The sequence below is a fragment of the Apium graveolens genome, chromosome 3 (assembly GCF_009905375.1).
Source record: "Apium graveolens cultivar Ventura chromosome 3, ASM990537v1, whole genome shotgun sequence".
NCBI lineage: Eukaryota > Viridiplantae > Streptophyta > Magnoliopsida > Apiales > Apiaceae > Apium > Apium graveolens.
The window spans coordinates 15,021,780-15,091,872 of NC_133649.1; the positions used below are offsets into that span (position 1 = coordinate 15,021,780).

Genomic DNA, 70,093 nt, shown 5'->3' on the forward strand with positions numbered 1-70,093 from the left:
TGGTGATACATAAGAAAAAAATACATATTAACTTTACTTACAAAATATGTAATAAATCATTTTAAATTGATATCTTTTTGCAAAATAAACATTTATGTAAAAAATCATTTTATTAAGTATTGAATATATGTGTGTCTATTTTTTATATAAATATATCACTGTAAATATTTTATTCATATTAATATATTAGCCTTTATTTATATATATCTTTATAGTTTTTATATCTACGTAACAAATTTTTTTATTACAATATTTGTGTTAAAGAAAACTTGATTTAGTAATAAGTTAATCTCAAAATTAAATTATATTTGAGAAAACTTGATTTTTTTTCATTAACTCACTTTTTATTTTATAACGTCAAAATCAATATAAGTCAATTCTATTTAACAAACATAACGAGACATTCATTTTTAAAACTAACAAAGATAACAAAACAATTAATAAAAGTATTAAAAATGAAAACTACAATTTATAAAAAAGATTGATTACATTTCAAATATCATATCCATTATCACATCTTTATATAATTGTACATCACATTTTAGCTGAATAGGTAATTCCCCAGATCTCTCCAAAACAGATTTCTTCATGTGTGGAATTTTATAATTGTTGCCACCCCTCACCTCCATTATAGCCTTCATGCATGATTGTAGAGTTAAAAAAATATTATTAGATGATTTACTTGAAAAAGTTTCATAAGCTTTTTCAAGTACAATAAGAACCTCTTCAGTTGTTCTCGGAGCTTCCTGATACTTTAAAGAATCAATGGCCCTACAAAAGCCAAGGTCTAGCACATTTAATAAATCTGGAGAATTTGGTGGTTGACATCTTATTTGAATGTTAAAGCCGCTTTGTTGTATTGTCTCACGGAACTCTCTATCATTGGGATCGATGTGTGTTTTGGCATTATCTTGTCGAATAACAATGGTGGCCATAACATCATCCCTTGGACATTTATCTAGGATAACTGGTACCACATTGTTAATAATAACTGGTCTTACTGTGTCTCTTTTTACTGATGTCATAGCTTTTGTCTCAATTATTCCCGCAGCTCGATTTACACTACTCCTTTTTGCTGACACTCTTGTAACAAATGGGAATATGCCAATTTTTTCTGAAAATGTTTCGTTACCTTCATCATCAAAGCGTGGACGAGCTATACCAGCAAAAAATATTACTTTTGTCACGAAATTGTTACTCTTGCATGTCTGGTAGGGCTCCTCCTCATCTGATAAAAAATAAAATTTCTCATTTTTTCTTGTCATGTTAAACCACTTCTCATCAAAGTGAACCATATTGTACATGTTCTTAAATGTTGGATCATGTGGTAAACGGTCTTCTTCGAGTATAGACAAACAAAATTGTACCCGGGCTTTTTTATTCTCATCCGTTAGCAGAGGCTTTAGTGGACAAATATGTCTTTTAAGTTTTCCACTCTTGAAGTTGCGATAAATTAGTGATGGACTAACTTTCATAGCACTTGTTGCAGCACGCATAGTTGTTCATTTTCGAAGTGGTATATTACGAAATTGTTCAACATCAATTTCTATTCGCTTACACCCATAATTTTTAGTCTTACGATGAGATACGTTAACAAGTCCATTGATAATATTCTCCTTTGATCGTTTCCAAATTCTTTGAACAGTGCGCATCGAGACTGAAAATAGTGTAGCAACATTCCTGGTGGTGTACTTTTTAAGTTTTCCATTCACGCTTTTCTCTAATAAACTTGCATAAATAGCCCGTCTCATATCATTAGTAAACACTTTTCTTTTTTTTCACTTTTATTCCTTGATTTGTGGTTTCATTCTCACCTGAAAATAAGTATAAAAATAATTAAATACCTTGCAAAATCATTAAAAAGGGACTAATTTAAAAATATATAAGAAAATTGATAAATTGTTACTCTCAGAAAGTTCGCTTGTATCAAATATAATTGAGTCATCCTCCTCATTGTGATCTCTGGACGTAAATTCTTCATTTGTAAAATCATTTGTACCTGTAACAATTACATTAGTAAATATTTTCAAGTAAACAATGTTAATCTAATGTGAATCTAATATGCAAAACAAGTTTTCAAATTTAAAACAAAATAAAAATTAATTCTAATGTTCAAGACAAGTTCTCAAATCTAAAACAAAATAAAAAATCATTTATAAATCTAAATTTATTCTTTTAATTGTAGTAGTTAGAAATATATCTATGTCACCTTTCTTATAATTTAAAACTCAAGTAAATAATATAATTCAAATGTGCAAGATAAATTTTAAAGTTTATTTTTTTAGTGTAGTAATTAGAAATATATCTAAATTTATTTTTTAGTGTTGTAATTAGAAACATATCTACATCACCTTTTCTATAATTTAAAATTTTAATTAAGTAAACAATGTGAATCTAATGTGCAAAATAAATTTTCAAATTTAAAACAAAATAAAAAGTTAAAGTGCCTTGTATGTTGGTGCATCAGTGTTTAAGTTATTAATGCAATAAACAACCCATACAATGTATCTTAACAAAAACATAACCTAATTCACATGAAATAACGGTGGTGCTGTAAATTTAGAACTTTCAATCTTTGGGGATGTGTTTCTTGAACTCCATTCTTCATCTTCCCATAAACTTGTTGTACGTTAAGATCAAAATTATAGCTGGTATTCATATTCTGTATGTGATATGATTTTTCTTCTTGTGTTTTTTACACATGTTTGTTTGTCACTTTTAAGTACAACGACACACGTCTATATACACATTGTATCGTGAAAAAATGGAGGGATACTTGAAAATTTTAAAGTTAAATTAAAAATTTTAGAGGTAATCAAAATTTTAAATAAGAGGAGAAGTATTGAAATTTTAGAGGGAATCAATATTTTAAATAAGTGAAAAGGTGTACATAAGATAATGAAAAGCTGTTGATAAATTTTCACTAAAAACTAGTGCTAGTATATTTATTATGCACGGATAGTAAAAAGAGTAAATCAAGATTAATGAGTAAAATAAGTATACTATCAGTATTAACGAGGTTCCTTAATCTTGGTCAAAATCCTAGAACGTCGTGTAAAACAAAACGGAAAACAAAACAGAGAGTAATAAAATATAGAGTTAATTGCATTTTGCAACCCCTATCTTTCATTAAATAACAAAATTATATATTTAATTTCAAAAATACAGTTTACAACCCCTAATTTTAGACATCAAATACAATATGTATCCATTTAACTATTTTGTTAAAAATATTTATATTGTGTAGGGTAAAATTGTCCAGCAAAATATTTAAATAATAATTTTAAATTATTTTAAATTAAACTAAAATTTAGAATTTTAAATTATAAAAATAATATTAATGTCAATTATTTTATTACTCAGTATAATTTTTAAATTTTTAAAATATAGATATATTTAGAAACTTTATGATTATATATATAAACATATATTTTGCTTAATAAATATATTTTGAGTATTTAACAATATGATTAGTTTAAAATATTACTAATAGAAAATAGTTATAATTTTTTTCATGTAAAAAATGCATTAAAATAAATATTTTAATTAATTTAAAATTTTAGTTATTAATATTAACATCTTAATTTCAATTTTATAACTGCAAGTGATGCATGTTGTAGTTGATATTGAAAATTAAGGATTGCAAACTGTATTTTGTAAAATAGGTATACTATTTTAATTTTAAATGAAAAGTGGGGGTTGTAAAATATAATTAACTCTAAAATATAAGTTAAGAGTAATTGGTTATTAAAAGTGAGGAAAGATAGGAAAAAGAGAGGAAAGATAGGAGAATTATAAAATAAAATAGAATATAAGTTTTTAAAATGTAGTATCTTGCTCTTATTTTTCCACTTGAGACCTCTTTTAAAGAGCTCGTTGGCTGTAAACCGTTTCTCTTCTCCGTTAATGGCGTCGGCATCATCAAAGCTCCTGACCCGAATCCGAATCATATGCAGTACCCACACCCCCCTCGCCCCGACCCGAAGCTGTCCTCTAAGAGCTTTGCAAACGAGTAGGCTTTTTCAATCGAGACCTTACTCGAATGATCAAAACAATATCAAATCCACATCAGCTTCTTCTTCAATCTCTTCTTTAAATCAAACTGAACTCGTCAAATTCTCCGCCATTGCTGATTCCTGGTATATAAATAACAGTAATTTATTTATAATTTGAATTGTGGTAATAAATTAATATGGTAGCTCTAAAGTGCAGATAAGCTGTTTGATAGAATGTTTATGAGAAACGTGTTTTGAATGAAGAAAAAAAATTAAAGGGTATGTAATGCTCAGTAGACGAGAATGATATCGAATATATAGGCTTAGTGTTACTTTAGAATGAAAGCAGCTGAGCAATGCAGATTTCGAGTCTTAGAATTCTGATGTAGTTAATTATATTTGCACAGTAGTCAGTATCTATATCGAGTATCTAGTATTGACTTTTCCGGAGAGTTTGTATTATATGATGGGATTTGTAGCAAACATTTATACAATATATCTCCACTGAAATATACAATTAAGTATATCCTAGTTGCTATATTATTTGTTTTAGACTTCAGCCCGTGCATAATTCGATTGTACATTATGTTGACTTTTGTTATTATGATAATGATGATTAGGTGGGATGCTGATGGACCGTTTAGGCCGTTACACATCATGAATCCTACACGTCTTGCTTTCATCCGCTCTACTCTTTGTCGTCATTTCGGGTTCGTTGCCTAGTCTCAGTTTTTGTTTTGTTTATTGAAAAATAATTCTGTTAATTATTCTTGAGTGAGATTTAGTTAATAAAGAGATAGAAAAAGAGTTGTGAATGATATATGTCTACTTCTTACTCAGTTATTATATGTGGCTCAAATTGTGTTACCTGGTCTTGTACTAATATATTTTTTTTGGGTAAATGGGGACTCCCCATCAAACTATATTAATCAAAATAATAGGTACCATGGAGGACTCCTTTTAAAAAATTCTGTTGGAATTACCTCCAAAGGGAATGAACAAGAACAAGACACCAACCAAACTAAACTAAGACTATGAAAGACAAAAGCTGAGAAAACCACGAGAAACATATATTGGTAAAACTACCAAAGAAAATCTCCAGCTCTCCGACTAACCTACTATCCTAACAATGAGCCACTAAATCACAGATTCTAGAAATCTGTATAATTGCACAAAAAACACCAAACACAGCAAAAGCATGTTGTTGAAATTAGCATGATGCATGTTGTAGATATCGAGTAGGAATTTAGAAAATTCTTCTGTTTTTTTCATTTTAATTTTTGCACCAGTCGGCCCAAGTCGAACGATTATTCGGGAAATTGCAAGTCGGCTAATCTAGTCGACCCTCTCAAACTGACTAATCAAGTAGTTGCGACTAGTAGGGCCATGCCAACAATGTCTAGTACCTTTTATTCACCCGCTTTCTGCATTGTTGCATCTTTACCCTCTTTTGCCTTATCCGTAGCATAGTCCTGGTGATATGTTTGACAATCTTTGCGGATCTCTTATATTTTAATCAAAGCATATTTAAATGCTTAAACAAATTCAGTAATACATACAAATATAATATCTATGGTTGTATGTGATTTTTTGTACATTAGGGTAATGTAGTCAACATAATCGGTAAATATTTCGTTGTTTTTGTTATGGTACCCTGTTTGATATCTGTTGCATTGGTCCTGATACTAATTATTGTTTCAGTAAGGATCCAAACACTGCAAGGCCTTTTGAAGGATTAAAATTTGTGGATGTTGGTTGTGGGGGTGGTATTCTATCTGAGGTATATCAAATTTTAATTTTTAGGCAGTTCACTACTTTTGGTTCGATTAACCTTACTTAGTTGCTTGCTTTCTATCACTTCTGTGTATAGTGCAACCAGAACAAATTGTATATCATTGTTCCAATTAAATTCTTCGCATAATAAATAACCGATATTTTTATTGTTAAGGAAACTTGTCATGTCTTTTAATCAAGAAATTATAATTTATATATATTCCGTCATACTCAAATGTCTTTTAACTTTTTGTTTCTTCTCATTTAGCCTTTGGCTCGCATGGGAGCTGCTGTGACAGGAGTTGATGCTGTGGACAAGAATATTACCATTGCACGCCTCCATGCGGTATACTTACTACCTAATACAGATCATGAATAGATATATGTTTTTCGTTTTATGCTGTTTAGCTCACTTGCAAGTTTCCATAAACTGTGGTCTCATCAAAATATTAACCTTTCGTTCGTGAGTACATACTTCTTGCATGCTAAGTTACCCGGACTCTTCAATTTTGCCCTCATACCCTTGTCCATCGGACATGACATGGGTGTGGGTATGGGATCTGAGTCGGATCCTTCATATGAAAACCGGACATTTTGACCTAAAGAAATCTAGTTCAAAATAATTTAAAGGGTCTCACAACAACTTAATTCTCTTATTTCTAGGGAGGGATGTCAATAGATTACTATTTTCATGTTATCCATTTGATTAAAATTATATATATGACATAAACAATTATGTAAATGTTTACTTTATGTGGTAGAAGACACGAATGTACAAAGTTAATGTATAAAAAGTAGGTATAATTTTGCTTATGAGAATATTATATGCCGAATTCCCAAACCCGTGTCCGATTTTGGATCCATATCCGACTTTGGATCCATATCCACAAATCCTAATTTTTTAAAAGAGTTTGACACTTGGATCCGCACCCCGTATCCGAGTCCATGTACATTGCTTGATAAACTTCGTCTTTGATGTTGGATAAGTAATTTTAAGTCTTCTACCTATGAAATAATTAGGTATCTTTTCTTTAATATATATTAGAATTAGAACTGAGCATTTAAGCTGTTTTTATACTCTCTTGTTTCTCACCCAAATGTGATGCCACGTATTCCTTTGTTCCCCTTATTCACTTTTATTCTCCTTTCCAACGTCTATATATTTGCTCACGTATCACGCTAATTTTTTCTGACCCAAGTGGCTTTCAAATGCTATTAATCTTAATTTCTTTTTGAAAAGAAAGATTCTGACATTTCTATATGCTTATATTTGTAAAAGCTTTACTTGCTGTATTTTCTTAAAAACAATTTCTTTCATGATAGATTATTACCTAGAAACTTTACTTTGTGACTGGTGATGCTGATGTTCCTAATGTATTACTTTTAGTGTAATAGATGATAAACAGCCTATCTTTTTATCATTAGAGCACTAATATTTTGCGTACTATTACTTTGAATATGGCCAGGATTTGGATCCTGTAACTGCATCAATTGAATATCGTTGCACAACAGCTGGTACAGAACCTGAACTTTATAAACTGCTCGTACTTGGTTGATTTACTTTATATAGTTATAAATGTTACACACTTTACTTATCCGTTCAAGGTTCAGTTTACAGACTCATGTCAAGGAGTTTTTGGTGCCTATTGTGAGAGTTACACACCATAACCATTCAGTAATAGTATTTTAAATTTAACAATAGGTGTTCATGATTGTTGCTGGTTTTTATCTTAATATTTATGTTAATATATAAAATTTTGACTCTAAATCCATATATATACAACCTGAAGCTTTCTCCCCTCGAGTTTATGTATTCTATGTCGGTTTCATGAGCTTGGGTATAGATGAACTTTCGGTCTCTGTATGCCCTTTCTCATTACTTTGTCTAGTACAGTTCAGTATATCGAGACTGATAGAGAACTGTGATGCGTTGGAAGTAGGTGTCATTTGTTATTGTTTGGTTTCCTTTGACATTTTTTAGTTAAACTTAATCTACATCATCTTTGCTCCTTTTTGAAAAATAAGGCTTTTGTTTTCCCTTCCACCACCAACACTAGGCTGCTGGCTGGCTAAAGGAGTCCCTTCACTCTTGTGAATAGACTATTTCTTATCCTATTTCGCAACAAGCTTTTCTTTATGATGATTTCTCCTCCCCCCGCCTATAATTTATTTCTAGCCAGTAACAACTAAATATTTTTGTTGTTGAGTTGACTGAAAGAATCTTATTCTTTCTAATAAAGTAATAATTATAATAATAAAAATAGCAATGTGTATATTATATTTTTCCCTTCGGATGCAAATACTGTTCTCTGTTTGTTTGCCTTGTGCATCTATTTACTTGACAATGAACTCTAGAATGTTATCAAACATTACCATTCTTAATTAATTGCTTGCAAGTTCCAACTGTTTTGCGTAACTGGTTGCTATATATCACTTTATATGGATAGCCTTCTGAGTTTGTATTCTGGAAACAATGTTCGTTCCGCTGAACAGAAAAACTGGTTGAAGAACAGAGGGAGTTTGATGCGGTGCTTGCTTTAGAGGTATATATGTTGACAAGTTCCTTTTATAGTTTTACTTTAGTAGATGTCTGTTCCATTCTTTTATTTAAAAAACAACAGAGATATATGTTTTTTATAGTATACATTTAATTCTGTATGTTCAAAGTTTCAACATCCGATTGTTAGACTCTAGAACATTGGACTTCAAATGAAAGACAGTCAACAAACACTTCTCACTTCTAGTTTATCACTTTAATTCCAAACTTCAGACTTATTTATTTCAAATAAAATTGTTGTTACCATAAGTTTTGTTAGCATACACTTAAAGGAGGTTAGCAGCCTTGTACTTTAGGTTAAGGGTTACTAGTTTTTTAAACAAATTGTAACCATAGACATGCTTCTTTATCATGCAGTCTAAATATGAATATATATTGTTATGTTAAGCCTTCACTCATCGTTCAGTAGTTAAATGTCCAGCCTCCTTTTCAATTCCACTCCTGCTCAAAGTTGGGGACAACCCCACCAGTTCGAGAGTATTTTTTGTTCTTGACCAGAATGTATATTAGAATTAGAATGGTTTATTTTTTGCTACTCCCTCCGTCCCACTCATTTCTATACATACTTTTTCCTAATGCCTGGCACGCTTTTTAAGGCTACTATAAAGTATAGTTCTATGATTTATTTTTAAAATTTTCTTTCTCTGTATAAAAATTTAAACATTATATTTTATTTAAAAGAAAAAATATTTAAAATTATTTAGGGGACCATATTTTACGGGAGCCTTAAAATGCGTGACGATCCCCCGTCCCCCAAATCCCAATGTAAAGAACCTGGAGGGACGGACGGATTATATTTTAAAATTTTTAACTTGAGAACCATTTTCTGCTCTATATATAAATATTTGTATAACAAAAGTTTTTTAAATGCTCCTGCATTAGTGAGAATCCCTATTTAATCTGTGTATTTGATTAGGTCATTGAACATGTAGCAGATCCTACTGAATTCTGCAAATCTCTTTCAGCACTGACTGTTACTCAGGGAGCTACTGTGATCTCAACTATCAATCGTTCTATGAGAGCCTATGCAACAGCTATAGTTGCGGCAGAGTACCTCCTCCAATGGGTAAAAAAATTCCATTGCTCCTGCTCATATCTTTGTGTATAGTACTTACCTTCTGGGTGACAAAACTTGTTTCTGCTTTTTTATATTATTTGGTTACACAATACTTAATTTATATTTACTTGCGTATGAGCTGTGATTTCTTTCCTTCAGCGTTTTCATTTTTCTTGTCGGATGTTAATGCTCAATATGTCCATGTCATGTTATAAACCTATATAAGCTATTTACCTTGATACGTCACCGTCATAATCTTACTAATATACAGGTCATGGTCAAGTTATCTAGCCATTTCTTAGTATTCTGGTTAGCATGTGACCGGTAGTGCTATTTGTCAATCATGGTTGATGATTTTAGCTGTATGACCAGCTTGTAATGGGTTGAAATCTATGTTTTCCTTGTCATATGTGAAATATTATTATTTTTCCCTTTTGATTTGTTTTTGTGGAGAGAAATCTTGCTCGAAAGGAGAATTGGACCTATCACAGTATTTCTTCTTACATGCCAACAGACAGACGCATAGAGCACTGTTTGTATAATATTATATAGGATTTTCATCATATATTTGTTGGTAATATGCATATTTTAATTCTTACAAATTCATCGACAAACCTCTTCATCTTAGCTGTACTGCTTCCATGCTTTTGCTAATGTTATTGACTTCTTTTCATTCCTCTCTAATTAATATTAACAAGGAGTTGAATTGAAAAATATTCAGGTATATTAGATACTTTTTGTCAAACCTATGGTTTATAGCTATCATTCCCAGTTAAATTTTGATTTATTAGATTTGAAAAGGTTATTTAGAGTGGAGCTTGAAAGATTATGCTGGAAAAATTAATTAGATTTCATGTACTGGGGTAGTTCACGGATGTGATAAGTAAATATGTGATTGAAGCTCTCCTTAATATTAATATGTGATGTTTTTGTATACTATTAGCATGGGTTTCCTGATGTTTTGTTGCTATTTGTGCGATTACATAGATATAAATTTGAAGACTATTATCACGCTGAAAATTAATGTTGTGCTTACTATTTTTACACATTGAGCAGCTTCCGAAGGGTACACATGACTGGTCCAGCTTTCTTACTCCAGAAGAACTAGTACTTATCCTACAGCGCTCTTCTGTATCTGTAAGTTTATTAATAAATTTATTTTTTAATGTGCCCTACATTTGATGTACAAAATGCTTCATGTATTTTATGTCTGAGCTAGTGCTCTTGGTTCATAGCTTTTTGGTCATATTTTACAGATCCAAGAGATGGCTGGTTTCGCATACAACCCCTTGAGTGGCCAGTGGTCTCTATCGGACGATATTGGTGTAAATTTCATTGCATATGGTACCAAAACTAACGGATAAGAGCGATCAATCTGCACTAGTTCATAATCGAGTTATTTTGAGTCTTCCCTAGATTATTGTATTACGTAGTCTCCTGTTGAAGTAAGACTGGTTATTTGCAATTAAAAGATAGCAAGAAGAATAACTCTTCAAAGCGAAAATATGCCAAATTTTTGAAGGTGTCTTGTATAGTGTACGACTGTAATATACCAGTGATATAGAAAAAGTTGAAAATATACTGATTTGCAAACGAAGAAATATATTAAGCATCCGGGTATTAGAAAAGTTTAAAGTACAATACATCTTCTTAGTATATTCAAATTCCTTTCGTTTTTAAGGGGGCGTCTATTCACTTTGGTTGTGGTGGTATATGATAGTTCTGGGAAAAAAAGAGATATATACATGAAGTTTGTTATAAAATGGGAAAATATTAACCTTATATTTCTTATTCATAGTTCATTATAACAACCTACAATGAACTCAAGTTAATCCGTGATATGTTAGTAACAGACTTGAAGATAAATGTACAATTCATGAGGATTAACCTTGCAACGTGATAAAATTAAGTTCTTGGTGAATGTAACAGACTTGTGTTTGAGTAAATCCAATGCCTTAGAATGAGGAGCTACCTCCAAATAAGAGAGGAATGACTCTCAACTGATATGGATAACCCTTTCTGGATAAATATTAAGTTTGTTTTTTTTTTTGCCAACTAAAGTTGTTTGTTATATAACAACACATAAGAGTGCTAGTTTACTCTTGTGCATACAGTTTAGTGAAGAAAATTATGGTGACAAACCGGAGATTCATCTCCCTTGCTTCTGCATTTATTGTTTGTCTTTGGGTATTTTCGACGTACGGAAATGCTGCTTCCACGTCTGATGAAAGAGCATTTACACTAGCAGCATCTACAAACCCTGCAGATTCTAATAACCTGCCAGGTTCGGGGTTCCCTATCAACATTGGTGGTGGCGGTAACAGTAATGGTGGAGGTGGTTGGTTGCGTATTTGGACTCCTTTCGGATGGATAACCATTGGTGGTGGTGGTGGTGACAATCACGGTGGAGATGGTGGCGGTGGGTTTCAACCTTTTGTTCCTCCAACTCCCCCTAAGCCTAACCCTCCCCATCCTCCAATCCCCGTAACACCAAGTCCTTCTAATCCTTCACCGCAACAGCCCTCACCACCAAGTCCTTCAAACACCCCTCCACATCCTTCAAACCCCAAGATACCTCCATGGTTAGCACCATTTATTGGAAGTGATGGTCGTCTACATGAGCCCCCCTCACCACCACCCGAAACACCAAAATGGTTAGCGCCATTTATTGGCAGCGATGGTCGTCTACATCTCCCCGATCAAGCTCCACGAATGATACCAAAATGGTTAGCACCCTACATAGGCAAACCACCACAGGGTTCAACGCCAGCACACCTTGCAGGAAAGAGCATGGGAACTCGGTCTGAAGCAAGTTCTTCTGTAGAAACATCTTTAAAAAAAAGACATCATAAACACAACCAATGCTGGTTACCACTTGAGAAGACAGACAAGTGCGTAAATGAAATCTTAACAGCATTTTCAACCCGGAAATTCAAAGTGCTAGGTTCAGCTTGTTGCTCGGCTATTGAAAAGATGGACAAATATTGCCGTGCAAAGACTATTGGAAGCTTTCATGATCACTTCTTTTCTTCTTCCGTTCATAGGCATTGTTCTTCCAACTAGATTCTATTCCGTACTTAGCTACTTAATAAAGTATGTAGTAGTCTCTTTTCATCTTGAAAAGATTGACAAGTACTTTAGTCTTTGATTTATCTGGATGTAAAATTGAGTTAGCTGGACAGTTAGTCCAAGGACATTCTGTATTTCCTTCTAATAAAGTAGCTAGTTTTATTACAACCTTCTTCATCTTGTTTTATATAGTTTTACGTTTATTTATATATGAATCTGTAATTGCAAATATGATTTGAAATAATTGCCTAATATTTGCTGCGTATGCTTAAATTTCATTCCAAAGTAATTTAAATCCAGTGTCTACATATATATTATTGAGTCTCGGTTAAAATAAAAAGAAAGTTATTACATATAACTATTTTTTTTATGTAGATGATAATAAAATTCGGGTTTAATAACTTTTTAAACCTTAATGATACATTTATATTAATATACCATCCGCCAATGTGGTTCAAAAGTGTTCATTTTTATCCTAAAGTACTGAAAACATATATTCATAACCTTGTACCGCCCGGTCTATACCAATTTTTTATCCGGTTCTTTAAAAACATATATTCTTAACCTTGGACCGCCCGGTCTATACCAAATTTTTATCCGGTTCTTTAATTTTTTTCCTGGTCCAAAGTTAAAAAATTTCGTTTTTCAAGGGCAAAAATGAACACTTATGAAACACAGGGACAAATTGATATATTGATGCAAATCTTGAGTCTCAAAAGGTCATCTTTGTTTTGTATTCAGGTGTTGGAAATTTCAAGTTCCAAGAATAAACAGACAAATTTTATCAAACAGTGTATTTGAACAAAATTGTATTGCAAGAAATTAAAAAAAAAATCTATGATTTCTTTAAGATCACGGATCCTTCAAGTTGCAAACTATAGTATGAACATGAATTTGATTACAACACATGATGGGCTATAATTAGCTAGATTACAAGATGACTTCAGACATTAATATGTACCCACCAAGAGACAGAGCAAGAAGCAACTTAAATTATCCAGACCTCCTCTTTCATCTCCTTTGAAATGTTTTAGAGGTTTGGGAAATTGAAGTTGAACCCGTAGAAGAAAAGCTTCCGGGCTTCCTTGTACAAACAGGCCTATAAAATTCAAACAAAAGAAACAATTAATAAGATTCATGTTGCGGCTCTAAATAACTTGAACACTCGCAAATTTGAGAGTTCTACCTGTCGTTCTTCTGCACAACATTTCTCCTTAGCGCAGTCAAATTTTTAACTTCGGGGCTAGGTAAAAATGACAAATAAAGTTTAGACACATTATGGCAGAAACATGTATAAAAAACACAAGTGCAGTTAAATAACAAAAATTTTGTTCTATATTGTTCAGAAGTTCGTGCAGTTAAATAACAAAAATTTTGTTCTATATTGTTCAGAAGTTCATGCATCTGACTTGTATTTGAGAAAGAGAAATTGCAATACACACAAACTGTATATTTTAAATTAAATCTTTCTTGTATAACTTATGTACCTCTGTTAAAAAAGAGAACAGGTTTTACTCAACCAAGAATCAATAGAAAAAGATCATTTCTTAGAAGTAGAAAGTAAAAAGAAAAAGGAGGATCTAAAGAAGTCAAATTCTATCATGACGGTTATATTTTATCTCACAACTAAACCACGGTTACTACTTCGTAGAAATAATACCTGTTGAGAAACTCTACTTTAGATTTCTTCATCAAGTTGCTTTTTGAGTTTCCAACTATAGTGTTAGGCCCCCAACCTCTTCATATCACACAAAAAATTTTATTCATCAGCAAAAACTAGAACATTTCAAGTGCAAGACATGCTACATCATCATAACACACGAAGATGTGATATGAAAAGATAGTGATACCTCCGTAACAATTTCTTTTGTGGCTTGAAGGTGGCACCTTCGTACACAATTGAACTTGTCTGCTCCTTTTTTCTGATCAAGTGAATTTTCAGACTCAAATATTATAATTAAAAGATTACATCGAGTACATCTAGTCTATAAAAGATATCAGTTACAGATTGTAAAAAGTCAAAGAACACAAAGCTAAGAGAAGGATTAGTTACAAATCATATCGCACAACACGTACATCACAGATCCATACAATAACGTACATACATGCATTAATGAATTGTATATTATGTGATTCAATTTAGTTATACAAATGACAATTTTATCCAGGATTCACATTTGCTTCCACACTTGATAAGTAGCTTTATATTTGATAACACAATTTATAACATTTTTTTTCTACCTTGTCAAATTAGCGACAATTTTTTTAATACATAAAAGTCGAAGTATGTAAATTCTTTGAGACTAAAAACACTTACGAGCATCGTCCTTTTGATATAATTGCCTCGATATTTTTGGAGCATTTTCTTCATTATTTTCTGCAAAAAAATATTATGTGCATGAATTTGGATAAAGAAAAAGATCAGTGACTTTTGTGATAAAAAAATCATTGTACACATTAAATATATAAATAATAATGTATCTATGCATTTTTTGAGTAAATATTCATATTGTCAAAATTTTAGGTTGAATTTTTTAACATGATTATGGTTGATATAAATCTTAACTTAAATTACAAATATAACAATGATCTTGATTTAACCGAATCTTTATACAAATAAAAAATCAGAACTCAAATTTGGATAATAAAATTTTAGATGGGATTCATATAAAACTCATATTTTAATTAAAACACAAATCGATATAAAATCTGAACATGTTTCATTTCGTTCCAACTAATATATATAAAACAAGAGTATGCATCCATCGATTTAGATGAAATTAACAACGTTATGTGTATCTTAAAGTTATCAAATATGAAGAACAATTTAACAGTATATATCTACTGGTATCGCTCTCGCTACTTTTACGGGATGTCGAGCGTTCTTAAATGCAAAATATTTTTGTGCGTGTGTTAGTTATAAAAGAAAAACTTACTAGCATATCTCGATACAATCTTCTTGCGAAGCATTTTGTAGGTATAGTTGGAAGAAAATCATCGCGATATAATCTTCTTGCGAAGCAACTTGCAGGTATAGTTGTAAGAAAATCAAGTATAGATAACACAAAGATAAGTAAATTGAGCAAAAATTAAGAATAATATAACACTTCGTTTTGATTTTATACTATTTTATTGGCGATACTTTGGGGTATAATCAAAACGTGGTGGAAGAACTATCGATCTGTGTAAATGCAAAATTTGAATCATAATTTTACGAGAAATTGAGAGTGAAGTTTAAAAGAAGAAATATCGATGATGGTGTGAATATATCGAGTGAAAAATAATAGTTGATGTACGGGGATGATATATAGTCATATAGAAGGATTTAGAACCATGTCGAAGATTCGAGAATGTGCTTGAATATGGATGATGGTAATATCAATTGGGCCTGATCTAATATAAACTAACTTATAATTAAAATTAGAAATCAACATAATTAATTAACAACCCAATCCAACTAATAGCCCAACTCATTAAGTCAGTAGACACGGGAATCATCAACAAACGCCTTTTCATCGCCTTATCCATTTTTCATTATAATCAATCAACAACCATTTCAAATTACTGCCACCATCTCTAATCACTACTTTATCTCGAATCTAGATACGACATCATTTTCAATTTAACTTCGCCCGCCACCATCACCTACCACTAAACTTTCTGATTCTCATAATCATTTTCATTAATTTCATGGTTCGATTTTTCATCCTCGTGAATATAGTTAATATACCATCTGCCAATGTGGTTCAAAAGTGTTCATTTTTATCCTAAAGTACCGAAAACATATATTCATAACCTTGTACCGCCCGGTCTATACCAATTTTTTATCCGGTTTTTTTAAAACATATATTCTTAATCTTGGACCGCCCGGTCTATACCAATTTTTTATCCGTTTCTTTGATTTTTTTCCCGGTCCAAAGTTAAAAAATTTCGTTTTTCAAGGGCAAAAATGAACACTTATGAAACACAGGGACATGTGTTGATATATTGATGCAAATCTTGAGTCTCAAAAGGTCATTAATTTTATAACTTTCTGATTCTCATAATCATTTTCATTAATTTCATGGTTCGATTTTTCATCCTCGTGAATATAGTTAATATACCATCTGCCAATGTGGTTCAAAAGTGTTCATTTTTATCCTAAAGTACTGAAAACATATATTCATAACCTTGTACCGCCCGGTCTATACCAATTTTTTATCCGGTTTTTTTAAAACATATATTCTTAATCTTGGACCGCCCGGTCTATACCAATTTTTTTATCCGTTTCTTTGATTTTTTTCCCGGTCCAAAGTTAAAAAATTTCGTTTTTCAAGGGCAAAAATGAACACTTATGAAACACAGGGACATGTGTTGATATATTGATGCAAATCTTGAGTCTCAAAAGGTCATTAAGCCAAAAATATGTACTAGACTAGATTTCTTTGTTTTGTATTCAGGTGTTGGAAATTTTAAGTTCCAAGAATAAACAGACAAATTTTATCAAACAGTGTATTTGAACAAAATTGTATTGCAAGAAATTAAAATAAAAAAAAATCTATGATTTCTTTAAGATCAGGGATCCTTCAAGTTTCAAACTATAGTATGAACATGAATTTGATTACAACACATGATGGGCTATAATTAGCTAGATTACAAGATGACTTCAGACATTAATATGTACCCACCAAGAGACAGAGCAAGAAGCAACTTAAATTATCCAGACCTCCTCTTTCATCTCCTTTGAAATGTTTTAGAGGTTTGGGAAATTGAAGTTGAACCCGTAGAAGAAAAGCTTCCGGGCTTCCTTGTACAAACAGGCCTATAAAATTCAAACAAAAGAAACAATTAATAAGATTCATGTTGCGGCTCTAAATAACTTGAACACTCGCAAATTTGAGAGTTCTACCTGTCGTTCTTCTGCACAACATTTCTCCTTAGCGCAGTCAAATTTTTAACTTCGGGGCTAGGTAAAAATGACAAATAAAGTTTAGACACATTATGGCAAAAACATGTATAAAAAACACAAGTGCAGTTAAATAACAAAAATTTTGTTCTATATAAGTCCATGCATCTGACTTGTATTTGAGAAAGAGAAATTGCAATACACACAAACTGTATGTTTTAAATTAAATCTTTCTTGTATAACTTATGTACCTCTGTTAAAAAAGAGACCAGGTTTTACTCAACCAAGAATCAATAGAAAAAGATCATTTCTTAGAAGTAGAAAGTAAAAAGGAGGATCTAAAGAAGTCAAATTCTATCATGACGGTTATATTTTATCTCACAACCAAACCACGGTTACTACTTCATAGAAATAATACCTGTTGAGAAACTCTACTTTAGATTTCTTCATCAAGTTGCTTTTTGAGTTTCCAACTATAGTGTTAGGCCCCCAACCTAATCATATCACACAAAAAAATTTATTCATCAGCAAAAACTAGAACATTTCAAGTGCAAGACATGCTACATCATCATAACACACGAAGAGGTGATATGAAAAGGTAGTGATACCTCCGTAACAATTTCTTTTGTGGCTTGAAGGTGGCACCTTCGTACACAATTGAACTTGTCTGCTCCTTTTTTCTGATCAAGTGAACTTTCAGACTCAAATATAATAATTAAAAGATTACATCGAGTACATCTAGTCAATAAAAGATATCAGTTCTAGATTGTAAAAAGTCAAAGAACACAAAGCTATAGAGAAGGATTAGTTACAAATCCTTGCATCTGGGTCATTAATCATTTCCAAATGGACATGGTTGGAATTGGAACTCTATCCTTAAGACATTCGACAGCAAAGTGATAATATAATTTCCTTGAATCCATTGTGCCAAAATAGTATAATTTAAACTATGTTTAAATTTATATAGCCCTGTTTAGTATTATATGCAATAGGATCAATATATAGTCACTATATGTTTCGGTTTTAAACTTGAACAATTTTTTCTTGGAAGCCCGACTAATTTAAAAACAAAATTATCCACCCACACCCAACATCTGCAAATATAGAAGGATATGCCACATCGTGCACCCCGTACGTCACGGATTCGTATAGTAACATAAATACTTATATGCCTAAATAAAATGTATATTATGTGATTCAATCAAGTGACAGTTTTGTCCAGGATTCGCAGTTGCTTCCGCCCTTAAAAAGTAGTTTTATATTTGGTAACACAATTTATCAACATTATTTATATTCTACCTTGTCAAATTACCCAAAAAAAAACTTTAATAAATACATAAAAGTTGAAGTATGTCAATTTTTTGAGACCAAAAACACTTACGAGCATCTTCCTTTTGATACAAGTGTCTAAGTCGCTCACTTGTCTTTTCTGCAGCCTCTTCCACGGCCTTTAACTTTGCCTACAAAACAAATAAAATGATTGTGATAATATTACAAGCCAGTAGTAACATCTGAATGGAGTCTAATCCATTTTGGAATGCAAAGTCAGATGTCTTTTTTATTCCCAAATTAGAGTTACAGTTTAGCAATTTGGTCGCTGCCGTCATATCCTTTTTCGGGGGCTAGCCAAACTCCGTAATAAATTCTAAAGTGATAGGTATTTTAGGACCCTCTCGTATTTGTAATCCTAGTAAACAATAATTTCGCCGCCTTTTTCACTCTCCAATCAATCATATATACCTTATCAGTCATCATCTCAAATATAAATCGCCTCCTTATTCATCCCTCCAGACCTACCTTGTTTCACGAAGACCCGATCCATTTCAGTTTTCACATAATCAATTGAAAATACAACCCGATCCATGTCCCACCCCAAAAACTCAACCTCTAGATCTCTTGGTCTCATATCCCAAAATTTAGGTGAATTTTGGATAGAAAGGTCAGGATAGATTCTGTCGATGAACTGTAGCGGGTGCGAGAAGAATACCGAAAGTATTGGGCATCACAAACTCATTTGTAGACGGTGGCTGACTGGAAGTGGCGGTTAATTGGGTTCGTGATAGTGGAATCATATCTGGATCTGGGTTAAATCACGATCTTCATGCTGCGGCTGCTTGTTACTATAATTTGTTTCAAGCCAGATCCTTAGAAGAGGTATCTATGCACTTCTTGAAAAAGATAGGCATTTATTTTTTAAAAGACGCAAGTATTCATATCAGAAATTTTAACACTGAATTGCTACACAATGAAATATACAAAAAAGATTACCTCGTACAAATGTCTCCATTTGAATGTTACTTTTTTACTTCTCATGTTATTAACCGTCAAGTTAAAGCTCCTCTCGCCAAATTCCTTCTCATAGAAATTTTTCCACAAATAATCCGTCATTGGGCTAAGGTCTCTTCCCTGCAAAAAGAAATTATTTTTTTTGATAAATCCAACCAAAACTTCTTGTTCAAAACAATTGACCCTCGGACTTGACTTTCTTACTTCTGTTGAGTCCTCAACATGCTTTAACTGCTCAACAGTACAATGCGGTAATATTTCTCTCAAAAACACTTCTGCAGTCCCCCCAACATTTCCCAAATATCTCACATTATCAATAGCTTTCTGGACACATAAATCCTTCAAAGAAGGAACCTTTTTCTTCTTCTCACTATCTCCAGCAGGCATATATCCGTCCATTATTTCTGATATGTTCTTATCCAAACACACCTCTGCCAGAACCAATACAACAAAGTAGTGAGTACGAGATTTTCAAACAATCATAGATCTAATTCTTATTGCACAAACCACTTTTTCTAATACTTAGGGGGTTCATAGTTCATGTTTATGGTATCTATATTTCCATTTTCTTCAAACACAGCTACTAAAAAAGATGTACATACAAGTAAGTTTATCCGTTAAAGATTAACAATAGATTGAATACTTTAATTTCATGTAATTTTAGTGTCATGATGTTTAGTATTGAATATATAGGTTTAGTTCAGTGGAGTACTATTGTTCTATGTTCTGCCTACAGAATATTGCAGAGCATAATGTTAGACATATACTACTCCATATAAGAGTACTCCACTAAACGTTTCCCTTCGATATATATGTATACACAACACATGTCATTGTTTTCGAACAGACTGAACCCTTATGGATGGATTATCACTACTCCAGTTAAATTCCTTAAAGGTAAAATCATTTTCTACCTTGGGCTAAAAACATACTATCTGGCCACACACACAAACCTTCAATCATCAAAGACTCGTTCTTATCATTAAAAGTACTTGCTTGAATATGTTCCAAGACTTAACCAATTCTTACAAACACACACACACAAACATAATTTTAAATGTACTAAATTCTCAGCAGAAGCCAAAGGGACAAACAATTTTAGGTCTAAAAGGTCTAGAAACATTAATCAAGTAAAGATGATACAAATGACTAAATCAATAATTGTGTTTGATAATTAAATTTACAAAGAAAAGAAATTAAAATGATCAAAACATGAATATAAAGGTTGGATTTTACAATTGGCAATCAAAAAAGGTTGGATCTTTATAACAAAAACAAGAATTGTATTAAACAAGATCAATTCCAACTTAAAAAAGCAACAATTTTTCAAGACCTTAGAGTAAAAAAAATGAAACCCATTATTTATTCAATACAAAAACACATAAAAAGATATAAAAAAAAGGCTATAAATTAAATCAAGAACAAAGAGCAATTGAAGCTAAGAACAAGAACATATGAGAATTGAACTTACAGACAAGGGTATTAAGAAGGGGACTGAGATGAGACTGCACGAATGTTGTTTCGATGATAAATTGATGATGATCAGATAAATTAGTTGCTGTATTTATAATATTGTTTTAGATGGTGACGACATATGAAACCCTCTTAGAAGCTCTGTACAGATCTAACTGGACGCATGCAGGGCCTAATTGTTTATGGGCTTTACTCATTAATTCGAAATTTCGTACTATTTAAAGAAATGGGCTCGTTGGTTTAGTGGACTGTTTCAAGTTTAGCTGTTTTATTTTTCACGTCGTGATAAAAATAAACGAGTCTGGAAGTCAGAAGATCGATCCGATATTTGTTTTGAAAAAGATTTGAGATCGGTTGATCTATAAACGAGTCGAATACGAATGCTATTTAATATTTTGGTTAGAAAAAGGAGGATCTCTTAGTTTTGGTAAAGTTCGGCTCGTGAGTTTGAAAATAAACATAATTATAATGTTTACTTGCGATCTTTCGTAATAAAATATTCGCCAAATAAGTGATTAAAGTGAAAGATTTTGAATGTAAGTGAGAATTTACGAATAATTTCATCAATAAATTTGTAGAAATTTTCTATGTATAGACTCGTAAATATTTATTCTATATTTTGTCATAAATTTTTTAGACAACTTTATCATTCTGAAATTAAAGAAAGTGTTAAGAATTGGATATCTCAACTTCGAAACATAAATTTATGCTTCTTTTTTTGCACGTAAAACAAGCAGAAATATACGGTATTCATTTGTTCGTGTTCATGAGATTTGTGAATTTAGGTAGTGTTTGATTAGAGGTAATTAAGAAAAGGAAAGAGAATCGACTACTTTAATTCCGTTTGTTACTGTTTGGTTAGAAAAAAGAATTATTTTTTTTGAACATTTTTATTATTGGATTTGCCTAGTACTCCTCTATCATGATTCCCCGCTACCCGCTAGGATTTACATTTTTGCTATTGAACTTTTTTGAACTCGATTTATGATTTTTTTTAAAAAAAAATTAAACAAAAAGAGAAAAGACATTTGCACCGGAAGAGTAAAGAGTATTGCAGCCATATTCTACTCAAGACTCAAAGAGGGCAGGATTTCATAACAACAGCCTACTGGTATAGGTTAATTGAAATATTTCAGAAATAGTTGTGGGCATCAATGAGCCTTTGATATAATACAAAATTATGTACAGAATTACAGACCCTACCTATCCTTTTAGCCCTAAAAAAATGTATACATGAACTACACTCGAAAAGTTTCCATTGAGCCGGCTAGCCGAAATTGAATGATTTCCGTGCAGAATGTGGCTGCTAACTATCAGATGCCATTGGAGGAACAAAAGAACAGTCCTGAAGAGTTTGTTCAAAGATATGCCCGACTTTAAGCAGTTTTTCCTGCAGCAAAAATGGATAGACTTAGTGCTGCATAGCTCGATATATATAACAATATATCGAATAAATTTGACAGGTCCATATTGAGACAATCTTCTTCTGCGCACCAGTGAATTTAATTTTATCAATACTTAGGTCTAACACACCAGAATGAAAGAGATAGGGTAATGTATAGGGGTAAGAGAGACCAGAGGTGTTTACTTTTTAAAGCAGCATTCATGCTAATCAACAGTAACACATATTAATTTAAAACCATGCATATTAAGAAGTTGCTTCTGACCTCATCAAATGCTGCACCAATCATCTGAACACCAACTGGAAGGCCAGCAGGACCACCTTCAACGAAACCACATGGCAACACAAGGGCTGGTAAACCAGCTAAATTGACATTGACCTGAGACAGGCATACTTGTCGAGTCAGATAATTTTGCAAGTCATGACGGCCGGGCTAGAGTTCAACTAAAAGCTCAAACTACCTATCCGAAATATTAATAAAAGCTCGATTCGAGTATTGCTTGATTTAATATAGAAAGTAAATTATTATCTTCTATAAATAACCTAAATAATAATCAAAATTTATAAATCATTAAAAAAATTCAGCTCGACAAAATACTAGCATAGCCCAAGCTCAGCTCATTTATTATCGAGTCGAATTCGAGTATATTTCAAGCCAAACTTGAACTGCCGATGAATAGTTTGACTTAATCACAGCCCTAATTATGGTTGTTATAAAAATTCGTGAAGCATGTTGAACCAGACTGTTTTGGATGCAGTACTTCGGATACATGAAGTGGTAAGTTGGTTGCAGGTGATTTTGACCCAGCTATGAAGGTATAAGATCGAAACCGGAAACAAATGAAGAAAAAACACAAAAATGCATTACTTACTGTCATGATGTCACCAGCATACATTGCCAGCGGATCATCTTTCTTTTCACCTGAAATGATAATATTGTCAGGTAACATCTTCTCTTCTAAAACAGCGATTTATGAAGATAACATACCGATCTTATAAGCTGCAGATGGAGCTGCAGGTGAAATCAGGATATCATTTTCATCTAAAGCTGACTTGAAGCTTTTCCGGACTAGAGTTCTGACCTAAGACACAAGTTCATTCAGATTTTAATATTAATTGAACAGCATTTGATGCACAAATTTTTTTAAACTACACTGGCAAACAGAGTAATAATAAACTTGTATCATGTGATATATATACTCAGAGTGGCAAGTAATGGAAAGAATGACATTCACAGGTTGACTTTATTCATCAATTTAATTCTGACTGAATAGAAAGACAACAAAGGGGATGGTAACGACTAACGATAATCTCATAAATTTGAAATGATGATAATGTGAGGAAACAAATAATGATATTAACACCTGCATAAAATCGCACTCATCCAGTACACAAAACAAAAACAAATTCCTTTGGGTTATTAGTTTGTAGTTTTCGAGCGCGATGAATTAGCTCAAGCGGTAAGGACTTATCTCTAGCTGTCCCAAGTTGTGGGTTCAATTCTCGCTCCCCAATATTTATTTAAGAATTGATACTACTTATTAGCTTATAAGCTATACTCTAAAAAAACACTTGGTAGTTTTCACTTTATGAAGCCTTCATCCAAACCAATGGTAATAGTAAAATACTTATCAGCAAGTGCTATACCTGCTGAGCACGCTTGTAATAAGCATCATAATAACCAGCTGAAAGGGCATATGTTCCCATTAAGATCCTCCTCTTAACCTGTAAAAGATGTGTGGTTAGGTATTAAATTACATTTGTACATTAGAATCTTCCTCCAAGTTCCCAGTTTGCTGCTCATACCGAGTGTATCAAACATCTAAGAATATGTTTCCTGGCGGTACTCGAAAAGTATTTAAAGGTCAGATGCTGCATACCTCAGAACCAAATCCGTTGGCACGAGTATTCTCATAAAGAGAATTCAACTCCTCAGACTCAAATTGGTTTCCGTATCTAGAAAGAATATAGACAACACTTTAGTTACAAGGTAATAACAATGGAAACTTTATTTTTAGGTTTTAGCAACTTTAAGTGACTAGAAAATGTAGACCACAAATGAAAAAAATTAGACATGCCAAATAACTGGCTGTATCAATGCTAAATCCTTCTGCGCGTAAAGCTCAAGAACTGAAAGAAACCACACTCTAGATCCTTGTAGATAAGAAAGAAGGGTAAAAAAACATCGTCGTAAATCACCTAATACCATCATATCTAGATAGGTTTGAAGAAGACTCGGATGAAGCAAGTATGTAGTACGCTGGCAACCCCAGAGAAAATGATGGCAATGACACCTGGTAATAATATTAAGCTATTAGAAATTTACTAGAAACCACCCAAATAACAGGAAAATATAAGGAAAATGAAAGCTAATTTAAGGAGGCAAGTTGGCTGATTGATAGAAACAAACCATGAGGAACAATACCTCTGTTACGATGCATCCCAGTTCCTCTAGATGAGAAACAGCAGTACGAATTGACATTACTATTTCTGCATCAACTCCTTCATCTAGTGTTTCACGAATTACACCAACTCGCAATCCTTTTAATGGCTTAGAGTCTAATATATCTTTGGAGATAAATTGGGAAGTGAAATCAGGGACTTCCTGGAAAACAGAACAACTATAAAGACAACAACAAAAAAATAATAATCAGACTATTACACTTCTTAAGATTTGCTTTAGATATCCAGTTTGAGAGCTCACACTCATATCACTTAATTTTATCTCTTTACTCCAATAAATGGCTTAAGATCATAATTCTAGTCACGCACTGATATGGTACAAGATCCGTATAGCGAATAATTAGTCATTAAGGTAATATAAGCTTAACCCATTTCGATCAAGTTTTACGAGTGGATGTGGAAAAATCTGCTTTTGGCACAACTTTTTCTGTCTGCCATAGCCAAACAATATTCCATAATCTTTTGACATGATAATAACCTAGTAAACTTTGATCAGTTTAAATATGGAAGTATTAAGAACAGAAATATGAAATCAGATCAGGGAATACAGATTAAATTGAACCTCTTTCAATAAATTATTAAGGAATAAAGAAAAAACTACGTTAGATAGTACAGAGTACTAGGATTTATTTCCTTTATTTAGATACGGTATTGAATTAGTGTTTAGAAACAAACACACTTTAGATTAATTTACTTAATATTATTTTCAGTCAGACTTTAATGTATAATTAAAATTGAGATTCTTCTCTTGTTATGGTCGCAATCCATGATATTCATTTATTACACGGTTGAGAAATCCTAAGCTGGTGTTTTTTCTGCATTGAGTCACCCAAGGGGAGTGACTTCCAAGCAAGTGTCATTTGTTCTCCTTGTTCTTAATTATTGTCCTACATGAATACATTGACTTTTGCAAGGAAATACTACAAAAAGATTGGCATGAGAATAAATCTTACTCGGCGGCTACTAGTGGCATCAAGTTTATCATGACCAGAAATGGCATTAAGGAGAATCCCAGTGTCAGAAACAGATGAACCAAAGCATCCGATAACATCCAATGACGACGCATATGCTACGAGCCCATATCTTGAGACACGCCCATATGTTGGCTTCAGGCCTACTACACCACAAAATGATGCCGGTTGCCTGACACTTCCACCAGTGTCACTTCCCAGTGATACTACACATTGTCTGGCAGAGACAGCGGCAGCTGAGCCACCTGAGGACCCACCTGGAACTCTTGACAGATCCCAAGGATTGGCAGTCACCTAACAAATTTAAAGATGCTTTGGTCAAGAAAACTATGTTTCATTACAAGATGAAAATTTGGACTAAAAACTAGTAGTATTTACTAAAATTTAAAATTTTAGTGGGGTTAAAACAAATCAAACAAAGATGTATATAATGATATCAACCTTTTCTCAACATTCGATGATTCAGAAGATCTTGTGGAGGTAAAACTGAACCTACTATTATGAAATAAGTTACAACACCAAAAGGAAAGAGTATAGCACAGTACTAGCCAATATAAGTAAGTGAAGCCAGTTTAACGAATCATATATTGACACCAGCTTAACACTGAGGCAACCACTTGCATTTTTAAAACAACATCCATAAGACAGTTTTAGTAGATTTTTTATTTTTTAGAAGATTTTTTTTGTCCACAAGAAATTGAGTGTCAAACTTGTATGAAGGATAGGTGGTCGACTACTATCTAAAAATACAATAAAAGTAGATCACGTTGTCATAAACCACTATGACTTATATAGTAAACCTTTGTTCAGCACAAAACTGTAATAGAACTCCACATTTTGCACACAACTTGAGTCGAATTCAAATTCTAGAACTTACACACTTCTGGTCCTTGTCATTATTAATTACACAAACAAGACAAATGCATTTAGTCTCTATCAAAACCTCAATCCAACTACGTGATCAGCAAATGCTCTCAACAACTTTGTCATTATTAATTACAGGCCTCTGTCAGATCTCAGAGGGCTCGCCGTTCTTTTAAACGTGATCAGCTTTGTCAGCCAGCAATCCGACGGAGAATGTCCATGGTAAGAAATATACATAAAATTGGTATTCTCTCTTAAATTTGTTGTGCTAAATTTAAGTAGTAACAAGTCCTTGTCAAAAATATTATGTACATCAGGAAAGGCTGGAGGAGCGAAATGAATTCCATAGCAAAACGTCTTCAGCTTCTTATGATACTAAATATACTGCCTTTGATGAGAGCCCCAAAAATGTTGAAATCGACACATTCAGGCCAAGATCAAGATCACGCAGGTTTGTGACATCTTCATCAGATTCTGGAGAAGACCCATATTTTCAAAGGATCACTTCTCCTGCTCCCAGTGCAAATCCTGCCCGTGCTTGCGTCCCTGATCATCGACATCTACAAGAATTTGATTGGAGTTTCATCGGTAATGAATATAAAGCTTCAACTGCTCATAGCACTCCGCGATTTGCAAACTCTGTCTACTCAAATATTCCAGCAACACCACCCAAGAGCATATACGGTGATACCTTCTTCGGGCCATACTTAAACCATCCTAGTTACATGGCGAACACGCAATCTTTTAAAGCAAAAAGGGAATACCCTTTTTCGCAAACTTGTCGGGGCCGGTTGTCTTTGTCATGATTATGATCATATTGTGCCTTTCTCTAAGGTACTAATGTTCTTTATATTCTTTTCTTTTTGTTTCTAGATATTCAATTGCCTTGCTTTGTGTTTACGAGTCGCCCTCAATATGCCTAAAGCCTAAGGGCTTGGATGGACATGTTAACAAACAATGTGTATGTTAATAGTTCCATCTTCCATCCCGTTTCACTGTTTTACTTGTATCCTTTATTCCTGGGAAGACTGTGTTAACACTTGTAACCAGTAATTGGTAGGTCAAATAAACTACGTGAGATCTGTGAGGTAACCAACTTTTAACATCATTAACATCCCAATTACGCAATAACAAGTTACACTAACACAAAACAACTAAAGTTCAAAATTTAAAATGCAGCAAATTAAATTAGTAAAACCCCACCAAGAACCAACTTTTACCATCACTAACATCGCAATCATAATCAAAGTTCCAATCTTTACAATGCACCAAGTAAAAAAAACAGTAAAAAAATATCCCGAAAAGCCGAACCTGATAAGCAGAAGCTTCAGTACTACTCCCCATCCCAAACTCATCCAAATTAGTCTTCCCCACAACAATAGCCCCACTCTCCCTCATTCTCGACACCGCAGTGGCATCGTAAGCCGGCCTATAATTCTCCAACAACCTCGACCCGGCCGTGGCCGGCATATCCGCCGTACAAATATTATCCTTCACGCCGACAAAAACTCCGGCGAGTGGGCCCACCTCCTCATTCCTCTGAATCTTTCCATCAAGCTCCTCCGCCTCCCGCAACACAGACTCCTCGGAGACGTAAAGAAAGCTCTTGAGTTTCGGGTCGGATCTTCGGATTCGGGTCAAGTAGTCTCCGGCGAGTTCGACGGCGGTTTTTTGGCGGGAAAGAAGGAGTTTACGAATATCGAGGATTTGAGAAGCGGGGGGTGATGGGTTTGGGGTGAGGGTTAGGATTTGAGAAGTGTGGAGAGATGAATTGATGCGGAAATTAAAGTGAGATAAGCGAGATTGAAGACATAAGAGACGTGGATTTTGTACTGAAGATAACAGCAGCATTTCGAGATTTTAAAATTAACGCCTTGTGTAAGAGAAAGGTGTAGAAAAGTGTTAATGGTGTGTGTTGAATTTCACACTTTTCTTCCACTGGTTTGTAATCACCGGACTATCCCAACTAAGATTTTTAAAATCGATCTGATTTGTTGGAGGTTGCGGTTTTTTATTTTAATAACAGAGAATGTGGTTTCAGTTTTGTTAATAATCGTATTAAATTTAGATTTGATACAAATAAAAAGTCAAAATTTGGAGATAAATTGTTTGAAATAAATGCGAGTTTGACAATTTTTCACTCTAAAAATATGATAAAAATACTTTAATTTCTAATAACTTACTTTCTTTTTTATTAAAAAATGTGGGATCAAGTTTTAAATTTAATTTGATACAGACTACATTTTTTATATAAAAATGAGTACCCGTTCTTAACAAATCTCGGAACTAAGTACGACAATAAACCTTTAAGCACTTCATATAAACTGGATTTGGAAAGTAATCAAAACTGCAAAACCCGGCTTGAAATCTTCCATCGTACACTTTTCTTTTGGCCTACACTTTTTAATCTTAAACTGGATCATTGTTTAGTTTGATTTTGTTTTTACTAAAAAAAAATTGTAACGATAATGGAATTCTAAATTACAAATAAGTAATTTAAAAGAATGAGAACACGCCTTAATTCTGGAGCAGTTAAAACATTGGTAATAGTTAAGTTTGTTATCTGGAAATGGCTTGCGCCAGTTATACAGGTGACATGAATATAATCGTATTATGTACAGATTGACTGGTTGTTGATATTTACAACCATCTACTTATCTGATATAACTGAATCTTCTGATTTGTCTACATTAGAAAGAGATGATGCATCAGCATGTGGACCTTCGGTCGACATACTAATTGTTTGAGTAGGGTTCTGCCAGAAGTGGTTTCGTATGGCTTTAAGTTTCGGATTGATAGTTGAGAATCCGGGATCACTGAGCAACTCCTGAACATTAGTCCGACCTTCAAGCATGCTCACGACTTGAGACATTGTAGGCCGAAGCGTTGGAGCTGCATTGGTACACAAGAGGGCCACGTTTAGGAGCATCATAGCTTGATCTGATGAATATTCAGACCCCATTGCTGGATCCACCAGCTCCAAGAGGTTCCCTCTTTCTTGCAGTACGTAAGCCTGGAAAACAGGGAAGTTAGCATGATTAACAATTTGCTCTCCACGATTGTAACACATGATGCAGTGGTTTCTTGAGAGTCCTAGCTCAAAATTAACATGCAAAACTTCTTAATAACATACAATTATGAAACTAGACCCCCTTTCAAACTCCTCTCTCATGGGAAGTAACCACAATATTAAGCCTTTCCAAGGGCAGTACCTATATTTCCTAGTAAGTTTTGAGATTGCACTGGGTATTATTAAAATTACAGTAAAGCAAGATTACACAGAGTTCAAATAATAATTACCCAGTCGAGGAGGTATACGAATTCGTCTATTGGCCTGTAGTTTGTGTTGCTTTTACCACTTACAACTTCTAAAGCAACAACTCCAAAACTGTAAACATCTGCTTTGCTAGTCAAGTAACCCCGCATTGCATACTCTGGAGCCATATAACCTCTGCAGCACCACAGATAAAATATTAGACGCTTCTGTATAAGATTCTAGTCCCGTATAACATGGATAGACGTCCAATATGCAGAAAGTGACTACTATACCTGTTGCATGCATTTTAAGAGAGAGAGGTCATTACAAGTAATGTTTGAAGAAGAGTAATAAGAACTTACATAGTTCCTGCAATCCGTGTACTGATGTGGGTATTCCCATCTTCATTAAATTTTGCCAAACCAAAATCAGATATTTTGGCGTTTAGATCCTTATCAAGAAGCACATTGCTAGTTTTGATGTCTCTGTGCACAATCTTCAAACTCGACTCTTCATGGAGGTAACACAACCCTCTAGCTATGCCTAGACATATTTTCCACCTTGTAGGCCACTCTAAATTTAACCTAGCTGATGCGTCTCTTCCTGTTAAACGTGAGTATAGAAAAAGAGCACTGTGAATTTTTTTTTACAAACACTAATCCAAATTCTGGCAGGGATTTTACATGCAATTTGCTTTGTATAGACAGCTTACCAAAAAGTGCATGAGACAGAGAATTATTTTCCATGTACTCGTATATCAGTGATAACTGGTTACCCTCAACACAACAACCATACAACTTTACAAGATTAGGATGCTTCGATGCAGATATCATGCCTATTTCAGTGATAAATTCGTGGTTCCCTTGCCTAGACTTCGCCGAAAGTTGTTTAACAGCAACTACTGTTCCATCTGACAAAAAACCCTACAAAAATAAAAAAAAAAAACACAAACAACTTGTTTAGTATAGAAGGGATGGAATTGTGGGGCCTTTTTACAACAAAACATTGAAATAATTAAGCGGTTTCTTCATCACAAACCAACCAACCAAAAGAAATTTGAGTGGAGTTCTTTGGCTAGTGGTTCTATTTCTCTAGTTCCATACTCCCATTTCAATTTGTTTTTTTTCCATAAAATCAACTTGAGTTTGAAAATATTTTAATTTAATATATCGCAAATATCACTCGATGAAATTTATTGAGGATGACTACTTTAGGAAAAGGACAATTTCAATGAGGACGAATTGTTGTTTTTTTGCACCTAACTAGGACTACTGTTCAATAATGAAGCCACACACAACATGGAGTATGTAATATGAATTTCAATAATCAAGTGATTAACATCATATAATGAAAAGAAGTTATAGCAATCCTTTTTATTAAGGTAATATTTTTACTTTAGAAAAATCAAATACATTTAAAAATATGTCAACTGCCCAAGAAGAAAAAGTAAAAATCATTAGCATTAAAATTACTATACCTTGTATACGGGACCAAAACCCCCTTCACCCAGCTTGTATGCCGGATCAAAGTTTTTGGTCGCAGATTTGATCTGTCTTAACGTAAATAGCGCAATTTGCAGGTCCAGGCCTTTAAATTCTGCAGAATATGCAATAATATAAAAATAAGTGAAACATGTTTTGATAATGAGATACGCTCAAAGGTAAACATTCTGCCTCCCAGAAATAACTTGAAAAAAATAGTATTGAACATATATAATTTTTTGATTACTCTTTAAGTGCTGGGGAGCTAGTAATGTTGAAATAAATGATACGGTAAGTTGATAAAGATGTTGACATAATATTATATCAGTACAAATTTCTCTGTTTGTCTGATATGTCTAATCCTTACAATGTTTACGAGGGTTAGATAAGTGCCACCGGCCAGACAAATATACTGACGCCATTGTCTAGACATGCTAAAATCATAATTGAATCAATTATGAATTTAAGATTGGATTTGTAGGTGCAGAATTATTATTGTAATATGTTACCATTATCCGCGGATATCTTTCCTCCCAGACAGCCTTTTCTCCATAAAATACACAGGACAACAAGGCAAAGTAATAATGCTGCCCCGCCAATTTCAAGTACTAAAGCAACATTCTTCTTTTTTCCATTATCTTTAGGAGGTTTGAAGTCTGCAACAAGTGTATATAAGAATCATAGTGAACTCATAAAACTGACAACATAATGGAAGGACAGGTTCTCCATTTTTAAAAGGAATCATTAGACAATATAATTTCTCACTCAAATACTGGAAATGATGCATGGACAGATAATATAGTATTTGATTCAGAGCTTGAGGCGTGAATGAAATTTCTTGAACATAGACAAAATTCAAACATGTGTCTTCTGGCATATAAATAACGATGGACAGCTTTATTTGATGAATAACATATTTTAGAACCTAACTAGTTATATATATATACCAAGAGACCATCATATTTGTATTTATTATTTATAAATTTCACTTTTACTAGACCCAAGTGAAGAATTGATAGGAGAAATAGATATTATTAGCTTTTTCAAATAGATGCAACTAAAACAAAAATACCCATGTCCCTAATGTCAAGTTCCTAGACCCGGATAGTTATTTTCTAACATGTCAATTTACTCTTTTGCTAATAGTCTGCACAAATTTCAACAGATTCAGAAATCGGAAGTTAAACTATACTCTATATAGCATAGCTAAAAAATCATGTCGTTTCCATGAAAAAGGTCATTGTTAATAAAATTCTGGTAAGTTATCTAGCCATTAAGTGAAACTGTAGGATTGAGATATCTTAATTGTTGAACAACGACTCACTGATTTGATATGATATTAACCATTTATTAACTTATCAAGATTACAGCCAAACAGAAAGAGAAGGATGATGATGCGCTTGCCGAATATATAATTAGACTTACTAGGTTCCACAGAAATGGCTGATATAAGAGGACCGTAAACGCCTCTGAGCGGGATTCCAGTAGTGCCTTTCCCAGCCCAGTAAAAGTGGATCTTTAGTGTGTGGCTTGTTACAGCTGCAGTAAAATTCTTAATAATGGGCTTTTCATTCTCATCAGCTTCGGCTTCAATGTTAAAATCCTTAAGCACTAACTTTCCCTGTAAAAAGAGGCATAGTAGATTTAGCAACACTTTAATTCTTGATTCCAAAGAAAAAAAACACCTTTTGGTCCCTGCTGAATTTCTTTCTAACTACCTGAATGTAGACATCAAAGATACGCTTTCCGAGGCTGTTAAACGTTCTGTCGCTGGTAAAAACAATTTCTGCGAAATGGAGGCTAACAGTGTAGTTCCCGTTCCCAAGACAGAGTCCATAGTAAGTAAGAGAAAGGGGAGATGTACGTGCTGTTCTGTACAGATTTGATAAAGGTGCAGAAACATTTTTCAGTGCAGAAGTGTTCGTAGTAATATAGGTATCAGCATCAAGATCATTGTCCATAAAAATTCCTGTACTACTGAATGCCCAATTCTGTCTTGAGTAGAACATTGAAGCTCCTCTGGGTTCTAAATCAGCTTCGAACTTGGTGTTACTGTTAATAACTACATCCTCGCCACCACAATTAATGTGCAGGTCATACCTATCTGTTCAAAGTTGATAACTCTCATAGAATGTAAAAAAAGATATATATGATAATATAAAGGGAGAAAGAAGCAATGCATGACAAAGAAGGGAACATCCAAATTAAGTATATAAAACGAACACTTATACTCCGTTTAGTAGGAAGGTATGGAATAAGGTAGGAATTAAATGAAAAAATGTGAACAGAATTATTAGCAGAGAGAAAGATGTAAAAGAGAAAAATGGGAGCAAATATGGAAGGGTGCAAATGTTACTGTTTGCATAACTTTGAGTGTACTAATAATAATTAATAAAACATAATAATGATATATGCAAAACGTTTAGGCAAACTATGTATTGGAATTACAGGAGCAAGTGCCCTTCATTAATTGTATATAAATTACGTAATGTTCTGATGTTAAAGCAAGAATTTACTCACATTGACTACTTGGAGCAGAACAAGGAAAATTTTGCTTCAGGCATGGATGAACTCTATTTCTGCAGGAGAACGTACAAAGCAAGCACTACTATTGGTAAGGTTGCAATTATCCTATCCCCTAGATTATGTAAGTCAAAGGAATGGATCTTTCATTTGACATAAACAAGAAGGAAAAACAATAAATTAACAATATAACTGCTAAGAGTTGAGACACATAATTACATTTTATCTGCTGATGACGAATAGCTTTCCACCAAATTCCTGGAGGAATAAATGAAGACCTTGTTATTACAATATATACTGAGAAGTTAAAAGTACAAACAATTTTGCACTTACACACTTCCTCTGGGACATTCAAATGGACTTGTGGCTTCTGGAATAAAATTGTTGTAAGAAATATCTCTGCATTCCAATATAAAAGATTAAATCAACAAGTTTCTGCAATTTTAGAAAATTTATATTGTACTGCTAGATTTTTAACGAAAATTAGAAAATTTAACAGTAATTTTTTTCAATTTAGATGTACTTCCTCCAGATTCTACATATTAAAAGTGTCATTTTTATAATAATATAAAAAGGTGCTCTAAAGGTCTCTCTCTTCTGTCTATGATTATATATATATATATATAATACTGAGACTTAAACTTAATTATTAAATTGAAGTACTAGGACTATACCTAACTCAACTATCCACTCCATTTTTTGTCTTCGTATATTATCGAAATTAAGAAATTGGACTCCTAGTATGGAGCTAAGGGAGCACCAAAATTTTCTAGTAGATTTATCTGGTTTTAAACAATAGTCATCATCAGAGTATATGCATAGAGTCACTAGATTTTTATGATAACCGAACTATATATTTCCATCTGTGCATGACATTTTTTGCGAAAGAACCATATTATCTTACAATTAAGATAACTAGTTGTGCCTTAAATGAAAATAAAATAAGATAATCAATATTATTAATTATGGCAGAAGTTCATACACATTCTTATTCCGTGATAGTATCCAGCCAGGTATGGGCCCCCTAAGCTTGTTTCCTGTCAAAGAACTTGAGAAACAAGCATAACTTAGTATTTTTCAGAGAAAAAACGTGTAATGCGAGAAATCTAATGAGTGGACATAAGCTTACATGAAATCGGCTTTTGCTAAGTTGACAAAATTTGATGGAATTTCACCACTCAAGTTATTGAAACTGATGTCTCTACATAAACAAAGCAATCAAATAAGCTTCTAGTGGATTATATGCAGTAACTTGTACAGAAAGAGTTGCTATATTAAATATGAAATAGGAAGTAGCGAGACACTGTTACTTGAATGAACATGCCAGAAGAGATAATAAATTTGTAGAACTTAAATGCAAACATGTAAAAGACTGTGTGTGGATTTTATATCTACAAATATTAATTAAGAACACCTTTTATATCTTCAGTTTAAACTCCAACATATTAATATGCAAATAGTTGAACATTGTCAGTATGTACAACCGCAGACCATGACTGGTTTTATAGTGTAGATTGGAAGGCACATACAGTGTTTTCAAGTTTTCTGCCTTGCCTATGTATAAAGGAATCTCTCCGCTAATTAAGCAACTTCTTAGCATCCTGCATCACATATTCTAATTATACCATAGTATTCGAATATTGATACTGTATTTTCTTAAACTAAAGAGAAACAACTTACAACGTCTTCATTGACTCCATACTCAATATTGGGAAAGGAAATCCTTTACCTTTTAAGTCACTGATCCTCCTGAAGTATTATAGCCAGTTAAAGGGAAAGTAGATTACATATGATACACGACCAACACAAAATTAAGGTAAGAAAGACAAAAATAAAATTGCATACAAATCACTTAAGCTTGTCAGGTTCGACATGCTATCAGGAATGGGGCCCTCAAGAGAGCAACCTTGCATGTGCCTGTAATATGATATAAAAAGCGCAAAGGATTGATCATATCAAACTACTCTTCTCAACTTCCTGTATGTTCAATATTGAACAAGCTTTAGGTGCAGTACTTACAGTTTCTCAATTTGTGTCCAACTCTGGATGAAATCAGGTATCTTGCCAGTAAAATTATTATCACTTATTCTCCTACAGTTTGTCAGAGATTTAAATGTCAAGAAGAATTTACTAGAAGGTGCAAAATTGTAATAGAAAGGTAATTTACCAAACTGAAATTTGAAGTAAAGCATTCTACAAGTGTATACTGAATCATAAAGAAAAAAAATAATTGCTCTAGTTCATTCTTTATATAAACATTATCCAATTGTTTTTCTTCTTTTTCTCTGGAGCAAGTTATAATGCTCTATAATTATAAGATCAGTATAAAATTATGAACTTAAAAACTTACGGAGATCAAAAAGCGAGTTGCATCACTAATAGTGCCACTAGTGAGTGGGGTAGGCAGTTACACATTCATAAACTATGCACGGAAATATATACTCACATATCAGTCAAGTTGGCCAGCTTGGAAAGTTCTTTCGGCAACTTTCCTGAGAATAAATTTGATGATAAAACGCTGAAAGGAAAATTGTGATATTTTAATATAACAGCTTCACATAATATCCGTGCCTTTTAAATCTCAAGTAGAGTATGTGAATGTAAAAGTCAAAATATTTACAGCTTTTGTAATTTGACCAAGTTTCCTATATCTGTTGGGAGAGCTCCTGAAAAGTTATTTCCTTCCAGGCTCCTGCAATTTTCAGATGTTGATAACAATATGTAGGCAAATTTGAGCATCAACGTTACACCAACCATAATGCCATTACACAGCTCATGTAAGTTATGACTTATGAGTAATATTAATTTATCTGAATATCAAAGACATGGTGTAAATATGAAATTCTTCTATATATGGATGCTAGCACAGACAAATACTTACACATGTTCATTCAACTTAGTTTGAGATACACTATACTCTATACACGTCTAGGCTCGAAATACTTTTAATCTTGAACTCATTGTAGTACAAAAATTCGCATTGTACAACGTTCTGAGAATATTAAAGGCACCATTAAAAAGGGCTAGGAAAAATATTAGTCATAAAATTGTAAAAACAGATTCAACATACAGGTTTGATAGAGTGGTAATACTCGTAAGCGCCTTTGGAAATTGACCAGATAACCGGTTTCCCATAAAAGAACTGCACAGTCAATCATCAAAATATTTAATCACGTGATGCTATACAGGAAGACAATACTGTAATACTGGTGACATGGTGCGTACAGGCCAGTCAAGTTCATAGATGCCCATGTCAGGGGAATTGTTCCGTTGAGATAGTTGCGACTTAAATCCCTGAAAGATGAAACTATATAATTACAAAGTGCGTCGAAAATGGAAGAAAATTATATCTTCTTGGCTGCCACAAGTTTACACTGCTGTTGGAAATTGAAAGTATGCATGTGGTTACTAACATTGCAAGTATGTTTTTTTTAACAGTTGCATAAATTAATAAATCAAAAAACTTGGGATGTTCTGAATATTGCTTACAGGTTTTGAAGGTGGTGCAGCTTGGAGAACTCTGATGGAACATTTCCTGACAAGTTTTGGGATTTCAAGGCTCTGCAGATATTTACCACAAAAATAAGACCGAATTGCTAGCAAAAGCACTTCATTTAACTAAATTTTTAATAGAACTACATAAGTTGAAAAGCTTGACCTATCCGTCTATCAAAATTATGCACCCGGACAAAGTCAAAATTCTAGTCCGGACTCAGTAACCTGGGAACTGGGCAGTAATGTTCTTGAGAAAAAGAAAACACTAAAAAAGCTTCTGATAGAGATTTAGAATATGACTGTGTTGTTTCATTAGTCAGAAGAAAAAGTAAGGTCATAAATTCACATTTGTCTCTTTTACATAGTGTTAACTACGAGTTTTTGATTCATAAATTCTCTACCCGGCATAAAAGGCCATACTGAGAATAGGAACTACAATGTGTTATCAGGCACAAGCTGTATCAGTCTAACTGGAATTCGACAGTAAACAAGTGAACAAGGGATGATGCCGACTACTCTAACCAACTGTTTAACTAAAAACTGTTCTAAAGGTTTGATTTTAATGATCTTTGAACATCAGTATGGACCCCATGGCCTACCTAAGTGTGAAGGCATACAAGTTGGCCGCCTTGTACAGCTCACAGCTGGTGTCTGCTGATATGGCTACAAGTCACAAGGATAGCCAATCCTATTGTGTTATGTAGATTTGTACTAGTATTATTAACATCTTGACCTCCTATTTTTAGTCAACACATTTTCTGAAAATTACAGCACTCCTATTGATAATATTATATCTATTATTTATTTATTTGACAAACTAAAAGTTAGCTTGGAAAATACAATAAACCTGTTGGGGTAAACACAGTCTTATTAGAATATTTTTAATGTACAAAATTGTCTTTTAGTGAAAAGAATCAATTCCCTAATTTCCTTGTGTTGAAATTATTGTAATTTCTATAATAAGATATATTCATTCTTTGTGAGGACAATAAGAAAAAAAATTACTAGAAATCTGCTCGATTTATTAATTTATGGGATTTCTGAAGAACTACATAATCCATTACAAGAACATAGAACTTGGATGATAACAAGATTTGTATCGTAAGCATTTGAGTTGTATACAGCAGTTAGGTAAAGGCCACTCTCAAGCTATAAAAGAAAGTGATGGACTAACTTTACCAAAATATTAAGTGATGGACTAACTTTACCAAAATATTAGTAGAATCAACTAATCAAGTGAGAGTAAGAGGGAACAAGAGGGGGGAGAGAGAGAGAGAGGGAGGGAGAGGGGGAGAGAGAGAGAGAGAGAGAGAGAGAGAGAGAGAGAGAGAGAGAGAGAGAGAGAGATGTACATAGAAATAACATGGCAGGTGGTATTGCTTTTGAATGAACAATCACAAGTGACAGAGCTCTCAAAACCCTTTCTGGGACTTGGAATGCTCCAATTGCCATCACCACTACACGGGTCTTTGCTAAAATCCCAATCTTTCTTCCCCAGTTTCTTTCCAATCTCTCTCAATGCCCTCACTGCAGCATTCTTCTAATAATTATAAACATATACCGACACTAAAGCTGAAAAAACATCTTAAAGATATGTACTTTACCTTCATCTTGGTGAAGCCTGGGAGTGGCTGCTGACACCAAACTAGGAAAAATGATTAGCACAAAGCAAGAAATGAAGAGATGAAAAAGAAAAAAATCTGTTTTGAAGCCACTGAAGTACCCCATGTAGTTAATTGCTCTGCAATACTTTATGCATGGAGATTCAATATTATTTTTTCCACTGAAATGTTAAAGTACTAGGATATATAGAGAGAGATAAAGAGATAAGACAAGTAAATAAACAAGAAGAGCAGTGGCCTCGTGGGGGTTTAAATGGAGTATGTAGAATGCAGCTCAACTGTATGTAGATTGTAGACTAGTACTTGTACTCCTATTTGTCGCATTATTGTAAAAATTCAAGAATTTATGATTCACATCAAGGGGAGGACCACTGCAAGCTACAATTATTATTATATATTATTTTTCGGTAAGTCTGTGTAAGACTGTAACAGTGAACTGGAATTTGATTTTTGCTAAATTTATCATTTTTCGTCCACATAATTTCTAGTTGTTTCCACTATTTTTCTTTGGTAATACCGTAATACTATCTTTTTAGTATTAAGGTCGATTTTTTAAATATCATTGATAAATTCTTTAAAAATAATTCACCCGTTTAATTAATTATTGATAAATTTCAGATCCATATCTCAATCCATTGATTCTAATTTCCGAATATGTAATCATGATTTTAACATACTGCTTATTCATAAAAAAGGACTGTTTTCAAAAAATGAAAAATATATATTTTCTTAAAAATGCATATTTGTCATTGTTCTCACTGAAAAAGAAAAGAAAACAATTTCTTTTTTATTTGTTACTTTATATTTTTATAAGTAAAAACATTTTTGGTCAAAATGTAATTGTTAAAACAATTTTTACATGTTTACATTAAAACTAGCTTAAAAACCGTGCAATACACGGATCACACATATTTTTTTTAATATTATATAATTTTTTTTAAAATTTTGAATTCAATTCTTAATTTTGTTCATTTAAAACTTTAAATGATATGAATTCATAATAATTATATTAGTAGACGTATATGTTCATAACTTTTTAAAACATTTAAACTTGTTTAAAGTGATAACATTGATAAGGGGGGAAATATTATTATAACGAAATTATTAATGCCTCCATTATGTTGTGAGCTTAAAAAAATATTATTTTAGCATGGTGATCACTTAATCGATTAACTATAATTCTATAAAAGATATTTAAAAAATATAATATTAATGATTGAACATATACTTTTATTGATAATTTTATGTGTATTTAAAAAATAATATTTATGTTTTAATTAAAATTTGATTTTTTTAGTTCACATCAATAGGATACGAACTATACTTAGTCTAATTTATCTCGGATTAGTGGTTTATATTATTTTATTTTAGCCTGATGTCCAATACACCGACAAAATCAAACTAATTATTTTTAGTTTAATTTTAATTCTTTTTAAAGTGTGGATCAATAATATAATTTTGTTTTAAACTGAATAATTAGCATATATGATTTTATTTTTGTTGGTCGAATTGTATTTTATTTTAGTTTTGTGTTAGTCTCAATCAATTGTGTAATGTATTTTTTTATCCTGGGTAAATAAAATTTGTTAATCCAATTTCATTAGTATAATTTTTTTAGGAGAATTGATAGTATTATGATTTTATCTTAACTCGATTAGCATGATATATCAACTAAATCTTAATAATTATATTTAATTTGCTTAAATTTAATTTAGCCCGAAATAGCAAATTAGAATAATATAGAACTCAATATGAATTAAAATATAAATTGGTAGAAGAAGTTAAATTTAATATAAATTATAATGATACATAGTTCAATATAAAATAAAATTGAAATTGGTAAAGTAATAGAGGAATTTGACTTGAATATCAATTATAATTAGAATTGATCGACCCAATAATTAAAATTAGAATAATTAAGTGAGGATAATTAAGTAATTTCAGCAAGTACCGACCGACCAACTACCAAACTTTTAATATTTCATCTATTATAATATAGTATAAATTTAGGAAAATTTTGTTTTTAAAGTTATTTTCTTATTTTGAAAACAAAGAAATAAAAAAAGAAAGAACTGTTCCTGCATTCTTGAAAAAATATTGGGAAAAAGTCATGAATATAGCGACAAATACAAAATTTGATAAATTTAAGGTGCAGACTATGGGTATGAAAGTTATAATGTAACCTTAATTTAATATTAATTTTTTAAATTAAGCATCTCTTTCTTATCAATCTTTTTTAATAATCAAGCATCCCTTTCATTCATGCATGCAGTGCAAGTTTTACGCGTTTATGCGAATAATTTGACCCATTTTGGAAAGCGGATCCCATCATGGATGTACATTTGATTTATCTAGAAAAAAAACTGAGGAAAATGTTAAACCCCCCTAATATAAATTCTATTTGTTGACACTTGAGAGATATGGTTCTATTTTGCCTTTAACCAAGTTGAGTTGAACTCCTACCTCAAAACAATTTGGAATAATATCTTGAGCTGAGTGAAAAACTAAAACATGGTTAAAAACAATGACACATATTATTAGTGTAAAGAAAAGTACGTAGGGCAGACCCAAGGAAATTTTTGAGCATGCCACTAAGGTCAAAACTTGAAGTTTTTTCACTTTTGATCTTCTTATCAATTTTTTTAGTGCAGTATTTTCAAAGTTATTAGAATTTTAATCAGGAAATTTTAAAGCAGAGGATGTAGAGTACGTGCTAAGACCGCAAATGAGTCAATAAGCTCATAAATAATTCGGTATTTGGTTTTGAAATTTTTTTATTCTAGTTTAGTTCAATTTATAAACAAGTCAAATATGAACACAGTTTTAAGTTTCGATTTGTAAATTGACATAATTTGAGCACAATATAGACGAGTTCAAAAGTTCGCGAATATATTCAATTATAGTTTTCACGAATATGTTCGTAAGTCATGTTCATGAACATTCTTGTTGACATAACTCGTGAATAAATATATTAATTATTAGTTATATATGCTAAAAAACGACATATGACAAAATATTTAGTAAATAATTGTGTGCGAAGTTGAATTGTGAACACAAGAACTATTATATTTTTCTACAAATCACTTTCTCAATTTATTTAATCCAATTATTATTTTTATTAAGATTCTAATTTTGTTTTCAAATATATAAATTATGATACAGGCTATATGATAAATGTATAGCTATTTTATATAACTTGTGTTCATGTATTCATGTCCCTCACCAAAAAAAATAGTGTGTCCATATCACTATTTTAAATAAAAGTAAGCTAATTTAATAAAATTTAGAATATTAAACACTCAAATTTATTTGTATGGCTCGGAAGGTTTTTTAAAAAATTATTTGATATTTTTATAAAAAAACAAGTGAAACTCATGCAAAAAAATTAAGAATAGTGAGAATGAGTTTGTAAATTAAGTTGTTTGCGATAAAAAAATTGTGAACAATATTTATGAGTTGTCTATTAAAACATAGTTAATGAGTTGTTCATGAACATTTTCGTAAATAATTTTTTTTAATGAGTCGATACATGAACAAAAAATTTGACTCAATAAAAGTTTGAGTTCGAGTTCGAATTAGACATTTTTTTAACGTGTTAATACATAAATACTTAAGAGTTCAACCCGATTCGATTTGTTTACAGCCATGCGGAAAACTAGAGAAAGTAGGTAATTAACTTTACACTCTCCCTTTTATAAAAAAAAAAAATAAAAAAATTACACTTTCCCATTTTTATCTAAATGAACTGCAAACTAAATTTGATTTCATTCAATCCATTTAGTTTATCTATAACAAATAGTAACACATAATATTATAAAAAGATTGTAGTCCTATATGTTATTGTTTACAAGGTGAAATCAAATTAAGTACTTCATCTGTCCCAACCATTTATTTACGGTTTCTTTTTTGAGATGTCACATCCAATTCTTTTCATTTCAAAACTTATCAAAAGTAGTCAATGAGTTCTACCACTTTCCCACTTTTACTCCCTTCTCACACTGCTTTTACTCAACCATCTCTTTTTATACATTAAAAATCAATAGGTCTCACAACTTCACCCACTTTTCTTTCTCCTGTTCACTACTTTATACATATTTCTTAACTCCCGTACTCAAACCAAACGTAAAAAATTGACCGGGACGGGGGAATACTGAATTTGCGTTTAAAAATCCATCAATCAATTAACTATACCCAGTTTTGTAAAAAACGCAAATTAAACCTAAGCGGTGAGGTCACCTTCCAGCGCTTAAGCGGTTTTAAAAGTGAACCATTAATCGGATCATAAATATAAATATATATAGGGGCATGATCCAATACAAACCAAATTTAAAATGGAAACTCAAAACTAATCTCAGCAATTAGATCAACCTAATCTAATGGGCCCCCTAAAAGCACCCCACATAACTACTCTGCACCCTCCTACACCCAGTTTCTGCTTTTCCCCTCCGTTTTGAATTTGATTTTTCCCGTCAAATCATAAGTTTTTTTTAATCCAATTTCAATGTATTTTTTTACATCTCTCAGCGATCAATTTCCATAACATATGTGTTATATTTCGAAGTAAATTTTCTAGAATCTATTCTAAAATGTTATGTATTAATAGATGACTCTTAACCTTTCATATGGTTATCTTAATTACTAGCAACCTTTGGCTCTCCATTTTCCTTGTAACATCCATTCTACTAGCCTATATAAGGCTTGCTTATACTTTGTTTATGATATAGAATAACAAGCTGATCTATTTCATTATAATCTAGTTCTCTCCCAATCTCTCTTATATATATTATATATAACACGTTATCAGCACGATTTGCTTATAAAATAAGGAGATCAATTTTACTTATGTGTTGAAAGGAGATCATCAAAGTGTAAATAGGTGTTGGAAATTCAAGAAGAATAAGGATTCTACGTTATTTCAGTTTGTCCACCAAGTAAGTACACTATTTTTAGTTTACTTTGCTTCGGTTGCAATTGGATGATCTTTATGTGCTTTTTATGTGCCTGATTCTTGTATATTTTGTATCTGATTCAATATTCATCGGAATTTATTGAGTTTATACTCGTTGTAAAGGCTTTTTGATTATCTACAATCCTTTTTCTTTGCGTTTTTCCAAAATCTGCTTATAAGTATGTCAAAATCTGTATTTTGTGTAATCTGATTGTATGATTCAGGATGATATGCAGTGACTTCTAAAATTTATATTAAATTGAATATTAGTTCAAATATTATAAGCCATACCATTCTGAAAATATCTTTTCGATATCTATCTTTTGTCATTACATTCCATTACCATATAATGTGATTTCGATGTCTTAAATATCAAAATACTATCATAATTAGGAGTTGATTCTGATTCAACAGTCCACAAATATCTGTTTTCTGAATTCGTTACTTGTTCATTTTCAACGAGCCTTACCATTATGGAAAGGTCCTGGAATTTTCTATATTTTTCATGTTTTATACTTTTTAAAATCATTCTCATAGAGTAAATTGGTATTCTTTGAAACTGATCATATTTGACTTTATCATAATTAGCCATTTTATACAATAGATTGCATTCAATGTACCATTAGATTGAATTCAATGCACCATCATCATGTTATATTATCATGCGCTTTTAAATATTAATGCATATATGTTTTCCTTGCATATTTTTAAATATTGACTGAATGTGCTTATTATAAAAGTGTTAACGAAGCATGAACACGAAAGAGAAACAATTTGAGATACAGCAGAAATTCATGGGCATGATTATAAATTCATGGCCATGAATTGATTCTGATTTTTTTATTATGTTTATTATACATGTGAAAAATAAAATTTTGGTGAACTTCTAAATTAAGATATATCATTAACTTGATATTAATGTGTATTATCCTTTCTTTTTAGTAATCAAAATGTCGAATCTTACAAAACTTGAATTCAACGCACTTCATGTCACCAAAAAAAAAAATATTTGATATGGATTCTTGATGTTGAAATCCATCTTAGTGCAATTGGCCTTGGTGACACTATAAAAGAGGGAAATAAAACCTCCGAACAAGATAAGGCAAAAGCCATGATATTTCTTCGCCACCACCTTGATGAAGGATTGAAAACTGAATATTTGACTATTAAAGATCCATCAACACTTTGGAAGGATCTCAAAGAAAGATATGACCACAAAAAAAACGGTGATACTTTCTAAAACTCGCTATGATTAGCTACACTTGCGATTGCAAGATTATAAAAGTTTGAACGAGTATAACTCTGTCATGTTTAAGATTACATCTCAATTGAAATTATGTGCTGAGAATATCACTGATAAAGATATGTTAGACATTTTCCATGCAAATAATATGCTCGTGCAGAAACAATATCGTGAACGTGGATTCACAAAAAAAAAAAATCTGAGCTGATTTCTATTTTACTTCTTGCTGAACAAAACAATGAACTTTTGCTGAAAAATTATCAAGCACGTCCAACTGGCTCAACACCATTCCCTGAAGTGAATGCGGTGACTAATAATGAATATAGAGATAATAAAACAGTTGGACGTGGACGTACCCGTGGTCATGATTTTGTGCATGGTAGAGGCCGTAATCAACAAAATTTCCCCAACTTTAAAAGAAAGCCTTACTACCAGAAACAGACAATAAATGAGGAAAAATCTGAGGGAAGTACGATGGCTAAAAGGGGTGAAAGTACTTGTCGTCGATATGGAATGAAAGGTCACTGGAGAAGTACATGTCATACCTCCAATCACTTTGCTGACCTATATCAAGCATCTTTAAAGAATGTTGAAACTAATTTCACCGAACAAAATGATCATTTGGGGATTTCCCATCTTGAAGTACATCTTGGAAGTGATGATCAAGTTGATCCTTCGGCCTTTACTCACATGGAAGTTATTGATTTCTTTGAAGATGTCGATGTGAATATGCCTAAATTTGGTGGTGATGAGCCTAAGAATAACTAAACAAGGCCTTACATTGACTTTTGAACTATGATAATCTTCCTTATCAGTTGCTTATATAATTTTCTTTTCGATAATGAAGTACTTAAGATGTTCTACCTCTACTTCTAATTTTATTTTTTTCGTGAAGAAATATGGCCAGCAGCCTCTCATCATGTGTTATAAAAATAAGAAATCTTTTTGTTTGGCGAATAGTGTCACAACACATACAATTTTGAAAAATAAAGCATATTTTTCGCATCTAATATTAGTCAAAGCTAATGTAAATATAATATCGGGTGCATCGGATATAATTGAAGGCTTCGGAAGAGCAAGTATTGTGCTACTCAATGGTACATGTTTATTAATTAAAAATGCAATATTTTCCACCCGATCGAAAAGAAATCTTTTGAGCTTTAAAGATATATGCCACAATGGCTATCATATTGAGACGACAAATGAACGTGATAATGAATATTTATGTATCACGACTATAGTCTCAGGGAGGAAACATGTGATAGAAAAACTCCCATCATATAATTCTGGATTATATTATACTTTCATAAATCCAGTTGAATCACACATGACTATTAATATAAGATCTGTTGACCCGACAAATTTTACTATATGGCATGATCGTTTAGGCCATCCAGGTTCAACAATGATGCGAAGAATTATTGAAAATTCAAATGGACATCCACTCAAAAACAAAATTGTTCCATTGTCCAAAGATTTTTCATATGTTGCTTGTATGTAAGGAAAATTGATAACAAAACCATCTCCTGTGAAAGTTGGCATTGAATGCCCAAAATTTTTGGAACGAATTCAAGGAGATATATGTGGACCAATTACCCTATTTAGTGGCCCATTTCAGTACTTTGTGGTACTCATTGATGCATCAACAAGATGGTCACACGTTAGTTTATTGTCCACTCGTAATGTGGCTTTTGCACGACTCCTTGCTCAAATAATCCGATTACGACCACAATTTCCTGATTATAATATAAAGAAAATAAGATTGGACAGGACAGGAGAATTTACATCCCAATCTTTTAAATATTATTGTATGTCTATTGGGATTGAAGTGGAGCATTCCGTTGCCCACACACACACTCAAAATGGTCTTGTTGAGTCTTTCATTAAAAGGCTACAACTAATTGCGAGACCATTACTTATGAGAACAAATTTACCAACTACCTCTTGGGGACATGCAATATCACATGCGGCTTCTTTAGTCCGGTTAAGACCGACTTCTTATCATAAATATTCCCCAATGCAACTGGTAAATGGTCAAGAACCAAATATCTCTCACTTGAAAATTTTTGGGTGTACAGTTTATGTTCCAATATCCCCTCCTCAACGAATAAAAATGGGATCCCAAAGAAGATTAAGGGTATATATTGGATTTGATTCTCCCTCGATTATAAAATATTTGGAGCCCAAGACTGGAGATTCATTCACGACAAGATTTGCCGATTGTCAATTGATGAGACAGTTTTTCCTGCATTAGGGGGAGATAAGACAATATTTGAAAAAGAAAAGCAAGAAATTTTGTGGAATGCAGTATCCCTGTCTCATTATGATCCTCGAACTAATCAATGTGAGCTTGAAGTTCAAAAGATTATCCACCTACAAGAAGTCGCAAATAGATTGCCTGATGCATTTACTGATGTCAAGAATGTGACAAAGTCACATATAACAGCTGTTAATGTTCCTTGTAAAATTATACTTCCTGAAGAAGATAATAAAATCATGCTAGCAACTGAGTCTAAAGCACGCCAGAAGCGTGGTAGACCTATTAGATCCAAGGATAAAACTCCAAAAAAAACAAGGAAACTTGATAAGAAAGTTGGAACATCAAATGACATCATAAATTTGATCACTGAAGAGACGTCTTTCAAGGATGATCAAACACCTGAAATTGTTGATAATGAAGAGATCTCGATAAATTATGTCATTTCAGGAAAGAGGTGGAACAGAAAAGAAATTGACATGGATGATATATTTGCATATGCAGCTGCACTTGACATTTCTGAGGAAATCGAGGATCATGAACCTAGATCGATCTATGAATGTAAAAGAAGAAATCATTGGCCAAAGTGGAAAGAAACTATTGAAGCAGAATTGAAATCACTTGAAAAATACCAAGTTTTTGGACCTATTGTCCAAACACCTGCATGTGTAAAACCCATTAGATATAGATGGGTATTTGTGCGTAAAAAAATGAGAAAAATGAAATTGTGCCTTGTTGCTCAAGGCTTTTCACAAAGGCCGGGAATCGATTACGAAGAAACTTATTCCCCGATAATGGATGCAACAACATTCAGATTTTTGATAAGTTTATCAATTCTAGAAGGGTTCCGAATGAATTTAATGGATGTTGTGACTGCCTACTTGTATGGGTCACTCGATAGTGACATTTACATGAAGATCCCTGATAGATTAAAAATGCCGGAAGCATATAGTTCAAGACCCCGAGAGATTTACTCAATTAAATTATAAAGATCATTATACAGATTGAAAAAATCGGGTCATATGTGGTATAATCGTCTCAGTGAATATCTTTTGAAAGATGGATATACTAATAATATAATATGTCCATGTGTTTTTATTAAAAGGACAAAATTGGGGTTTACTATCATTGCAATATATGTTGATGATTTAAACATCATTGGAACTCCATATGAACTCCATGATACGATTGGATATTTGAAAAGAGAGTTTGAAATGAAGGATTTGGGTAAAACAAAACTCTGCCTTGGTTTTCAAGTTGAACATTTATCTAAGGAATCTTTGTCCACCAGTCTTTATATATTGAAAAGATTCTTAAACGGTTTATTATGGATAAGGCATATCTTGTGTGTACACCCATGATTGTACACGATCATTAGAAAAGAATAAGGATCCATTTCGCCCAAGAGAAAAGGGAGAAGAAATTCTCGGTCCTGAAGTTCTGTATCTAAGTAAACTAAAACATGTTTTATTATACATGTTTTGACATAATTATAAATTAAGAGCGTGTTAATCTTGAAGTTTCAAAATGATAATTTTGTTCAGTCTCCACTAACCTATTCTATAAAGTTCTAACTAATTTTGCAGGCGGAAAGTGATAGGGAATCAAAAATTGAATAAATTAAGTGGAGATTTTCTTTTGCTATGAATTTAATTGGTGCATGCAATTTTTAACGAGGCAACATCACGTGCAAGGAATAATGATTAAAGGAATCCAGCATATTTCTTTACAAAGGCATTTCCTACCACTCCATTCGAGAAATTAGTACACTCGGGATGTGCAGACTTCGAGATCTATGTTGATATTTATAGTCATGTCAAAATGAGGGGGAGATATAATACGCTCATTATTACACGTGCTTAACACATGTACTCTTTTTCCTTCACTAGGGTTTTTTCCACAGGGTTTTTCCTAGTAAGGTTTTAACGAGACATGGTGTTCTTATGAGTCATCTAAGGGGGAGTGTTATGTATTAATAGATGACTCTTAACCTTTCATATGGTTATCTTAATTACTAGCAACCTTTGACTCTCCATTTTCCTTGTAACATCCATTCTACTAGCCTATATAAGGCTTGCTTGTATAACAAGATGATCTATTTCATTATTATCTAGTTCTCTCTCAATCTCTCTTATATATATTATATATAACATAAAATTAATTTTATTAGAATATCCCCCACGAATATATATATATATTAAAAAAAAAATATTTTTTGAATAAATAGATAACATCCATATATTATAATAAACCAATAAAAAGATCATTCACTGAGTCATAATTAATTTAAATAATACAAGTAACATTTAAAAATATCAAATTACATCTCTTTTAAAAATAATATTTGTCTTTTCTAATTATTTTCAATCCTCATTTAATTCGGTCAAAATCCGCTTAATTTCGTTTAAAGCCACTTAAACTTTACTAAAAGCTTAAATATCCGATTTTGCACTAATCCATGCGTTTTTACTTTCGATTCTGCTTTAGCGTCCGCTTAATAGACCCCGCTTAAGTGTCCGCTTAATGCGCTTTTTACAACATTGATTATACCATGTATATATACTGTTTAGAGCAGTGTTTGAATAATAAGATGTACGCAGATCATGCCCCTACTCTGAAGTGCAGGAGTTTGTTCCTCTAAAGACCCCTGACTTAGTGTAACAAATATTTAGTGTGGCATATATATATAATAATAAAAAGCAATACCGAGCCCATAGTTCTATTCACATTAGATTTATCCACAAAGAAAATAACAGTCATCTCAAACTCAAAATTTCGCTTAGCCCGCCGAGTTGACATACTGAGTCGCCACTGAGTTGCCATCGTTTAGACGAGCTGATATCACCATAAGATTGTCCTTTCTCTGTAGTTCGTGAAACCGTCATTGCTCGTCTGAAACCATTATCAGAGAGTTTGAATCGCTGTTGTTGAGTGGAGATTGTCGAGTGGAACATCAAATCAAGGATTTGATGTTTAAAACCGAGAAAGAAATCAATGAAACAACACGATAATTTCGCTTATTAAAAAGTTACCCTGTATAAATAATTTGTCCGGCATAAGCTAGGCGAGACTGTCCATGTATTTTTTTTGGCCAAGTCAATTTCCCTATCTGTTTAGTAGCCATAGTTCACACACTTCACAATGAAAACTAGGGCCAAACAAAAATCCGATCAATCCGAAAAATTGACCTAACTCACCCCTCTTATAGGTCGATCAACCCGAGTCGTTCGAAACCGAAATATTAATGGGTTTATTTTTTTAAAACCCGAATACATTGGGTTAAGTCAAGATTTAACAAATTTAAACCCTTACCTAACTAAACCCAACCCATTATATAATTGAGTTACATTCTCATTATATGTCTAGTCAATTATATATTTAGTTCAATTCAAGTCCATTACATGTTAGCTCATCTCAATACATATTTGAACATAGTCCATCCTAATATGGTATATGAGTTTAAATGTTTGACTGACGAACTATAAATTATAAATTAGTAAAAAATTAACTTGTTTTAATTTTCATTTATACATACATAAAATTGTATATTTTATTTATTCAGATATCCTGTCATCTGAAACTAGATTTAAAATTCTATTATTTTAAATTTTAAATTAATAACTTGTGCGAAATTGACATTATGAACTACCGTAATATTTGTCATTTGCATAACTAGTAGTTGAATTTTGTATTATGATTTTCAATTTAATATTGAAAGTTTATTCAGTTCAGTATTAACATAAAATCATAAGGGTATAGTTCAACACAACCCAATCCGACCCGACCCGACCCGACCCGACCCGACCCAATATATATGAATAACATGATTGTGCTAAAAATATTTTTAAAGGTTAATGAAATAATTTTTTTTTTATAAACCGAATTAGTTGAATTGGATTGTTTTTTCCTCCAAACCTAACCAAGCGAACCGGGGTCATCAGTAATGATAACTAATTCCCGTAAACGGTAAACGCATTCGTATTTAATTTTGTGTGTGGATCGTAATTGTATGAAAGTCGTAGCATTATCTATAACATTTACATGCACTCATCGACAACTTTCTTCGGTGAAAACATTTATTGCGCTATAATTAGATAGATGCAAGATTGTTGATCAATAGAATCTGTTTGTCAGACTGCAATCATTGACCGGCGACTGAATTTAAATCTTAAACAAAGAAGTCGAAAAGTCCTTGCCTATATACTCAAATATTAAAAAAAAAAATAAAAAAATCTTCCAAAGTCCTAATTGAATTACATACACCAGATTGACGAAAAAGATGTATAATATACTCAAATAATTCGAGGAAGAAGGGGGTAGTGTAGGTGCAGTTGATCCTTGGAATTAAGCGGTGGAGCCAAACACATTCATGTCAGTCAATATCATACGGTCTACAATAGCAGAATAATTAAAAAACACAAGATTAATTGAACCAAACGCGTCAAACACATAAGAGAGCTTGCCAGCTAGCTGCAGCCTCCGAGAGTTCATCAAGCTAGACAAGCTACGACTCCACTTTTATCTTGTTTATGAGGTTTTAATGTTTGTAGACAACGATATCATCATTTAGGAGTTTGTCTGATTTTTTTTTGTTGGACTTTAATCTTCCTTAAAGATTGTAATGATTGTAACAAGTGCTTTCCCTTGATCCGTAGAATAAATTTTTAACCCGATCATCTAAAAATTTAAGTTGTTAGAATAAGGCCCGACTTGGGATCTTGTAGTATATTACTATATTTCAACAATGTTAGTCATGTTTGCAGAACGAAATTATTAGCTCTTGTGCTGGAAAATAATATGGAACCTATGATCACCGAAATATGCTGCTGATTCTTATTTGTGAATTGTAGAATTAGAATTTCATGAACTTTTAGTAAATTTGTATTGATATATGTTGGCTAATTTGGAATGAGAGATGTGTAGAGAAGCTGGTTCCACACATCAGGCACTCCAGGCAAACACCAGTGGCTACAATCTGGGAACTTGGAGCCTCCAAATCCATAAACTGATGGGTGTGCATCGATTCTTAGCTTTGATAAGCCTGTTATGTCCAGCAAATACACATCCTTGACTGCACTCAACACTCTTTCTAACACTGCTTCTGCTGGATGGACAGTTCCTTTCGGGCTTGGCCCAGGTAATGGTGTTGTTACGCCCAGACATGTTTGCGGCTTGCTGTTTCATCATTTATACTTGTACTCGTCAGTATTTGATCTATTCATTTGTTTTGTCAACACAATCTTGCATTTTATTGATGGAAAAATGAGTTACCTTGCATGATCAGGAGAAACAGCTTGAAATATTAGTTTGTTTTTGTGAGGATTAACTGAGTTCGCCCATTTTGCCCATGTGTTCATTGCCTTGTCGTATGCAGTTAGACGGTTCATGTCTTTGTATGTAGCATTTCCTTCTCGAATAAAATCCCACCTGCGAAACAACTTAATTTGCATCAGAACTTGCAAAGTATTTGATTAGTTTCTTTTTTATTCTGCATCGATCACCAAGATGAAAATCCCTTGTTCAATTAAATCATAGATAGGTTGGCCTTACAGTTGGTCCTTGCCGGTGTGAATCCACCAATGCCACGAGTCGAAAATCAACATGTCCATTCTCTCCCACAGTCCACGGCTATCTTCTACCGAGTCTATGTACATAACTCGTCCAGTCTTCTCGCTTCTAATGTCAACAAGATAGGCATTCCGAGAGAACAACAAGGAAACTTTGTAATCCTGGCAAGTGTTGAACCACATTACGAGATAAAATCAGCATTTATGTACTAAATGTGAATGACTAATCAGTACTGAGGGGATGATGGTCTAACCGGAAATGTAAAATTAGAAAGACCATCAATCTTATTGGAAATATATGGGGCTTGAGGCAATGCTGTATGGATCATGCAAGTCAGAGATTGCCACTGGTTCAGACTCAATGAATCTCCTACAAACATGAGTGTTTTTCCTCTTAATCTCTCCAGAAATTCTTTTGCATTAAACCTATAGAGAAAACAACATCAACATTGCAGATTAAACATGTAAATAGTTAATGCTAATAATTAGCTATGAAGACTATAAAATGTCGACAAATGTGAGTGAGGGATGCGGATACAAATTTGTTGATATGGGGGCGGTTGTTTATATGTCAAAAACTTGACATCATCAACCCATGCAGATTGCAGTGACATTTTAGATTAGCCCAATCTACCATCTATTGCATTTAATAAAAATGGCAATTATAGAAGCGACAAATTTCTATGAACATAGTTGGTTGAATCATGCATAAATTGTTATACAACCAATTTAGATGATGTACTCAGACTCGATCACAGATATGTACAACAGAGAGCCAACTCGTATACATTAGAGTAAAAATTGTATAACTAAAAATAATTAAAAGAGAAAAGGTAGCAATGAAAGTGAACAACCTTGGTATATTACAAGCAGAGGGCTGCCATCTGTAATGGAGATAATTCTTTTCAGGACGGCCATTTTTCTGGCAATCGAATTCTCTGCTCTCCAGGAAAGGACAGTTAGCGGGATTATAAACTGGTAACGAAGGATCATATATCCAATTTCCTTCGTAAATGTTACATGATCCTATAGCACCACCTTCTGTTTCTTTCCCAACCAAAAATGTTAGCACCAGAATTGCCGCGATACTAAAGCCAGCCATGAGAGAAAACAGAGAGAGCTATGAGTTGAGCTTGAGTACAAGTGATTTGTTAGTAGATTTATACTCACTGATGTCTGAGTCCTCGTTTACATCGATGAATAATTTGATATCTCTGGTAAATATTACATATACATAATTCCATCTACTTGTGGAATAGACTAATTAGGTGGTAGTTATCTGTTGTAATTTAATTTAATTTATTACTTCTTTTGGAATTAAGAAGCTTGTTAATATCTACAACAGTTTTCATTTAATGTAAAACAGAATCTGTTATTGAATTTTTTAACCTTTATAGATAATATTTCCTTAATAGGAATATATTTAACTTGGATTTTCATTATCGTTTCAAACGCACACACAAAAGCATAAGCTGTAGACATAGGAGGTACGTAAGAATGCATTCTAATATGTAATATCTTATATTGAATGTATAAATATTATAATCTCGCAATGTGCCAACTTCTACATTTAGAAAAATAACAGAGCAAATTATGTGCAATTATGCTGCTGCTGATTACAGAAGCAGCGATTCTTATTCGTTGTGAAAGAATGATTTTCTATATTTGTCGGTAAATTTGTATGGATGAATGTCGATTACTAGGGAAGAAGAGCTGTGTAAAGAAGTTGATTCCAGGTATCAGGTAGTCCAGGCAAACACCAGTGGCTACAATCTGGTATTTTGTAGCCACCAATTCCGTAAGCTGATGGGTGGCCATCTATTCTCAGTTGTGACAAGCCTGTTATGTCCAGCAAATACACCTCCTTTCTCAGTCCACTCAACACTCTTTGTAGCACTACTTCTGCTGGATGCACAGTTCCTTGTGGACTTAGCTCATGTAACGGGACCTTTGCGCCCACACAATTGCTTCCTTTCGGTCCACTGTTTGTCATTCAAACTTTGAGTAATCAATTTTCATCCATTTTGTAAAAGAATCTTAAAAAAATAATTTATGTATAGCGCTAAGCTCTACTCTATCTGTGATCGAATACACCAGGTATATCTGATCTGGTTTAGTGTATAGCGGTAAAAGTATTAATAAATAGCAACAAAAAAAAGGAGTTACCTGGCATGATCAGGTGAAACACCTTGAAAGATTACTTTGGTTTTTGTAGTATCAACTCTGGAGTTCACCCATCTGGCCCATGTGTATAATGCTTTCTGGTATGCCATTAAGCGGTTCATGTTTTGATATGTTACATTTCCTTGTTGAATAACATCCCAACTGCAGAAAGAAGGAAAAAAAAGAATTTAATTAGCATCAATGACAGAGCAAAGTATTCTGCATCAACCCCAGAATAGAGATGCCTCATTTCACTTGAATGATGGGGGGCCTTACGGTTGTTGTCTTCCAACGTGAAGCCACCAGTGCCACGAGTTAAAGATCAACACGTCCATTCCCTCCCACAGTTCACGACTACCTTCTACCGAGTCCAAGTCAAGAACCCGTCCAATACTTTCACTTTTGATGTCAACAAGAAATGCATTTCGGGAGAACAGCAAGGATACTTTGTATTCCTGAGAAGTGTTGAATAAAATCAAGAGTGAGCTTAAATCAAAAGTAGCACTAACATGATTCAACCATATGTTTAACTGTTGCAACATATATTTCTTAATAATGATGTTGTGAAAGAATATTTCAGTCATTAAACAGGGCAATTATTATTATCAGATTATGATACTTGAGCGTAAAATAATAGAAATCGAGGGATGATGGTATAACCGGAAATGTGAAATTAGAAAGGCCCCCAATCTTCTTGGAAACATATGGGGCTTGGGGCAATGCTGTATGGATCATGCAAGTCAGAGATTGCCACTGATTCAGACTCAACGAGTCTCCTACAAACATGATTTGTTTTCCTCTGAATCTCATCAAAAACTCTCTACCGTTGAACCTAAAAAACAACAAATTTTATTAAATTTTAATATGCGCGAACGAGTACAAAAAAATCGAAAATAAAATGTTTTCAACTTAGTACAGGAAATCAGCACAAGTAAAATCAGGTGAGACAAAATCAATGAATGGGCAATAGTTCACTACTGGTCCTGGTTAATGCTATGCACCGTGCTAGATCTTCTTCAACATATGTGTCAGAAACTTTGGGATAGAAACAAGGTAATTTATAGTGTCGGTCCACTAACAGGTCACGATTGTATGAAAAATGTGGATCGAGAAACAAACAGGACTCCCACATAATTGTTTCTTTCAGAAGAGAGACGATGTGATACCACAGAGAAGCAAGAACTTGCTTAAAATTTTGAATTACTTGCTGTGCAGGGTCAATTTCCATAATTTGTGATCTTAGTTGTCGAAAGCTAGAGGTGATGGCTGGTTGTCACCATATAACCTCACATACACACTACAACAAAATACCGATCATAAAACGACCCAAAAAAATAAATTGGAACAATTTTTGACGATGGTAAAAATTGACCGACGCCTGATCAATATCTAAAGTCGTGTAGCTTTTGAATTAACAATTGTATACGATGGTCATTTAAAACTAATATGGAGGCGAGGCCACATGAGAGAAATGTCACATATTTGTAAATACTAATTTAAAAATATAAATAACTTTTTAATCCATACTTTGTAAGAATACAAGTTTGTAAATTTATGTATAGGTTCTTGTTGAATGCGAAATTTAATGTTGTTCACTCTTAAAACGATTTTCCTCAAAATTTATGTATTTTTTTTTTATTATCAAATCTGTCATATATATAGTTAACAACGGGATTTGATGAACAATTTAATTAATATAACGATTATACCCCTATATTAATATCAATATAATATTGATTTTACCTCATCATTAATACGTACATACATATATATGTACATACGTACATACATACATACTCATCCCATAGTTGTTAACATTGTCCGGAGATTTTGTTGAACAAATTAATTCATATAATAATTATACCTTTAAATTAATATATATATATAATATTTAATTCATCTCGTCATTCATTTATTAAAGATTATCAATTATTATATAATTAATACGTGCATACATACATACATACATATATATACATGCATACATACTATATATATATAAATAAATTAATAAAGGGACATACACACACATACATACTCGTATATTCTTATTAATATATTTGTCATTAATAAAAGGATATACACACACATACATACTCGTATATTCTTATTTGTCATCAATCAAACCTCTCATCAAATATAATAAAATGGCAAAATATAATATTAAATTGAATGAAATAAAAAATTAAAGTAAACTATTAATACAAATATGTAATAATCATTCTATGACATATATCATATATTCCCATCATCCCATATATTGTTAACATCATTGTTAGACACATAAATTAAAAAAATGAATTATGTTGAAGAAAAATTAAGAAATTGGGGTAAATTTTGGAGCCATTATAAAGATAATATGCTATTTTAGGAAATGTTAACAATTTGCGCAAAATCTCAAAATAGAAAGTTATTGGGACGAGTAGTATCATATGTCATTCACGTCAATTGCCTATATAGTATGACTCATCAATCACATTTTTAACACAAAAACACATTAAATAATTATATTATATTTAGAGTGTTTGATATCCATTAAGCACACATAATCACTTGTATTTATTGGACTTTCTAAGCATACCATTAATGGCAAAAAAATGTATAATAACATAATTTATTATTTTTTGCGAGTGCATCATTACAAATATAGCTCAACCACTCGTGTTCATATGCATAAATATTCATACATTAGTTAACAACATAAATATATCGTCAACAATTACAACGAAAACAAATTCAATTAATATAATTTAGAATATGTTCATGCATTACACGGGTTATATAACTAGCTCTACAAATAATCTAACATATATGGAAAAAATGTTATTTTCTTTATTTTGAGAGTTATGGGTAACTTATTAATATTATATAACAATTTAAAAGAGTTGTGACATGAAGGGGCAATATTAAGCAACCTCTGTTTATGTGAGTGTTGTGTACCACAGAAACGTTTTGATTCAGAGATGCAGTAGGAATTATGTAAGAAAAGTTGGCAACTAATGTGAACAATATATGTGGAGATGCTGTTATAGATGTCTAACAAACTTTACATCACCAAGGTAGTGACTGTGACACTCAAGATTAGCACCTCTACCATCTAAATTATTATAAAAAGGATATTGCAAGGTGCAAATAAATGACAAATTTCATAATAATCGGCTCTTATCTTATCTCTAATTATCATATTCGTTGAAAGATACATGCATGATGCATGTAAATATGTCCCACAATAAATTCTTCTTCTGCAACCACATTAGATTATCTACTCATTCACGGAACCTTATCATGGGTGTTTGCGAAAGCGCCTAGCAACAAACATACTTTGACTCCCTAAAATTTTAATATATAATGTATGTAAGTTTAAATTTGATTTTTCTATAATTTAGCATTTATTTGTATATATTTATGAATTTTTCAGTAGTATTAAGACTTTCTTTTTTAAATAAATACTGCGAATACCTGTTCTCTTGTTAGAAAAAACGTATGTTATTAAAAACTGTTCATTATTGTTATTTGGTCATATATTATAATATAAATCTATTTTTAAAATATAAATTTCAATTTTATAATAATTAAAATTAATTACAAATTTAGTAGGGTCAGTAGCTCATATGGATTCAATTCAACGCTGGCACGCCTCTGTCTAGTAGCGTCAGTGCTTCTACCAGTTGTCTCCAGTAAGCCTCTTGAGATGGAAATATATATATATAGATCCAGGTATTATATTCGGGAACTGTTATTTTTAGGATTCTTTTTCTATTTTCAGAGAAAAATAAAATTAAAAGACAAAACTTCAAAAATTAATGGTAGGGTGATTTATTCCTTTCATACTTTTATACTCGTAAAATTATAAACAGCTCTGAAAATAAAATATTTTTATCTATATTTCAGACCAACCATGATAAATACTTCACTTTTCTCAAGCAATCGAATATATTGGATCTCTAAAGTAAATATTTTTATTTGGTGCTTAGAAGATACTAATAGTTTTAGAATTCATTCAAGAAAATTTATTATATAAAACATAAGTGTTTCTCTAATCATTGAATAATCGTTGATGGGTTAAGGTAGCTATAAAGATAGTTAATACATGGTGCTTTATTAAGGTTGCTGTCAAACCCTAGTTGATGTTCAACTTTAGGTAAAAGTAGGACCAGTGTTAGCATAACTAAGTGTAAAGTAGCAGTAATTGTGAGAATTAGTAGTGTACGTCAATCATCACCCCTATTTAATACACCGACGACGGCTGTTCTTTTTTAAAATTGCATGTGTATATATAACACACAATCCGGCTAAGGTACATGAACAGAACAGTAGACTAAACATGACCAATGCCTTCCATTCAATATACATACTACACTAAAAACATATATCCAAACACCTCTCTATGCAGGGTTATCTACTTATCTCGAAACTTGTCGAAAACAATACAGGTGTGTGAGTGTGTTTAAGAAGAAAATATAACACAAACACACATATATTTAATAACTATAAGGAAAGTAAGGAAGGGGAAGGAGGGTGAAAACCTTGGTAAATTACAGGCAGAGGGCTGCCATCTGAAATGGAGATAGTATTTATCAGGACGCCCATTCCTCTGGCAATCGAATTCTCTGCTCTCCAAGAAAGGGCACTTTGCAGGATCATATAAAGGATATTTTGGATCATACATCCACTTCCCTTGATATATATTACATCTTGTACTATTCCCTACAGCTGTAGCACCACCTTGTGCTTCTGCTGCTGCCACCACAAATACTATAATAAGTATTGCAACAGCCGCAATACTAAAGCCACCCATTAGGAGAAAAAATTTAGAGAGAAACAGAGAGATGCCTGATTAATAATTTTCTTTGCAGAAGTTTTCTCTTTGTATTTATACTCATTGATACTGACGGACTCCTCAGTTCATATCACACCCTAATTTTATGCAAATACAATGTCCTTTTTAATATGTTAATGTATATATGGGAACTACTTAGGTGGTATATATTACAATATTCTATAATATTAATTTTATATTTTGTTGAGAGAGCTAACAAATACATGAAATGACAAATTTGTCCCCGTATACATAATAAAAATATTGAAGGTAAGTGATTTTCAATGATTGCCTAATTTATCGTGAAACAAAATCTGGTCATCGATATCCTTATTAAAATCTTTTTCTAACTCCCTTCACTTGTTCAAGATTCATCACCCTTGTTTGATTTATTTGATTAGTTACCTGTTAATCAAGAAATTAATTATCTTAATTTTAGTGCTAGACGAATCAATCACAATATTAAAACAATATTACATGGGTCAAGGAAACAATTTTGGACCATTTTTTCGTTTCAACGCTAGTGTATGAATCTTGTCTCTCTATATAAAAATTATTTTGATTTATCTGAATGATCAAATTGAATCTTTTTCATAAAATTTTGGAATCGAATTTGGCCTAATTGACATATCTATGATGAAAGTGAAAAGTTTATTCCAGGTATAGAGACCCCATAATTATTTTAATGCATGATAAAGAATATTTGACCATGATTTTCACATGTACTTAATTAAAAAAAACAAAGTAGTAAATACAATTAAAATAAGATTATGGTTTTGAGAGTCAACCCCGAAACTAAAGTTCTAACCACCACTTCTCCATTCTTCGACCTTCATCCATCAATCGATCAAGCCCCCATTCACTTTGTCATCTCCTCTTTATTTATATATCATTTTCTCAATAAAACCAAGATCTAATTCTTTTTGGGTGAGATTTTGTGGAGTATCTTGTTATCAAAGTTGTTAGTCATGCCCATATTTTTGGGATGTTAGTATTTTATGTTATGATTCTATTTTGTTTTTTGTTGCTGGTTTCGACCGCTCTGAAAAAAATTTATATGATATTTTTTGAGATCCGTAAGGCTTGTATCAAATCTGAGACGGTGGTGGATATCGCAAAAGCTCACATTTTACAACAAAAAAGTATTTGTATTTTAGGGGTTTTTGTTACTCTAATATTAATTGATATCTATACTATATTTATTAATAAACGAAACTATGTATAATTTGATGCTAAAAGTACCAAAGTATCAAATTTTAGTAATTACCTGACATAAGTTGACTTATATTCTTTATCAAATTTATTTTTAATATAACTCGACTTTTATTTTTTGTAAATTTTATTTTCTTTTTGGTTAGTGTTTATCCAATCGTCTTTTTAATTTATAAAATAAAAATATTTTTTAAACGATTTGTAAATTATATTAAAAATTTATTAAGTTACGTCTGTAAACTTTATTTTCTGTAGTATTATTTTAAAAATAACTAAGTAATAGCAAATGAATTTAGTAACATTTATTAACTAATAAACTGATAATTATTGATTTAACGATCGTATTTGTTACTGTCTATCACAACGTTTATATACTTTAAATTAAAAAAAACATATTTTATCAGTAACAAACTTATGGCCTGTATTTAGATTATATTTAGTAATATTAAATTAAATTTAATAACATCTATTTACTTTTAATTTGTAAATTAATTTTTATCGATAATTAAGTAATATTAAATAAACTATATTGAAAAAGCTAATTATAAGATAATTATCAAATTATATTAATTAATACTAAATTGTCTAAAGAACAAATATTTGGTTCATAAGATAGAGATACAATTCGTTTCACAAAAATAAAGCTAATATGTTAGATATTTTTATATTAAGTAAAACAATGCAAAACTAGAATTATAGTGGAAAATTTTATAACTGATTCGATTCTTTTTAACTACATAACTATTTTTTACCAGTACCAATTTAATATTTGATATTAATATATTAATTTTATTTCGTGTTTCGCACGAATTATGAATAATACTCTACAAATATTAATTCAATATTTTTAGTATCGGTCATGTGTTTCGCACGGGTTATCAACTATCTATACTAATAAGCGAAACCATGTTTAGGTCTCATATCTAGAACTATACGGTCAAATTTTATATTTACACTTAACTTCGATTTTTTTAATCACATATTTTAAAAGTATTTTATATATTATATTTAGATATGTATTTTGCAAGTTTCAGTTTTATGCAAATAATAATATGATACAATCATTTTTAATTACGGGTCCGTGCTTCACACAGGTTACCAACTAGTAATTAATAGTACATAACATTGAGTACAGATGATGCTTATGTGAAAATCAATTGTGTTAATATTAATTTCGGAATTGATGTAGGTTGGATTACTCGATATGTTATTATAATAATTTTTAGATTAAAGAATTTAAATATTTTATGCGTTAAAAAATCTGAAAATAAAATAGGTATTTGTTTAGCTTGATTTTTGTTTTACAATCATGTTATAGTTGTCAGTTTCAGGGGTTTGTCCTGCTGATTTTAATATTTCAATAAATTCTTCATTTTGTTCGTAAAAGAAACAAAGTAGTATCGTCATTAGTAGGAATGATAATAATATAAATGAAACATGGGGCTTAAAATAAAGAAGCAAACCAAACGGTTGTTGCTTGATTCCTCGGTGGAATAGAGTGCAAGTGCGGCTACTGGCTACTGCTTCATTCGTCTAATCCGTTCCGTAACAACCAAAGAAAAAAGCAATTAAACAGCTGGTAACATGTTGCTATCTTAAGCACATTATTATTGCACCCCCCAAAACAGATATTCATTATTCATTCATCACTTCACTTAGAAATTTAACATAATACTATAATAAATCTGTACATTTACGGCAGCTAATATTTAGGGTTGTATTGACCCTTAATATTGTATTACTACTTACTATCCACCTTATTATTAATAAATTTAATTTTCTGTTTTGGTAATTAAGAACCCCCGCCCCCCACACCTGGCAATAATTGCCCTTTTCATTTAACCATGTAATCGTTAAGTATTTATCTATGAGAATAACAAGTAACAGCTAATTGGACCTGTTTCTGATGACTACCTCCATAAAAAGTAAAATGTTTATTGTTAATACAAATGTTACTCTTACACGATAGCTACAGATTAAGGATTTTGCTGTTAACAACTTTAAAGTTGGCGTGTCAGCAAAGTTTAGATACATTTCGAAAGGTTGCATGGTCCAGATTGAGGGACCATTTCAAATTGCACCCAATGAAAATATATAACCAATGGCCCTGTGGATACAAGGTAACAACTAACTACGAACTAATCTCTGATTAGAATGGCCGATTTAGTGTATTTTTAATAATTGAGAAAATTTAGAATGCTACTCTTCTTCATTTGTGAGCTTTTATTTATTTTACAAACTGTGAATACAATCTGCGATTAATATATATAATCAAACAAATGTGTGCGTGAGTAAACGAAATCAAACGGAGGAAAAAAATATATAAACAGAAGAGAGATCCTCGAGTCCAGTTGAAACTGTCTCCTTAAAGTTATTTCGCCTCTCACCGTATGTGCGAGTCGATAGCCTCCCAGGATAAAACGAGGTAGCGGCGGCGTTACGGATAACGAGCACCTTCAGCGAGCTTGAACGGATACGAAACTATCACCGAGAGAGAGAGTTTTGTGTTTAAAGGCGAATATGTTTTTGGTGTGTCTAACCCTAACGCCTTAGAGGTGTTTATATAGGTGTAGATAGAATTGTGCGCTACTCTTTTCCATAAATAAATATCATTAATTATGGAATCGGTGTAATATTTGCAAGCTACTCTATTCCATAAATAATCTGAAACAGAATCAGATTAAATATATCAAGACATACACCATATCAATTAATTCGAAACAAAATCAAATTAATTTATGCCATAATATTTGAGCCAAATTCTAATGGAAAATAATAATTTCCATTATTAAGAGAATATCATCATATCTCACACATCTTTTAGTCATAATGCTCAAAAATATGACTTATCAATATGAGACTTATACCCATATTTTCCAACAATCTCCCACATGGGTGAGATTGGTGATCTTAGTAGCACACACCAGACAGACAGACAGACACGGAGTTTGACTTGGTGATAGTTTCTTCGATCAGATATAGCATACGATAGGTAGAGAATGCTCCTTGAACCTTCGCTCGAGTAAGCATACCGACTTTACTGGTAGACAGTAGACGTGCTTGTCCTTGAATTGTTCGACCGTTTGTGTAAACGATGATATACTTATCACTATATCGTTTCTGACTCGTTCAGCTCTCATGAGTATGTCCATTTTGGCCATGGAACATCGTCCTGGTTCTGCAGAAGTTTCTAAAGAATTGTACCTCGCAATTCTCCTTTGAAGCGGCCCCACTTCTCTCCCACATAGGTGATCTTTATCTTATAGAGTAACCCGCGTTTACTCAACTGAATTCCATGCGTTCACTCCTGAGCTCCATGTATTCATCAAAGATCATTAAAAGCTCAAAGTTTAACCTCGTACCTTACGGGTCTCACTGTTTCCTCATCATAGGAACATGCCAGGGGTTGCCCCCACAGTGATTTGGTCATCGTGATTTAGTTGTCCCATTGAACCAAGTTCTTGGGATCTCCAGTCAGCAATGGTTGTGTGTCCACCATGATGCCGTTAAGCAATAGGCTTAAGGCTCATCCCTCTCGATGATTTCTCAACCACTTCTCTTGATAACCCTTTGGTTAGTGGATCCGCGATATTATCTTTTGACGGTATATAGTCAATAGTGATAATTCCGGTTGAGATCAATTGTCTAATGGAACTGTGTCGTCGTCGTATATGACGAGACTTTCCATTATACATCGTGCTCTGTGCTCTGCTAATAGCGGATTGACTATCACAGTGAATCCCTATTGCAGTTACAGGCTTTGGCCATCTTGGAATATCCTCCAGAAACTGACGTAGATATTCAGCCTCTTCGGCGCATTTATCTAGTGCCACAAACTCAGCTTCCATCGTGGAATGAGTTATCACCGTTTGTTTTGAGGATTTCCATGATATTGCCGCTCCAACTAATGTAAACACATAGCCACTCGTAGACTTAAGTGTTTTCTTGCTAGATATCCAATTTGCGTCAGTATATCCTTCTAATACTGCTGGGTATCTGCCATAGTGCAGTCCATAGTCTCGAGTTCCCCTCAAGTACCTTAGTACCCTTATGATCGTTTTCCAGTGATCAACTCCCGGATTACTCGTAAACCTACTCAACTTGCTAATTGAGTATGCAATGTCTGGTCTTGTACAACTCATGAGGTACATCAGACTACCAATTATCCTCGAGTATTCCAATTGGGAAACAGCTACACCTTTGTTCTTGGATAGGTGCAAAGTCATATCCACAGGTGTCCTAGCTTTCTTAAAGTCATCCTTAAGAAACTTCTCATGGATCTTGTCAATATAATGTGGTTGACTTAATGCGAGACCCTCTGATGTTCTAGAAATTTGAATTCCCAGAATTACATTTGCTAGTCCCATGTCTTTCATGTCGAATCTTGATTTCAACATGTCCTTGGTAGTTTTGATCACTTTATCATTGCTTCCGGCAATAAGTAGATCATCTACATATAGCTTCATCATGACATAGCCATTGTCATTCTCCTTGACATAGATGTTCTCGTTATCCTTGTAATAGGCACAGCTATCACATTCATTGATTTTGAAGCCATTGGCCAGCATGACCTCATCAAATTTTTCATGTCATTTCATAGGCGCTTGTTTCAAACCATACAATGATTTCACCAATCTACAAACTTTCCTTTCTTGTCCAGGGACAACAAACCCTTCGGGTTGTTCCATATAGATTTCCTCATCTATGTCCCCATTTAGGAAGACTGTTTTCACATCCATTTGATGTACAGTTAGATTACGCATTGCAGCAATAGCAAACATCATCCTTATGGACGTTATTCTCGTTACAGGAGAATATGTATCAAAGTAATCAAGGCCTTTTTGTTGCTTGTATCCTTTAATTACAAGTCTGGCCTTATACTTATCAATAGTGCCATCAGTTTTCAACTTCTTCTTGAAAACCCACTTGCTACCTAATGGTTTGCAACCAGTTGGCAAGTCCACTAATTCCCAAATATGATTTTGCATAATTGAATCAACTTCATTCTTGATGGCCTATTTCCACATAGGTCCATCAGGTGAGGTAACCGCCTCCTTATAGGTTTTTGGGTCACATTCTTCGAGCAAATAGGTCATAAAATCAGACCCATAGGATTTCTCCGTTCATTGTCTTTTGCTCCTTCTCACTACCCCCACATTTTCGTCTTCACTTTCGTCACTCTCATTATCGTCATCTACAGACTCATGAGATCATTTAGACGTCGTAGGTTGTTGGTTTCCTGGATTTCAGGGAAACATCGTCTCAAAGAATGAGGCATTCCTTGATTCCATAATGGTATTCTTTTGAATATCAGGAATCTTGGATTCATGAACAAGAAACCGATATGCAGTACTATGTGGAGGATATCCGATGAAAATACAATCCACAGTCTTAGGACCTATCTTCACCTTCTTCGGTGTAGGCATCAGTACCTTTGCAAGGCACCCCCACACTTTCAGGTGTTGGTAACTTGGTTTCTTTTTCCTCCACATTTCATAAGGACTTACATCCTTATTCTTGCGCATCGTAATATTTAAAATATTATTTGCGCTTAAGATGGCTTCTCCCCACATCGATTGTGGAAGCCCAGAGCTTAACAACATCGCATTCATCATTTCTTTCAGAGTGCGATTCTTCCTTTCAGCCACACCATTTGACTGAGGGGAGTATGGTGCAGTGACCTCATGGATTATACCATGTTGTGAACAGAATTCTCCAAATGGTTCAACATATTCACCTCCACGATCACTTCGTATCGCTTTGATTTTCTCAGTCTGTTGTGTCTCAACTTCTTCCTTATAGATTTTAAATTTATCTATAGCTTCGTCTTTACTTTTCAACAAATATACATAGCAGTATTTTGTACAATCATCAATGAATGTAATAAAATACTTGTTTCCTCCTCTTGTTGGAGCAAATTTTAAATCACATATGTCGCTATGTATTAGGTCTAGCACTTTGGTGTTCCTTTCCACACGTTTGAATGATGATCTCGTTAATTTTGCCTCAACACAAGTCTCACACTTATGTTTTGAATCGATAGTAAGTTTAGGTATGTATTATTTTGCACTTAAACGTCATAAAGTGTCATAATTTACATGTCCTAATCTAGCATGCCATAAATTAGGAGACTCAAGCAAGTAAGCAGAAGAATTCTTCATTTCATTATCGTCCTTAACGGACATTACATTGAGCTTAAAAAGCCCATCGGTTAAATAACCCTTGCCTACAAACATACCACTCTTAGACAAAATTACTTTATCTGACTCTATTACAATGCGAAAGCCATACTTACTCAACCGAGAACCAGACACAAGGTTCTTGCGAATATCAGGCACATAAAGTACATTCTTCAAAGTCAGATTCTTCCCAGAGGTCATCTTCAGGATCACCGTGCCTTCACCCTCAATGGTAGAAGTTGCTGAATTCCCCTTGTAGAGCTTCTCATCAGCATCAGAAGCTTTGAGGCTAGAGAAAATTGCCTTGTCTGAGCAAACATGCCTAGTAGCACCAGTATCAATCCACCATTCACGTGGATTAGAACCGACCAGGTTCACTTCAGAGACCGTAGCACAGAGGTCTATATCACCCATATCCTTGGAGATATTCTCTACCATGTTTGCTTCTTTCTTCTTGTTGGGCTTCTTGGGCTTCTTGCAGTCAGAAGACCTATGACCAACTTTATCACAATTGTAGCACTTCCCCTGAAATTTCGACTTCGAAATCCCTCCTTTGGGTGCCAGCTTTGCCCCTTTACTAGAATTAGTCTTCTTGGGCTTGGAGCTTTGAGCATGCTCCACCATGTTTGCCTTCTCAGTGGCAACATTAACTTTCTTCTCAGACCCTCTGTTGTCTTCTTCAATACGAAGTCTAACAATAAGATCCTCCATAGACATCTCCTTTCGCTTGTGCTTAAGGTAGTTCTTGAAATCTTTCCATCCAGGTGGAAGCTTTTCAATAACAGCAGTAACTTGGAAAGACTCACTTATGACCATTCCCTCGGCATGAATGTCATGAATGATCACCTGCAGTTCCTGCACCTGACTGACCACGGTCTTAGAGTCTGCCATCTTATAATCAAGAAAGCGGCCAACAATCCACTTCTTTGCCCCAGTGTCCTCGGTTTTATACTTATGGTCAAGTGACTCCCATAAGACCTTAGCTGTTGGCTTCGCGCTGTATACGTTATACAACGGGTCAGACAAACAATTTAACACATAGTTCCGACAGATGTAGTCGGAGTGCTTCCAAGCATCAGCAGCATACACAGTCTGCATGTTACTCTCAGCAGTGAGCAACGGTGGTTCTTCCTTAAGGAAGCGATCCATATGCAACGTAGTCAGATAAAAGTGCATCTTTTGTTGCCAACGTTTGAAGTTCGTTCCGTTGAACTTCTCAGGTTTTTCAGCATGTGCAGCAGGCACAGTTGGCATAACAGGTGCATCAGACACCACAGGTGGAACATATGGTACGTGCGTCTATACTACAGGTGTATGCACACCAGTAGGCACCGCAGGTATGATCGGAGGAGTGAATCCTGCCGATATCTGTCCAAGAGGAACACTAAACTGTCCAATGACAGTGTGTCCCACAGGCACATGTCCCGAAGGTACATGTCCAACAGGCGTTTGACCCCCATCAGATCGTACGATCCGTGCGTTAGGGTTAATCGGCTGCTGGTGAACCCCATCAGATCCAGTGATCTGTGCGTTGGGATCGGCCGTCATATTCATCTAATCGTTCACAGTTTGGTTCTCCATCGATCTGTTACTCAACAAAACAAGCAGATACAGATGTATCAGTCACAGATGTATATAAAATAAATAGCTTTAAGATTGTGAATACAATCTGCGATTAATACATATAATCAAACAAATGTGTGCGTGAGTAAACGAAATCAAACGGAGGAAGAAAAGATATAAACAGAAGAGAGATCCTCGAGTCCAGTTGAAACTATCTCCTTAAAGCTATTTCGCCTCTCAACGTATGTGCGAGTCGATAGCCTCCCAGGATAAAACGAGGTAGCGGCGGCGTTACGGAGAACGAGCACCTTCAGCGAGCTTGAACGGGTACGAAACTATCACCGAGAGAGAGAGTTTTGTGTTTAAAGGCGAATATGTTTTTGGTGTGTCTAACCCTAACGCCTTAGAGGTGTTTATATAGGTGTAGATAGACTTGTGCGCTACTCTTTTCCATAAATAAATATCATTAATTATGGAATCGGTGTAATACTTGCAAGCTACTCTATTCCATAAATAATCTGAAACAGAATCAGATTAAATATATCAAGACATACACCATATCAATTAATCCGAAACAAAATCAAATTAATTTATGCCATAATATTTGAGCCAAATTATTTCCATTATTAAGAGAATATCATCATATCTCACGCATCTTTTAGTCATAATGCTAAAAAATATGATTTACCAATACGGGACTTATACCCATATTTTCCAACACAAACATCATACAATCCATTCCACGCAGAGCTAGCTAGCCCACAAGATAAATTACAGAGATTACACAAAACACTCAGTAATCACTGTTAGTGCTATACATATATACTCTACTATCCCAGTAGAGTAGTAGCTTATGCCTTATTGTAAAATATATCAAGATATCATTGGTCTTAACATTATCCATCCATTCATACACAGACACACACTCATATACTTGTATCGTATCAGATTTACCATCACCTAGGAATAG

The 70,093-nt window shown here is 33.0% G+C and overlaps 10 protein-coding genes across 10 annotated transcripts in view; 2 read left to right on the plus strand and 8 right to left on the minus strand.

Annotated features, from left to right (window-relative positions):
• Positions 1 to 485: 485 nt before the first annotated feature.
• Positions 486 to 1,496, minus strand: LOC141713913 (uncharacterized). The gene has a single exon (XM_074517476.1). The coding sequence runs from the start codon at positions 1,494 to 1,496 to the stop codon at positions 486 to 488; it is 1,011 nt and encodes a 336-aa protein (XP_074373577.1).
• A 2,331-nt stretch (positions 1,497 to 3,827) lies between these two features.
• LOC141711787 (ubiquinone biosynthesis O-methyltransferase, mitochondrial) lies at positions 3,828 to 10,961 on the plus strand. The gene is made up of 9 exons (XM_074514467.1): positions 3,828 to 4,139; positions 4,616 to 4,705; positions 5,697 to 5,775; positions 6,037 to 6,114; positions 7,235 to 7,283; positions 8,262 to 8,311; positions 9,242 to 9,391; positions 10,439 to 10,519; positions 10,639 to 10,961. Exons 1-9 carry the CDS (start codon positions 3,907 to 3,909, stop codon positions 10,744 to 10,746), a joined length of 918 nt encoding a protein of 305 aa, XP_074370568.1. The 5' UTR covers positions 3,828 to 3,906; the 3' UTR covers positions 10,747 to 10,961.
• A 2,354-nt stretch (positions 10,962 to 13,315) lies between these two features.
• On the minus strand, positions 13,316 to 15,520 carry LOC141710605 (uncharacterized). Its single transcript, XM_074513174.1, has 6 exons — positions 15,388 to 15,520; positions 14,769 to 14,828; positions 14,302 to 14,373; positions 14,112 to 14,187; positions 13,638 to 13,694; positions 13,316 to 13,550 (listed from the first exon to the last, which is right to left on the minus strand). Exons 1-6 carry the CDS (start codon positions 15,419 to 15,421, stop codon positions 13,463 to 13,465), a joined length of 387 nt encoding a protein of 128 aa, XP_074369275.1. The 5' UTR covers positions 15,422 to 15,520; the 3' UTR covers positions 13,316 to 13,462.
• A 1,492-nt stretch (positions 15,521 to 17,012) lies between these two features.
• On the minus strand, positions 17,013 to 21,251 carry LOC141711788 (uncharacterized). Its single transcript, XM_074514468.1, has 8 exons — positions 21,094 to 21,251; positions 19,827 to 20,053; positions 19,605 to 19,742; positions 18,718 to 18,796; positions 17,945 to 18,016; positions 17,755 to 17,830; positions 17,340 to 17,396; positions 17,013 to 17,252 (listed from the first exon to the last, which is right to left on the minus strand). The coding sequence occupies exons 2-8, from the start codon at positions 20,019 to 20,021 to the stop codon at positions 17,165 to 17,167; spliced, it is 705 nt and encodes a 234-aa protein (XP_074370569.1). The 5' UTR covers positions 20,022 to 20,053; positions 21,094 to 21,251; the 3' UTR covers positions 17,013 to 17,164.
• Positions 21,252 to 22,137: 886 nt separating this feature from the next.
• LOC141711795 (glutamyl-tRNA(Gln) amidotransferase subunit A, chloroplastic/mitochondrial) lies at positions 22,138 to 28,795 on the minus strand. Its single transcript, XM_074514474.1, has 10 exons — positions 28,107 to 28,795; positions 25,914 to 26,225; positions 24,923 to 25,102; positions 24,697 to 24,791; positions 24,378 to 24,453; positions 24,145 to 24,222; positions 23,486 to 23,579; positions 23,370 to 23,419; positions 22,763 to 22,876; positions 22,138 to 22,485 (listed from the first exon to the last, which is right to left on the minus strand). The coding sequence occupies exons 1-10, from the start codon at positions 28,644 to 28,646 to the stop codon at positions 22,402 to 22,404; spliced, it is 1,623 nt and encodes a 540-aa protein (XP_074370575.1). The 5' UTR covers positions 28,647 to 28,795; the 3' UTR covers positions 22,138 to 22,401.
• Positions 28,796 to 29,339: 544 nt separating this feature from the next.
• On the minus strand, positions 29,340 to 39,432 carry LOC141711794 (putative LRR receptor-like serine/threonine-protein kinase At1g07650). Its single transcript, XM_074514473.1, has 24 exons — positions 39,155 to 39,432; positions 38,903 to 39,077; positions 37,545 to 37,616; positions 37,281 to 37,349; positions 37,126 to 37,197; positions 36,676 to 36,747; positions 36,502 to 36,573; positions 36,075 to 36,146; positions 35,901 to 35,972; positions 35,736 to 35,804; positions 35,585 to 35,656; positions 35,185 to 35,256; positions 35,038 to 35,103; positions 34,389 to 34,454; positions 34,275 to 34,313; positions 34,053 to 34,111; positions 33,251 to 33,636; positions 32,958 to 33,153; positions 32,042 to 32,188; positions 31,529 to 31,647; positions 30,764 to 30,974; positions 30,414 to 30,654; positions 30,096 to 30,246; positions 29,340 to 29,808 (listed from the first exon to the last, which is right to left on the minus strand). The coding sequence occupies exons 1-24, from the start codon at positions 39,276 to 39,278 to the stop codon at positions 29,446 to 29,448; spliced, it is 3,057 nt and encodes a 1,018-aa protein (XP_074370574.1). The 5' UTR covers positions 39,279 to 39,432; the 3' UTR covers positions 29,340 to 29,445.
• A 5,799-nt stretch (positions 39,433 to 45,231) lies between these two features.
• On the plus strand, positions 45,232 to 46,131 carry LOC141713914 (uncharacterized). The gene is made up of 2 exons (XM_074517477.1): positions 45,232 to 45,346; positions 45,629 to 46,131. The coding sequence occupies exons 1-2, from the start codon at positions 45,232 to 45,234 to the stop codon at positions 46,129 to 46,131; spliced, it is 618 nt and encodes a 205-aa protein (XP_074373578.1).
• A 6,299-nt stretch (positions 46,132 to 52,430) lies between these two features.
• On the minus strand, positions 52,431 to 54,406 carry LOC141711790 (protein trichome birefringence-like 43). Its single transcript, XM_074514470.1, has 5 exons — positions 54,042 to 54,406; positions 53,442 to 53,613; positions 53,171 to 53,349; positions 52,892 to 53,047; positions 52,431 to 52,795 (listed from the first exon to the last, which is right to left on the minus strand). The coding sequence occupies exons 1-5, from the start codon at positions 54,287 to 54,289 to the stop codon at positions 52,519 to 52,521; spliced, it is 1,032 nt and encodes a 343-aa protein (XP_074370571.1). The 5' UTR covers positions 54,290 to 54,406; the 3' UTR covers positions 52,431 to 52,518.
• A 279-nt stretch (positions 54,407 to 54,685) lies between these two features.
• On the minus strand, positions 54,686 to 60,288 carry LOC141711789 (protein trichome birefringence-like 43). The gene is made up of 5 exons (XM_074514469.1): positions 59,877 to 60,288; positions 56,011 to 56,182; positions 55,627 to 55,805; positions 55,354 to 55,512; positions 54,686 to 55,169 (listed from the first exon to the last, which is right to left on the minus strand). Exons 1-5 carry the CDS (start codon positions 60,146 to 60,148, stop codon positions 54,887 to 54,889), a joined length of 1,065 nt encoding a protein of 354 aa, XP_074370570.1. The 5' UTR covers positions 60,149 to 60,288; the 3' UTR covers positions 54,686 to 54,886.
• Positions 60,289 to 69,833: 9,545 nt separating this feature from the next.
• The window catches only part of LOC141711792 (uncharacterized), a 2,780-nt gene continuing 2,520 nt past the window's right edge, over positions 69,834 to 70,093 (minus strand). The window contains exon 6 of the mRNA XM_074514471.1: positions 69,834 to 70,093. This exon is cut by the window's right edge and continues 149 nt beyond it. The gene's annotated coding sequence lies outside the window, so the exon portion shown is untranslated.

What these genes read in the sequence shown, in the direction of transcription:
- LOC141711795 (XM_074514474.1), bottom strand. Translation starts at nt 28,646, where the DNA reads ATGCTGCTGTTATCTTCAGTACAAAATCCACGTCTCTTATGTCTTCAA. An exon ending in ATCTGCAGCTTATAAGATCG is followed by an intron (nt 23,420 to 23,485) that starts GTATGTTATCTT and finishes TTATCATTTCAG; the next exon opens with GTGAAAAGAAAGATGATCCG. An exon ending in TTGGTGCAGCATTTGATGAG is followed by an intron (nt 22,486 to 22,762) that starts GTCAGAAGCAAC and finishes TTTTTGCTGCAG; the next exon opens with GAAAAACTGCTTAAAGTCGG.
- LOC141713914 (XM_074517477.1), top strand. Translation starts at nt 45,232, where the DNA reads ATGATATTTCTTCGCCACCACCTTGATGAAGGATTGAAAACTGAATAT. An exon ending in ATATGACCACAAAAAAAACG is followed by an intron (nt 45,347 to 45,628) that starts GTGATACTTTCT and finishes AAAATTATCAAG; the next exon opens with CACGTCCAACTGGCTCAACA.
- LOC141711790 (XM_074514470.1), bottom strand. Translation starts at nt 54,289, where the DNA reads ATGGCTGGCTTTAGTATCGCGGCAATTCTGGTGCTAACATTTTTGGTT. An exon ending in CACACCGGCAAGGACCAACT is followed by an intron (nt 53,048 to 53,170) that starts GTAAGGCCAACC and finishes GTTGTTTCGCAG; the next exon opens with GTGGGATTTTATTCGAGAAG. An exon ending in GTTTCTCCTGATCATGCAAG is followed by an intron (nt 52,796 to 52,891) that starts GTAACTCATTTT and finishes ATGATGAAACAG; the next exon opens with CAAGCCGCAAACATGTCTGG.
- LOC141713913 (XM_074517476.1), bottom strand. Translation starts at nt 1,496, where the DNA reads ATGCGTGCTGCAACAAGTGCTATGAAAGTTAGTCCATCACTAATTTAT.
- LOC141711794 (XM_074514473.1), bottom strand. Translation starts at nt 39,278, where the DNA reads ATGGGGTACTTCAGTGGCTTCAAAACAGATTTTTTTCTTTTTCATCTC. An exon ending in CTGCACCACCTTCAAAACCT is followed by an intron (nt 37,350 to 37,544) that starts GTAAGCAATATT and finishes TTCATCTTTCAG; the next exon opens with GGATTTAAGTCGCAACTATC. An exon ending in GCAGAAAACTTGAAAACACT is followed by an intron (nt 35,257 to 35,584) that starts GTATGTGCCTTC and finishes TTGTTTATGTAG; the next exon opens with AGACATCAGTTTCAATAACT.
- LOC141711789 (XM_074514469.1), bottom strand. Translation starts at nt 60,148, where the DNA reads ATGGGTGGCTTTAGTATTGCGGCTGTTGCAATACTTATTATAGTATTT. An exon ending in TCTGCCTGTAATTTACCAAG is followed by an intron (nt 56,183 to 59,876) that starts GTTTTCACCCTC and finishes GTTGTTTTTTAG; the next exon opens with GTTCAACGGTAGAGAGTTTT. An exon ending in CACGTTGGAAGACAACAACC is followed by an intron (nt 55,513 to 55,626) that starts GTAAGGCCCCCC and finishes TTCTTTCTGCAG; the next exon opens with TTGGGATGTTATTCAACAAG.
- LOC141711788 (XM_074514468.1), bottom strand. Translation starts at nt 20,021, where the DNA reads ATGGACGGATATATGCCTGCTGGAGATAGTGAGAAGAAGAAAAAGGTT. An exon ending in AAAGTAGAGTTTCTCAACAG is followed by an intron (nt 17,397 to 17,754) that starts GTATTATTTCTA and finishes ATTTTTACCTAG; the next exon opens with CCCCGAAGTTAAAAATTTGA. An exon ending in GTTGTGCAGAAGAACGACAG is followed by an intron (nt 17,253 to 17,339) that starts GTAGAACTCTCA and finishes TGAATTTTATAG; the next exon opens with GCCTGTTTGTACAAGGAAGC.
- LOC141710605 (XM_074513174.1), bottom strand. Translation starts at nt 15,421, where the DNA reads ATGCTTCGCAAGAAGATTGTATCGAGATATGCTA. An exon ending in ATATCAAAAGGACGATGCTC is followed by an intron (nt 14,374 to 14,768) that starts GTAAGTGTTTTT and finishes TCACTTGATCAG; the next exon opens with AAAAAAGGAGCAGACAAGTT. An exon ending in GTTGTGCAGAAGAACGACAG is followed by an intron (nt 13,551 to 13,637) that starts GTAGAACTCTCA and finishes TGAATTTTATAG; the next exon opens with GCCTGTTTGTACAAGGAAGC.
- LOC141711787 (XM_074514467.1), top strand. Translation starts at nt 3,907, where the DNA reads ATGGCGTCGGCATCATCAAAGCTCCTGACCCGAATCCGAATCATATGC. An exon ending in TCCGCCATTGCTGATTCCTG is followed by an intron (nt 4,140 to 4,615) that starts GTATATAAATAA and finishes AATGATGATTAG; the next exon opens with GTGGGATGCTGATGGACCGT. An exon ending in TACAGCGCTCTTCTGTATCT is followed by an intron (nt 10,520 to 10,638) that starts GTAAGTTTATTA and finishes CATATTTTACAG; the next exon opens with ATCCAAGAGATGGCTGGTTT.